Below are 65,924 nucleotides of genomic sequence, written 5' to 3'. Positions count from 1 at the left end.
GAAATAACAATATAAAATAAGTCGCCCTGGCCAGATAAAATAAGCAAATAATATTAACAATTAAAATGACGCTTAAATAAAAAGGTCTTCACCTGGCGCCGAAAAACAATAACGACGGCGCCAGGCGGACCTCTCTGGGGAGCGCATTCCATAGATTGGGCGCCACCGCAGAGAAAGCCCTCCTCCGAGTACCTACCCTCCTAATTTCTTTCACGGAGGGTTCCCGGAGAAGGGCCTCTCCCGCAGATCTCAAGGGGCGGGCAGGCGTATATGGATGTAAGTGCTCCTTCAGGTTAGACTGCCCAAAGTCTTGACAGACTCTTCTCCGCATGGTGGAACTGATGGAGAAGCAGTATTGGTTTGCTGCTGCTTTAAACGTATCCTTATGTTGGGGATGCCTGAGCCTACTTGATGCAGGTCCAAGGGTCCTAAGGTGGTCAGCAAAAACAGGGATCAGGCAGTTGCAGGCTCTAAGGCAAACACAACAAAGGGCAGGCAGGGAGAGGGTCAGAGTCCAGTCCAGATAACAAGCAGCAAAGTCCCGGAGTAACTCACCACATGAGAAGTAGGCAGGAGTCAGAGCCAGGTCCATAAGTACTTATGTCCGAATCATCCATAGAAGCAAGCAAGGAAAGGGGAGCTGAATTTGGAACGATCTGGTCAATGTTGGTTGTACTTTACTTAGCCTTAAGCTGCCATTTATTAATGCAGAAGCTTCCAGAACTGTTCCTAAATTTCAGCTGTGAGCTGTTAGTAACTTAGCCCAAAAATGTCAGCAAGAGTGAAGCTTCCCCCTTCCTACTTTATGACCTCCCTTGTTCAGGTGAATAGGGCTAAATGGCCTAATTTACAAATGCCCTTTTAGAGTTCCAGTAGCCTACAGATACTGAGCTGCCAGAGAAGTTAGCAGGGATAAGATGGCCAGCAATGCCTACAATAGTGCATCATTCTAAAAATGCAACCACCACTACAGTGGGCACCAACATTTTGCACAAAGATGTGTCATTGCAACGCATACACGTGCACTTAAAAGGATGGTCCAGCTTAATAGTTTTGCAGTGTAGCTTTTGACCAAGAGGATGAAACTCTGGTCAGGACAACGCATGCCTGGCTAGATGGTAATCCTGGTTTTTATCTTCCAGACAGGAGGATCAGGAAGAACAGGGAGTAGTGCACAGGTTCACACCCTTTGATTCTTCCTTTCAACCTCAGCTGGTAGGGAGAGGATCAGAAAGAATTTGACCTGCTCACCACCACATGCTGTTTGCCCAGGTCGTCAGGCGAGATCCTCTTCCAGCTCAATTACACTCGGGGGTGTTTCCAGAGGACCAGTGCAAGGTACACCCTTGGTGTTTTGCTTTGATAAGGCTATTCAAGGGCCAGTCTTATTCAGTGGTAACAAAATGTAGCAATGGACCACTTTCGTCGGAAAACGTTGCTATATTGGGCTAATGTTACTCAACCGCATCATCTGCTGCTACAGAAACTCTATCTGGCAACTTCCCTTTCTTGTGGACTGTGAACTCTCATAATTTCGGCCATTCATTCTAGAAAACCTACCCCATCCCCATCGAGGTCCTCCTAGCTGTGTGTGTTGATGGTAAAAGTTTGTCCCAGAAACTAAGCACAGAACTTTGATTTGATACTTACTCTTTCGTCTCATCAGAAGCCATGTGGCTCCACCAGTGCTGCAATGAAACTGCCATTACTGATTTTGCTTCAGTGAAAAATGAACAACTGCTCCTCCTGTCTCTCTCCCCCCGCCCCCAATCATCTTGGTGAGGAGGCAAAATGAAAGGGGGCACTGGCAAATCATTAATTCCACCAACTTGACAGGCTGCTGGTGGTGAAAGACTCTATTTCTGTCTTCCCAAAGTTGAGGTCCTCCAGGTATGTTGCCCTACAATTCCCAGCATCCCCAACCAGGAGATAGTCTGATATACCTGGAGTATACCAGGTTCAGGAAGTTTTGGTACAGGTTCAGCTCTCCAGGAACCTGTTATAGAAATTGGAGCAGTAGGCAGATAATGGAAAGACACAGTTTACTCCACCAGGTCAGCTGAGACAAGAGTATCAGTAGAAACCAGCATTTGGGGAGATGGGGGGCAGGCCGTCCAGGTCCATGAGGAAAGCTATTTTCCAAATCCTTGGATCTACTCCACGTAGCCATGAATATTGCCAGAAACAATGCAGTTCTTCTGCTCTGGTTAATTGCCATAGGGAGAAACATTTTCAAGGATATTGTAGCTCAGGAAGGAAGAGTTAGTTCTCCCCTTTTCACATGTGGAAACATTCCTCAAAATCTTCTTCCTATGTGGCCATTAATCTTAGTTGTGAAAATGTTTTTTTTTTCTTTTTGCTTGGGATTATATGGAGTAGGGGGCAAATTAATTGAAGCATTTATTTCATATTATTTGAACTGGCTGCCTTTGCTTCCTATAAAGTTTCAAAACATCCCAGCAATCATGACTAAATTTGATTATATAGATATGCATTAGTATATGCAGATTTTATTAAGATTTCTGCCCTGTGGGCCTGGGCCTTGAATCTTTTGACACATGATGGGGAGATAGCAACCCCCAGGGCAGGGGGTAGGAGAGACAGATGGACAATTTTGGGGCAAAAAGGGGTTTGGGTAAACTGAAATTTCAGAAATAAATTTCAGTAAAGAGAAAAGGCATGGCATTTTGCAGACCAGATTCAGCAGAAAAGCTTTGAAAATGAGGCTTCTGGAAACTTTCTTTTTCTCTTACTTGATATCAAACTTACTTAAGTAAACAAATAACACATGAATGCAGATAGTGCAGCTGCGGAGAGTGCAGACTCAGTCAAGACAAATGACAGTTTTTTTTTTTTTTACATTTTTTCATCCAAATCCTGTCGTGGAATTTCCATGTGGTATGTTTGGTTTGGAGAAACCACAAGCAGAAGCAACAGTCTGTTTTATGGTTTCTTGGCACAACGATTTCTTCTTCTGTTGTCTGAACCAGAAAACACAGCTTGTCGCAATGCTGAGGCCAGTACCATGGAGTTTCTTGGCAAGAGTGGCCTGTTGCCACTCTTGCCAAGACACTAACCAGAGAGTCCCGCTGGGAGCTGCCATTTGTGGAAGGGGGCTCCTCTGCTCCTGCCTCCTGCCCTAAAGATCTTTGGGGCAGGAGGAGGCAATGGGTTGGTCAGTGCTGGGAGAAGAGCTGTGCTGCTCAGTTGATTCCCCGGCCATCACTCCTGCATGACTGTGAGCAGGAGTGATGAGAATCTGCTGAGTAGTGGTGTCCATTTGGGGTCTGTGTGCCACAGCACATCTACCCATGCCACCCTGCAAGGTTAGATGCAGCTGGCACTGGGATGGGGACCCTTCTTTCCCCAGCTGCTTCTTGCCTTGCTGCTCACGCACAAGTGGGGTTTTACTCAGGTGCTCATGGGATGTGTGAAGCTTCCTTCTGCAGTGTTGCCCCCTTTTGCCTGAGTGTGTATCGTGCGCTTCCCTCCTGCTTGAGCACTTCCCCTGGAGGAGAGGAGGGTGTCTAACCAGCTCTGTACTTTTTGGGCTGCATTTCAGGGCGCAGGCAGCAGAGACTGACAGCTGCGGCGAGCCAAACTCAGCATGTCATCACATCTGACAAAGCAAGGAGTTTCATTCCTCCCAGTGGTGCCTCCTGGAATACACCCTGAAGGGCTGAAAGGGAGGGAAATGGTGGATGGGAGGAGAGTTACCATATGGGCTTGGTCGTCTTTCAGATACATCCATGCATGAAACCACTCAAGGTCAAAGCTGTGCAGTATTGCTTGTCATGATGTGTGAACCTGGCCTGGGAGAAGGCCCACCTACAGCAAAAGGCATCACATGACCTTTTGTTTCAGTTTCACAATCCTACCTCCCCAATCCCTTTAGAATTTGAACATGGAGCCAATGTTGAAGCAATATAAAATCCAACACCCCTTCTAGTTTTTCAGCCTTGGAACAGTTTTACCTCCCTCTTATATTGCTTGTATATAAAACTGGTGAGTGTAAATTTTTGTGTTTTGATCAAAAGGAAAGAAAGAGCTGACCTATTGTTAATGACTATATATATGTGGTGTTAACAAGCTGGATGGTGGACTCATCTGAGACATTAAAGGGGGTGACATTTGGTGAACCATCTTCAGAATGCATTTCTATTGTAATATCAGTTGCCTGGAGATTTTTGAATGGGGCTCACCATGGAAGAAATCAAGTTCACAACTGTCTTGATTTCAATAAGGGATGGAAAAAATACAACACAAATGCTATGAAAAGAAACAGAAAGGTTTTTGGCAGGTCATGTGAACTCTTGGGTCGCTGCTTTCAGAACCTTGCAAGCAAATTGCATCCTATGTACCATTCTCCACTTGGGAGTAATTTTAATATATCCAAAAGAACAGACAAAAAACAAATCAGAGTTCAAGATTTAAACCTCGCCATTGCTTTTAGGTTGAATGGGATGACTCATACTCAATTGCACATGGAAAAAAGAAACCCAGGCCAATGGTGCTTGAGCATTCCTTTATCCCATGACTTTAAGAACATAAGAACAGCCCAGCTGGATCAGACCAAAGGTTTATCTTGTTCAGACTCCTGTCCTCAAAGCAGCCAACTAGATCCCTGTGGGAAGCCCATCAAAGGAGAACACTCAGATTTCCCAGCAACTGGTAGTCACAGGCATGCTGCTTCTGATACTGGAGGCACTGGAGAAGCGTCATGGCTAACAGGCAATGATAGTCTTATGCCTCCTTAATTATTTCATTTGGAATAACTGGACATGCATCTACAGCTGGAAGCTTTCATTCTAACTTACAAACCATTTAGATATTAATATCTCAAGGTCAGGTATGGAAAGAAAGTAACTCTGTAGAGCCATGTGGTGTCTTCTTTGGGTCTAAATCAAGCTGGTTACCATGGTGCCACTGGCCAACTGTCATTCCTAGCAGTTACAAATCAGTCTGCAACATTCCAGCTGATTCTTGGGGAGGAGGGAGGTCAATGCCCTGCAGTGATAATGCCCGGCCTAGTTACTCAGGGTATCTGCCATAAGCGTGTGCACTGATGTGTGCGGACATACTTGCACACGTATGATTAATTGTGCCTCTGTAGGTAAAAACATCTAGAACTTGCCCAATTGCTTAACATCTACACTTAAGGACCTTAGAACAAGAACGGAGGAAACTCCTACAACTGGAAAGTATGAATAGTTTTGTCTTCTTCATGATTCTGAGAAAGGCGACTTCGGGGGCACAGCCAGCTCTGAAACTCTAAGCAACTTACACGTAGCACGGCCACTGCTGACACCTGCTGGCTCTCCTTCCTTTCATTCCTCCTCCTCCTCCTCCGCCGGGTCTTCCTCGCTCGGGCGGCGGCGGCGGCGGCGGGTGCTGACCCCGGCGGGGGCCCGCCGTCCCGCCCCTGGTTTCGGCAGGGGCCGCCTCCTCGCCTCCCGCTGCTCCCGCCTCGATCTGCGGAACGTTGACCGTCCTCCTTGCCATGTGAGCGAACTGGTCATTCCAGTCAACGGAACTCCGCGGCAGTCACGCTTGACATCTCCGCGAAGGTCCCTCCCCGCCGCCGGAGCCTCATCCCCGCTCGGGACTCCGCGGCGCGCGCGCGCGTGTGCCGCACGCCGCTCCTCGAAGCGGGCCGCCTGCTCCGCGCGAGCGCCCCGTCCACGCGCGCTCGCCGCTCTCGGTTTGCTGCAGCCGCGCCGCGTTTGGCCAGCCGGCGCTTCGGGCGCTCGGACGAGTCCGCAAGGTGCTGCTGCGGACGCTTCCGCGCGATTGGCGGCTGCTTGGCCTGTGCCATGAAGAAAGATGGCGTGGACAACCCGGCTTTCGAGCTGCACAGTCCGGACAGCTTGGGCCCGCGCGGGGTGCCTCCTGCCAGCCCGCCGGCTTCGTCTGTCGACGCCTCACCCAGCGTTGAGGTTGGCGAAGAGCTCTGTGGGATCTGCGGATTCGCGCCGCCTCCGCTGCAGATCTGCAACAGCGCCAAAGGGTACCTGGCTTTCTACAGCCTGCTTTCCATTTTACAAGGTAAGCAGAGAGAGAACAACTTCGTAAAGGCCGTCAGAGTAACTTCACTTATAGTCCTTCTCACATTGCATCTCTAGGTGGATATCGCTGGACTTCAGAGAGTTTAAAACGCTCCTCTTTGGCAGCCAAAGCCTGGCGGTGGTGTAGGAAAGTGAGAGATTCTTATGGGTTACTATTAGGTTAGGGGTATTATTATTATTTCTATCGAAAATAGAGATCTACCCCCTTTTATAGCAGTTAGGGTTATATGCAAACTCTGACCGAATGCATGTGTTGTTTGTATACAAACTCTAACCAAAGTCCCATTCCTTTCAATTAATTTTCTCTACAAAAGTCAAACATTGGCTATAATCAAGTGTGAGTGGCCAAGCCTATCTTAAATAGTGCATGCTGTTCATTTATTTAGTTCCAGGCTTTCGTAGCTTTTTGCCACATGCCCTTAGCAATACGCACAGGTGCCTTATTCCTAGTTGGAATACTGGTCCAACTGCATGGATGGACAGTGGCTCTCTAGCATTTCTGAGAAGAAACTTTCCAACCAGGTAATGCCAGGAATTGAACCTGGAACTTTTAATACACAAAAGATACTTTCTGTCTCAGGGAAAATATATTTTGGATGGAGTGTTAATATGAAATGGATGGCCATTTCTCTTTCAGAGATTTAACACCTGGACTGGGACAAAGCTACCCCACCCATGCAATGTGCTTTGCCTCCTCTGCTGTCACACTGTGATGCAGGGTCCAATCTGCTGTGGTGGGAGGTGGACCAGCCCAGTGGAGTCTATGGCTATTCTTCCCACCATCAACAGCTTGCTCACCCTCCCTAGAAGCAGCCATCATCCAGTTCCCATTGCAATCCAAAGTCAAGAGAGTGGGCCGAGTGCCACATGCCTGCATGCTTTAAGTGGAAGGGGGAGGAGCCAGGGTTTCTGCCTCTATCAATGCTGGCAGTGCATCAAGAGGAGGGGCTCAGCCACTTAAAGAGGCTCCAAGCATCCATTGGTCTCCAGTGATAGGTAGCCAAAGCTTGATGCCAGAATGCCCAAGCAGCGGAGGCCTTGGCAACTGTCTGATGGTGCTGATCTGGTCACCATACTGTGTTAATTAGACTGACATATCAGGAGGGCAATCCCATACCCTTCACAGTTGTGTAGAAGAAAATAATTATGGGAAGTGCAATTTCCCTCCAATTCATTCTTACATGACCAGCTGCAACTGCCAAGGTAACCTCTTCTGTACAGCCTTTCAAGGTACAAGAAGCTTGATCCTTTGTGCACGTGAGCACACAAGTTCACTAATTCAGAAGAATCACTTTCCCAGTTTTATAATCACATCTGAAAACATCTATGCTTCTGCCATCCTTTGGGCCACCTTTCTGGGTAGTAATTCTTATTCAAGATTGCTTCTCAGTCTGGAGTATCTTCCTGGAATTTCTTGCTTCTTATTCTGAGCTTGAATTTCTGGGTTGATGTTATTATAGCAACTTGGTTGCTCTTTCTAGTGGCTGTATCATGTCATGTTGGTAACATCTGTATAGAGAACATCATATGGGTGAGACAGGTTGATGGCGTAGTTGCTTTGAATGACAGTGCCAACTGGTTGTCCTTTGTGATTTCCTCTGTGAGGGTGAACTAATGTGGGGTGGAGTCATGGGAAGTCTCAACCACATCATAGAATCATATTGTATTCCTTGAGAACCTCCTTCCTATTCATTTTATCAGAGGAAAAGCAGGTTTGGGGAGCCCTTGTTCCTTGGAATCTGGGAGGTAACTACCAGGTGCCTCCCTTCTACCTTCTCCAGTTTTCTAGGTGTTGAGGGTTGAACTCTTCACCGTACCTTTCTCACCTTCTACCCTGCTCTGAAGGTGTTGAACCCAGATCTTAATTCTCCTTCTTGTGGGGATGCGGGGCCAGCTCAGAGATAGAAGTTCAGTCCTGACATTTCCAGGTAGGGTTTGGAAAGACTCTTGCATGAAACCCTGAGAGCCACTGCTAGTCTGTGTTCACACTACTGAGGTATAAAGGACCAATGGTCTCATTCGATATAAAGCATATATTCCAATGCTCCTAAGCAATGCTGGGACTAGAAAAAGACTTTAGATCATACAGTCTCATTCATATTTTTGAGGTGCCTGTGGTCAAGGATATATAGCCTAGACCACACTTCTCCAGCCTAGTACAATCCTGATGTTTTGGGTTTTGGCCATGGCAGCTGGGGCTGATGTGAGTTTTTCCTAAAATATCTGGAGGGCACTAGGTTGGGGAAGGCTGGTTTAGACTGTGACCCTTGTCCATTGCCCTAAACTGCTATACAAAGCTGGAAGCCATGTCCTCTTCTTCTGATGCATAGATCCTTGTGTCATAACATTTTGCCTCAATGATCCCCATATTTTACACAATAGAGTGAAGGAGGTAGGTGCTAACTGATGCTTGCATGTAGGTAGCTGTTTATTTGTCTGAGAGTATTCAAGGCTCCATTTTGTTTTGATCTCTGTCTGTAGATTGGCTGACTTCATTGCCTGATCACACTAAAATATGTATTATACTGGATCCAGATTTACCCAGCATAGAATAAACCTGCTGAAATCAATGGCACTTAAACTAGTTTCAAGTAATACTTTAATTCTCAAAATGTGGTTTGTATTTCAGTTGCTTCCTGTATTCTATTAATCACAATAGAACATGTTTCTTGATTTTTCTCAGCAACTCCCAAACCAGGGTAGGCAACCTATTGTTCTCCAGATGGTTTGGATTGCAGCTCCCACAGTCCTGATCAAAAACCCCGATCTTTGCTCATGCTCATGCAGAAAATGGGAGCTGAAATCCAATATGTCTGGAAGACGCAAGGTTGCCTACCCATAGCAACTTTCTGATGTAAAACATTGTTTTCCCCACTCTAAAACTATAAATATGAGCAAGGAACTATTTTTGTGCTTTATTGCATGTAGTGCATCATTTACAATTTTATTTTTAAAGACTAGTGCATATAATGGTATCTTAAGTCACTTGCAGTCAATATGACTTAATTTTTACAAATTGCTCTTTGAACATTTCATGGTTATAGTAGCAATACTTTAAAGGATTGGGAAAGGCAGCTGAAATAACCTTGCCTGCATAACGGTAGTCATATGGGCTGTCAGCCATAACTCCAGGTTCACAAGGCCTTATATTGACCTCTGATATTTTCATGTGTTGTTTAGCCTTGTGAGGGGGTCATAACTGCAGCATTACTTCCTCTTTTCCAAAATGTCTCTTTGCTGTGCTTTGGTCAAATGTGTATGCAGTTGCCTGTGAATGTAGATTCTAGTGGGCTCAGTCATGCATTCCAAGCACGAATCTTTCTGGTGTATGGTTAGAAGGCTCATAGATGTCTTTTGTCAAAAGGATGTATTAATCTGTGAAGTGTTAGTGAAGTGAAAAACACATGGAATTGAACCCACACTTAGGAAGAGCAGAGCCATCGAAATAAGTGGGACAAATTGGTCCTGATAAACTTAAGCCCCTTGCTTGCGAAGGTCCTACTTGGAATCTGGGTTCAGCATTCATGTAGGAATCACTCTCTACATGCAGCATGTGAGTTACCAGTGGGTGGAGGACCTGGAAGACAAATTCCAGATATTGGTTCAAGAAGCAATTTGCAGAAATGGCAATTGACCAGGCACAAGCAATTGCCATTCTAATCCATCTACAATTTCAAAAGTGATAATTTAGAATTGGACAAGCATATGAAATACTGATTCTTATGATGGCTGCCAATGCCTAAGAGTTTGCATGAAATTGGTTTTCCAGGGATTACTGTTTGAATGATACTGACTTGCAAAGTTATTATATTACTGTTGCTTGTGGAAACATAATTGAGTTGCATAACAGATTTTGCTTTTTAAGAAGGAGTGAGCTACCTTGGTCCCTTGATAGCTCAAAGTTAGTTATGCGAATAGTGGAAGACAAAGGAGACATTTACATGAACAGTGTAATATAATAAAACCTGCAGATCTATGCAAAATTATAACCTAATCGGACTTGCATCTGTGTAAACAGTCATAGGATTGGGTTGAGAATATAGTCTTTTCAGTCCAAGAGCTATGGTTTACAAGGGGCTGTGGAAAGGGGGAAAAGAAAGTCCACCCATTTATTGCCTCAGTGGAAAACAGCTGCTGAAAATAGAGCAAATGAAGAAAGAATGGAGCCTCAGGCATTGAGGGGTTATGTTGTTGTCTCTTGCTTTGGCCATTCAGAAAGGAGTCTATTATCTTCCAATGAAGGGTAGCTTTGGAATGCTGAGATACATGTGCTTTCATTATTAATGGAACAATACGCACATGAATCCTTGATCAGAACCAGCCCAAGATGTTTTGAAACCTGAATCAGAACATTTAAATGGTGTATACTCCCTCACAGTATGTGTGCTTTAGGGAGAGAGATTCAATTAGATATCTACTTGCTATCAATGGTGCCCAACAAGAATGGAAGATTTCCTTGCTTCCATTAACAACAAGAACAAAATATCCACACATAAGTTGAAGGTCTAATTGTATGCTTCTTTTCTTTCAGGCATTATTGTAAATGGATTAATAAATGTAAGCATTTCCACTATTGAGAAGCGTTATGATTTGAACAGCTCTTTCACTGGCGTAATCTCTGCTGGCTATGACATTTCATTCTGTGTATTATGCCTTTTTATATCATTCTATGGTGAGAAAGGGCACAAACCACGATGGCTGGCCTTTGCATCTTTGATGATCGCATTAGGAGCACTTGTGTTTTCTTTGCCACATTTTACTGTTGGAGCATATACATATGGAGAAAAATTGGAAGGTAAGTTCATCTTACATTTTCATTGACTGATTATGTTTCTTTATATGTTATTTTAAAGCTGGAACAGGCAAGATTCAGTGGATGGGAGGCTGTCCCCCCTCCCCCCATTCCATTTGAGGGCCAGTGCTGAATTTGAGCAGCATAGTGGTAGCAATCTCCCCCGGCAGTCTTCCTTTGAAACATGGTTTGTGAAAAGCATATGCCTTTTTTCCAGCTGAATTGCATTCTGAAATAGCTTCCAGGAGTACTTATTTGCTTGGAAATCCCTGTGTCCTTGTTCCTGTGTGCTTTCTTTTAGAAAAGAATTGTTCCTTTTTTCTACCACCAACATAAACCAACCAGCAGGTTATTTTCTGCAACTGCCATGGCAGTTTTGTTGGGAGGGGACAGTGAATAGAGGTAGGGGGAAACTGCACATGGCCTGTTCCTTTTTGAGGGTGCGGTTGCAGAAAATATATGAAACACAGGTTTAAACAGTCGAGATGTGTTTTGTTTTTTGTCCTTAAGTGAGGAACAACAGTACTTATCTGTGGATTCCATTTTCTGATGTGTATCCTCTGAGAGAAAGAACATACGTGCATTTATGTGCTTCTGATCTCAAGACATAAGTGTGTCTGTCTCAATACAACAGACTGCCATGTAGCACCTGGGAACAAAACATTTTTTCAGCAAGTAGTAATGTCTACTGATAGGACATCATCCTACAGATCAAAGCACTCACCTTCCTGTGACAAAAGTCATGTGACAAATAATGACACCAAAGAAGTCAGTCTCTAATGCTACCTTCCCAAACCATGACTGGATTCACATGACATAGTAAGCCATGGTGTGTTGTGAGCCATGCTTTCTTCAGAGTGGCTTGTTACAGTATTTGAACCTGACTATGGCTTATGCATGGTTAACAAGTGATGCTGCTGGGTTTGAATAACACCACAAGCCACTAAGAAACAAACATGTCTTGCAGCCTACCATGAGTTATTGTGTTGTGTGAACCTAGTCAGTTGTTCTTTCCAAAGTATCTAGGGGAAACTTACCCCATTTAGTGCTGGTCAAATTATACTGTTCTGGAGGCTGAATCTGCTGTTTGTTTCTTAGTGGCTTGTTACAGTATTTGAACCTGACTATGGCTTATGCATGGTTAACAAGTGATGCTGCTGGGTTTGAATAACACCACAAGCCACTAAGAAACAAACATGTCTTGCAGCCTACCATGAGTTATTGTGTTGTGTGAACCTAGTCAGTTGTTCTTTCCAAAGTATCTAGGGGAAACTTACCCCATTTAGTGCTGGTCAAATTATACTGTTCTGGAGGCTGAATCTGCTGTTTGTTTCTTAAGCCTAGTCTAATTTATAAACACAGTGGCTTCAGAAAAAACAAACAAGCAAGCCTCCATAGTTTAACCATGTGCTGTGTGAAGTAGCTGAGCTAAACCATCTTAGCTGTTGTAACTGTGTATCATAGTTACTCAAACCCCTTGATCATGTTAGTTGCTCTTCTCTGCACTTTTTTCAACTATGTAATGTCCTTTTTCAAATGTGTCAACCAGAACTTTACACAATCTTGATGGTACCATTGTACCAAACATTTTTAAAAGGGCAATGTGAAACTGGTAGTTTTATTTTTGATTTTTTTCCTAATTACGCCTAACATGGTATTCGTCTTTTTCATAGTAACCATGCACTAGGTTGATATTTGCATTGAACATTGTCCACCACAACCCCAAGATCTTTTTTTTTTGATCAGTCACTGCTAGCTCTGATCCTGTTAAAACTGGATTTTTTTTTTGCCCCAACACACATACATTCAACATGCACATTTGCTTATGCTGAACTGCATTTGCCATTTTGATGCTGATTTTCCCAGCTTGGAGAGATCCCTTTGGAGTTCTTCTCATTGCCCTTTTGTATAATCACCCTAAATAGTTTGGTGTCTTAAGGAAACTAGGCCACTTCATTGATTACTCCTAACTGCAGATCATTTATGCAATTACTGATCTATGAGAAGATCTCCCCTCTTATTCCATGACTGTGTCATTTGCTCAGGAGCCTTTGGGGAGAGACTTTGTCAAAAGCCTTTTGGAAATCCAAGCAAATAGTGTCTACCAGATCAGCCCTGCCCATGAGCTTACTTGATACGCTCAAAGAATACTAATAGGTTAGCAAGAAAGGACTTACCTTTGCAGAAACCATGTTGATTCCTTTTCAAGCAGGGCTTGTCCCTCTGCTGATTTTATCTTTAATAATGCTTTCAACCAATTTCTTCAGTACAGACGTTATGCTAACCAGTTTGTAATCCAGGCATCCTCCTGGATTCCATTTTTAAAAATTGGTATTACATTGGCCATTCTCCAGTCATCTGGTACAAAGGCTGATCTTAGGGACACATAACATATTTTTAAGAGTGTCAATACAGTCAGCAACATCATATTTGTGCTCTTTAGGAACTCTAAGATGGATACTATCTGGGCCTGGTGATTTATTAACTTTCAGTTTGTCCATAAGATGTGCAAGTGTAAAGTAATGCATATTGGGGCAAAAAATCCCAACTTCAAGTATATGCTGATGGGATCTGAACTAGCAGTGACTGAACAAGGAAGGGATCTTGTGGTAGTAGTGGACAGCTTGATGAAAATGATAGTCCAGGGCACAGCTGCTGTGAAAAAGACAAATCCCATGCTAGGCATAATTAGGAATGGAATAGAAAATAGAACTGCCATAATCTTATTCCCCTTATACAAATTCTTGGTGTGACCACACTTGGAATATTATGTTCCGTTCTGGTCACCTTACCTGAAAAGGACATTACTGAGCTAGAAAGAGTTCATAGTAAGGCAACAAAAGCGATTAGGGGGCTGGAGCAGCTCCTCCATGAAAAGTAGCTACAACAGGGACTTTTTAGCTTAGAAAAATGATGAGTAAGGGGAGACACAATAGAGGTGTTTAAAGTAATGCATGGTGTGGAGACAGTTGAGCAGCAGACATAACGCTAACCCTTTCCCATAACAGTTAAACCCAGGGCCATCCCACGAAGCTGATTGGTGAGAGGTTTATGACAGATAAAAGGGAGTGCTTCTTCACACTATAAACTAAGGAATTAGCTGCCATGGGAAGTGGTGACGGCTACCAATCTGGATGGCTTTAAAAGGAGATTGAAAAAATTCATGAGGGAGCAGGCTATCAGGAGGAGGCTACTAGCTTTGCTGGCTATGTGCTGCCTCCTTTAGCAGAGGTGGCCTGTCTGCATACGCCATTGCTGAAAAGCTTGGGCAGGTCTTGTACCCATTCTGCTTGAGGGATCCTGTGGGCACCTGGTTTGCCACCACGTGTATGGGGTGATGAACTGGTTGGACCTTTGGTGCATTTCAGCATGGATTTTCTTATGGTCTTGTGTATGACCTTACTGAGAACTTAATTGTTTCTCACCACTATCTGCCTTAATTTTTCAGTCTCCCTTCCTAAATACATTAGTTCAGGAACAGTTATCTGTTTTGTATCCTCTGTTGGGAAGGCAGATGAAAAGAATTCACTCAGCTTCTCTTATCCTCCTTTAGAACTCCTTTAATTCCATTATCTCCAATGCTCCTCTCTGGCTGGTTTCTTTCTTCTGTTATATTTAAAGGGTTCTTTATTATGGGCCTTGATGTTTTTAGTGATATGGTCCTTCCATGTGCTTTTTTTGTCTCTCTGACTGTCTGCTTGTACCTCCCTTGTGCAAACTTGTGTTGCCTTTTGTTTTCCTCGTTTCAGCAAGAATTCCAGTTCTGAAGGAAGCCTTCTTCTTTCCAACAACTTCTGTGACACTGCTCATTAACCATGCCAGATTTTGTACTACATTTCCTACCTTGCTGCCTACATACTATCTGAGCTTCTATTATCATGGTTTTGAGTAATCTCCAAGCATTGAACCGCTTTAGCAAACTTCCTCCTAAATATATACTAAATCTGCCAGCACAGTGATCACTGTTTCCAACCAGTGCAACAACTTTTCCCTCTTGTACTAGGTCCCAGGTAGCCCTACATAGGATTCCGTTTAGGTTTGCCTCCTCCCAGGTGGGTTCTCTAACTATTTTTCCTAGAGCACAGTCCTTTAGGGCATTGAGCAATTTCTGTCAGAACTGGAGCATACATTTCTCCAATCTGTGTGTGTGTGTGGGGGGGTGGTAGTTGAAATCAGTCATTGTTACAGCACTACCCATTTCTGAAGCCCCCTTGATGTCATTCTCCATCTCAAGATCACCCTGAGCATTCTGCTCTGGGAGATGGTATTATATTCCTAGGATACCTGGAGCCAGGTAATGTCACTCATGGTGCTTCTGTTGAGGAGTCCCAGCCTTTTAGATTACAAAGTCTTCCTTAACTTACATAGCAATCCCTTTTCCAGTATTCCCATCCCTGTTCTTCCCATACAGTTTATATTCAGAGATGACTGGTGCTTTCCATTCTACCAGGTTTCTCTAATGCCCACTATCTCTAGCTTGCCTTCAAAATAATGCATTCTGGCTCTTCTGTCTTCCCAGAGTACTGCTACTTAAGTCTTCCTTTCTTGGGCTAATAGGCTGGAATGGCTGACTAATGGGAACTAATGCTTAAGAGATTTCCTTGTTAGCTAGGGATTTGGTGTTGAATCCCTTTCAGCCTGGAGGTGGATCAGGCCACAAGCACAGGGCAGGACCAAAGGGGCAGAGACAAAAGCTCCCCTTGTTAGCAACTGGACCTTAGAAGAGGCCCTTCAAGAGAATGGGGAGGAACTGCTCAAGCCAGGAAGCCACCAAGTGATACATGGTTGAACGAAAAGGGTGGGGGCAGGCAAAGGGGCCATGGCTTTCTTGGGAGCACTGGAGGGTCAGATTGGGATCTTGTGTGGATATGGGCCCTGGCCTGAGGTTCTGCACCCCTGCTGCATTTGGTAGAGACGAGCCATCAGAGGTCACAGAAGGTGGAAGCGATGGGGACAGCGTGTATGTAAAAAACAGGCATCAGTGGTTTGGAAGACATATAAATCCTGTCTCAGAGTTCCTCCTATTCGCAGGGATCTGTCTTGCAGGCATGCCTGATTGGCTTCATCATGTTGTGCTTGATTGTTTGTAAATAAAGCAAATACTACACAAAAGCCCAAAGTCTCCTGTACTCTCTGTTGTGCAAAGGCAACTTAACTCAAGTACAGCTGCCAGTAGCCATTCTCATGGACTGACGAAACAGAGAACAGTATTAAACCAGTGCTCTTTGGAAGGGAAAGGGCAAAATAACTTTTGACAAGGAACCCCGTTGTCTAAGTAATGAACACAATACCATTTGGCTATACCAATACGTGTCTTTCCTTTAGAACAAGGCTGCACTGTAACAAATAGCATACAACTCTTTGATTAGAGAACAGTCTAACTGTATACAAAAAGATTTCCAGGAAAGCCTTCATTTGTATTTGGATATCTGCCTGGAATACTAGTAGCATGTCTTAGCAAACATCTCCTGGCAAAAGTGGCTCATGGCAACAAGATAACCTGCCTCAACTAGAAATGCAAGTTTAAAACTATTTTGCATTATGCTCAATGAAGTGTGGCCACCTGATGCAACAACAGGTTTTCAAAAGAGCGCATGGGCACATATGGCATGCTAGCCCTGAATTACAGAGCAAACCGCTGTTAGGGATAGTGTTATTATTGCCTAATTCCTGCTGTGTTCCTGGTTGAGTAGAGCAACAAAGCAAATAGTAGTTATGCAACAAAGCAAACAGCTCTCCAGGGAACATGTAGGCTAAGACAATACCACAACGGATCTGCTCTACAAATAGGGTATCATTATTTCAGAAATAAAAATAGCTTAGCAGTAATGTTTTGCATGCATTGTTTCATGAGAGGCAAATAGGAAATGAGAAGGAAGTAGGAGAAGCTCTTGGGTAAGCGATGGAATGCTGGGAAGGACAACTGAGAAATGGGTTCTGCTGGAAACTTTGACATGTAGGTTATGCTGAGGCATGCTGGGATTTGTAGGCAATCTTTTTTTAGTCTAAACGTGCATAAGATTACAATATGAACCTGCATTATCTAGATGTAGGGAGAGGTAGGTATGATGAGGCAGATATGGATCCATAGATAGATCCATATTCATTCATATCTAGTTCATGGCATTTCTAAGATATTTCTGGCATCTGCCCCAAAGTTCATGCATGCTTTCATTTCTTTTAGTTGTGTGTGACAATTTGGCTTCTGTAGTTCCCTTCTACCACACCCTCAAAATGTATTTAAAACTATTTAAAGGGAAACAGGCGATAAAATATGGTGTACCTTTTCATGGAGTCATGTTGTATGCTTTGGTTAGCGATAATGTGGTGTAGTAGTTAAGAGTATGGGACTGGTACTCAGGAGATTTGGGTTCTAGTCCCTACACAACCATGAAGCCAACTGGATGATTTTGGACCAGTCACAGACCTTCAGCCCAAACTACCTCATAGAATACTTGTGCGGGTAAGATTAAGAGCAGCAGGAGGAGAATGATGTAAACCGCTTTGGGGTGGTTATAAGAGAAAAGTAGGATATAAAGCTAATGAATGAATGAATGAATGAATAAATAAATAAATAAATAAACCATTGCAAGTCTGATCGAATTCAACCATTGTTGTTCTTAAATAGACGTTTACTGTCATAAACGTCTTGAGCATGTACCACTAGTCCTTCTGAGTGCCTTGCCCAATGTTTAATAAGTTCTTAAAGTCTTGAAGTACAAATGGCGTAGGTGTAACAATTGTGCAATAATCAGCACTGTTACTTGAATTAAATCCACAAGGTTTCCTTATGTTGTACAAAGAAAAGCGAATGTGTGCAGTGAGAGCAGTTTTCTGCAGTGTGCCTAAGGAGAGCCCTGCTGGCTCTTTAGATACATCAAAATTCTACAACTGCAGTGGCCAATCTGACACCTGTATGGAACCCCCAAGTAGGACATAAGTGAAGTAGCAACTCCTGGCAATGTTCTTTAGCCAGTGCCATGCTGAGATAATCTGAGCAATTAGCATGATCACAGCAAATGAAACAAGACACACTAGTTTATTTTCCCTTCTATGCATGCCAGTTGTGTGCCAGCTGGATTTCCTAATTACCCTTGCTGGAATGCTTTGCCATATTATTTGAACAATGACACCATGTGGGGAACAGCAGCCCTCCATTAGCAGAACAGTTCCCCATAGCAATCACCATGTTCTGATTGCATGAACCAGGCCACTGGAGGTAGTCCATAGCCATCATGACTAGTAGCCACTGATAGCATTGATCTCCATGGATCTGTCTCATCCCATTTTAAAACTGTTCAGGTTGGTGGCCATTAGCATATCTTGTGTTAGCAGGTCCCATAAAGTATCTACAGAGTATGTTAACTTCCCTGTATCTGTCCTGAATCTCTTACCACTCTGCTTAATTGGATGATTCCAGGTTATACTAGTGCAAGGGTTCTATCTGTTTTCTCTACACCATGCACATTTTCTCCATCTCCATCATGTCTCCCCCCCCCCACCCCTCATGATCACCTTTAGGTAAAGTTTCCCAAATGTTGCAACTTTTCCTCACAGGGGAGTTGTCACACTCTCATTCTGGTTGCCTGCTTTGGTTCCTTTTCCACCTCTACAATAACACTTTAAAATGCAGTGCTCAGACTTGTACACAGTATTCTGAATGCAATCACACCATGCAATTGTATACAGACAATATAATATCGGCAGCCTTATTTTCAATTCCTTGTAAGAATCCTGATTCCTGTAATTTAGAGCCCATTAACATGTAATTTGTTTTTGGCTGATTTCCAGAAAAACAAAGACCAGTGTAAATGAAAGTTAATCTGCTTTCATTTACAATAACATACTGTTTGTGGAAGTGGAGGTCCACATAAGGTTTTAGCTCTCATTTATTTTATTGTTGGTTCTTATTTCAAGTGGAATTGTCATGCAATTGTGTAATCTTCTTATTCTCTGTGATTCTGGCAAAAGCAAACATAATCCTGTTACTCTTCATCACCAGAGGAGTTAATGAGTATTGGAAAAGATTACATAGTTGGGATGGATCCAATTGTTTGAACAGATACTGACAGAGTTTTCCCAATAATCTCTGCAATCAACCTGCACTTTGGAAGGGTGTTGCTTCCATTTTTATATAAGCCACCATTGTGAGAACCTTGTCAGCCAAAGTGGAGGATGAAAATACTGCAAGAAAATATTTGGCACAACTAATGGTGGATATGCAAGGTTTAGGAATTCTGGTTTATTCTAAGCCCTTGCCTGATAGGCTACTCAGTCAGCACCAAATAATTACGTGCATTTTGGCAGCTAAGGTGCCTCTGTAACTCTATTTGGAGCAAATGAACTGTGTTAAAATGAGCTATTAGGTTAGGTGACCTTCAGTGGGGGAGAGGGGAAGAGTAGGTTTGCATGCCTCTGTGAGATTGTAGTTTTCCTATTTTTGGACTACAGCTCAGGAAAAGCAAATGGGTGAGACAAAACTCCCTGACACCAGCAGGTGGGACCAGATCCTGTGACCTCATTTTGTCCCCAGCAGGTGCGTTGGGAGGATATGCCTCGCAGGAAGAAGCTCCAATGCATACAGATCTTTCCCCCTGAACTTGCTCCATGCTTCCTCCCATTGGGAAGAGGACAGAGGACAAGTTAACCTATTTAGACCAATTCCTTCATGTTTGCTGCATTGTGAAGGTCAAGGACCAGCATGACCCACTTGTGTGGTGTTTTCAGAAATGACTTGAAGCATTAAATGAGTGTGTAGCTGCCACTCCTCCAGTACCTTCCTTGATCTGTGATAAATAACCATTTTTGGTCTATGGGCAAGAGGTTGTCCACCTCTGGTCTAATTATATTCCCTCTCATTTTGGTTTGGAAGGATAAGATTTGCTTTTTCTTGGTATAGGAGATGTTGGGTGCTTCCAGATAGACAGCCCCTAGCACTTACCTATCAAAAGAAAAACTATGCAGCAATTTCAGTTTATCTTCCTTCATGGATTTTCTGTGGTAAAAAAGTTGGAAGAAGCACAGGGAAGAGCTGGAAAGGTTACAAGTAAAATGGTTATTGTCTAGAATACCTGGACATTTGCCCCAGTAAATTTTCATGAATGAGGCGGGGCGCACAATAAAATAAAACCCTTGCCTGGAAGCACCCAAGTAAATATATTCAGTTGGCAAAACAGTTGGAACGATAACACTGAATGACCCCGTTTTGACTCCTACCCTGAGAGCAAAAGATTAGACCCCATCCCAATTCTGTCCCCAGTTGCATACCTTAATTTTCTTCCAAAATGAAGGGTTTCCGTCATGGGAAATTATGCTTTATTGTGACTACTGAGCGCTGCAAATCTGGTTCTTTATCCTTGACACTGGATGGTCAGCTCTGCGCTGACAGAAACTTCTGAACAGGGTCAATGAAAGCTGCTTTTCAGCTCTCCTTCACGAATTCTTTCAGTATTTAGACCCTCCATCTGCTTTTTAGGCACAATAAAGATAGGCATATCACCAGTAAATACCAAGATTTACTTTGTTAAGCAAACATCTTTGGGAACAAGTGTGTGTAAAATCTCGAGCAGGCACTTTATTGTCTCTTTGTAACAAATAAAACAAACCCTATATCTTGTCAGGCCAACATTGTTTCTCAGTTGTGGTAAATGATTCACATCCTTCAGATGAATAAAATGGGAGCTCCCTCTAGTGGACTGTATTACTATGAATTATAAAACTAAGCTTCCCCTGCAAACAAAGCAAAGCAAACAAACACAACCAAAAACACCAGCTCAGTGGGGCCTGAGCTGCTCCTTAGCGGTGGGATATAGAATCCCTGCCGAGAGAGGAGTGAATGCCCGGTCTGGCAGGAATGGCTGCCTGAAACCCAGAACTGGAGTTCTTTAAGATGGGAGGATACACTGCAACTCTGTTTTGCAAGTCCCACTTGTTATGTCACTAACGTAGACCATACCTTTCATTTTTGAAACACGTTGGGCCAATATGTATGTAGTTTCATGTGTTCCATTTTTTCTTATGCATTATCTACCCATTATCAAAACCCTTCTATTGTTGTGATTTAGCATTTGTTTAAATATCTAAACATGAAAGCCCATGCAGAAGTGGGTATGTTATCCTTTTGTAGCTCATTGTCACAGGTATTTATTTATTTATCATGACCTGTAGCCCATTTAGGGCTCTCTTTGTGCATTTTATTTCATACATTCATGATGCTCAGTTCCTTGCATAGAATCATAATGACATCTTATAATTGTCATTATGTCAATATTGTAATAATAAAATATTATTAAATAATTGTATTTAATAATAACAGTAGCTTACTATTTGTGCAGCACTTTTTGATATTCAAAGAATTTGAAATACATTATTACCTCAGTAATTATTAGAACTCTGTAAAATGGAGGTCAGTGTTATTTTTATTTTGTAGATGATGGCTGGAATTGGGAGCAAGAAGGTGGAAGATAGTTTTATAACACTGGCTGGCTGTCATCTTTTGTTAGCTTCTCACCTTTTGTATGCTCAGAAGGACCATTGTAAGGGATGAGTTATCCGGAACAAGATACTTCTCAACCTTTGTCAGTTTCTGCCATACTGGTTGAAAATTCACTCTGTAACTTCTTGGAGGTTGTGTGCCTGTTTGGGGCTTCTGTGATAGTTTGAAGAGCTGGGGGTGCGGTTATGATTTCTCCTCAAGGAATGAGCTTTCATTCTTGATTTAATAATCCTGTATTTCTAGACACCTGTCCTGCATCTAATCCCGAAGCTTACAATGTCACATGCACTTCTGACTCCAAGTCTAGCATCTCCAACTACTTCTATGTCTTCATACTGGCACAGCTGCTGTTGGGAGCAGGTGGGACTCCACTGTACACACTGGGAACAGCTTTCATTGATGACAGTGTGCCCAAACACAAAGCGTCCGCCTACATAGGTAAGCTTCCCTAAGTATTATTCCTATGATCTTGATTATCCTCCAGTGTTTAGAAGCTTATCCATAGCATCCCATCTCTCTTTGCTGGCTGAATGGGCCTAGACATGCTAGGGTAATTTGGAGCTGTGGGCTTTTAACCGCAGGGGAAGCTCGGAACTGTTTTAGTTTGAGCTTCATAGGCACTCTCCATCTCCAAAATAGGTTTACCACCATGGATAGTTCTTATGCAGCTCAGAATAGATGCTGCAATGGATGAGGTGCCCCACTGATCATGGCTGGGTCACCAGCCCCTTGTTTAACTGTAACTGCTTGTTGAGCACTCTGTTTAGCCCATGCAGACATGCAGAATGGAGGCACAGCTCAAATTCCTCAGGTATTGAATGCAAGCATCTGAAAGGGGCTGAACAGAATGTGCTTAGTGTCCCTTTCAGAACTTCACAATGAATACCTTAAGGTCATGCGTGGAGTCAGCACAGGTAGAAACATCAGTGAGAGAACTTGAACCTGCCCCCTCTCTCCACACTTGGCCCACACACATTTAGCTGACAGCCTTGATGGTTCTTGCTGAATAAGGCAGGCAGTAATGATGGCTGCATCCTTCCAGAACAATTGATTGTCCAATTCCAGGTGTTCCTCAGCCTGAATCTGGAGAAAAGTTACCCAGTGTTATGCTTATTGCCTCCCTACTGCTTGCACAGCCACAAGTACAAGCTGTTTCATGCTTCTTTGGTGGCAGTGTGTAAATACCACAAATGAATAACAAGCAAGGATAATGGAGGTCACCAGGCCTGTAGAGGTCCTAGCATCTGGGCTAGTGCTCCCACTTGCAGGGAATGTCCTCTGCTGTAGAAGGCAGGTTTTCAGTGGCATCCTAAAGCAGGAAATATATGCGGCAAAACAACCATTGCAAAAGTGGAGTGTCTGCCACGTCTGAGCTCCTCAAGTGACAGTTTTAACCTCCACTTTAGGTCAGCCTTCGCCAACCTGGCGCTCTTCCGATGGGCTGGACTGTTGCTGAATGTTGGCCATGCTGACTGAAAAAAGATGGGTGTTTTAGCCCCAAAACGTGTGAAGAGCACCCCTTTGGTTTAGGACTTCTTCTCAGGATTCACTGAGAACTTCCTACCTCTGCAGGTTCCCTCTCAGCTAATAAGAATCTGCAGAAAAGCTTGTTGCCTCTTTCTCTCTTCAGAACCAGAAAGAGGTTTGTAGTGTCCCAAACAATTTTTCTGATGTGAACAGAATGCTTTTTTCAAGCCATTTTTGGAATAACTTCTCAGCAGATGAGCAGATGTTAGGGTGGATTAATTTTTACAATATCTGAGAATAAGACACAGAAAAGAATGTGTCAGGGGGTGGGAGGAAAGCACATCCAGGCTGGTAGATTGGGATGCATGAATCAAACATGCCTTTTGCAGGCATTGAACCTCTGCAGAGGGCCCAGAAAGCATTTTGAGTGAATTGGGGAGCAGAGGAAACATGATGGTAGACCCTGTTCCTGACCTACACACATGGGATGCATGCCAATACATTCCTGTGGCACGGGTGGGACCCTACAAAAGGCCAATTGTGTCCGTTAAGAGTTACACCAGGGGCATTTAAATGCCTTCATCCAGAATTCCATTTGAAAAAACTTCACAACTCCCACATTCCAATTGGGGTGGGGCTGAAGGCAAAAGGGGTGGAATCAAAAACACTGGTCTGGTTTAGGTTAATGTTCTTGCTGCTTACATCCTGTTAGGGGATGCATTTCAGCCTTTTAGAATGGAAAAGAAACTGCACAAAACATGGGAAATAGAATGATTGGTGATTGGCAAAAAGAGGTGGGCCAGAGGAAAAGGCCAGGTCCATCTGGGACATCATATTGGCTGGATTGGGGCCTCAAGTGGGCTAGATCTGACCTTCTGGTTGCCAGTTCTGCATCCTCAGTTTTTACACACAACCAAGTGGATATACATGGGGTTTGTCACTGTGGGCCCAAACTTCGCCAATACACATTCACTCTACATGCTTTCAATGCTTCTCTCTGGAATCCGGACAAGTTTAACATACATTTTGGTATCTGAGCTACATGCATATTTGAGATCTGAAATACAAACTCTTATTCTTATCTACAGGAATTGGTTATGCCATGTCACTGTTGGGCCCAGCAATTGGCTATGTATTAGGAGGACAGCTGCTTAATGTCTATGTTGATTTCGATCGTCAAGTAAGGCAAGGAAGTTTCTTTTTCCCCTCTTTACCTCCATTCTTCTAACTTTAGAATTCCTTTGTTTCAGCAGTAATTATATTAACCCTTGTATTTCATGGCAGTATCCAGTGGGTTGCTATACCCCTGACAGTATTGTTGCATCCTGCGTGACCATGAGATGGAGATCTAGTGCTTCCAAGAGAAATTGGAAATGATTAGAGATACTCATTGCTGGAAAGGGCAGATCAGCAGAGCTTATATAAAGGAGCTCCACCAACCTGCTTTGATACAGAAATGAGTATTTCTGCTAATCTTGAGCTTCCTATAGGAAACACTGAATCTCCGCTGTGCAAGCGATGGGTTTCACTTGCACAATGGAATAATCAATTGTTGTTTCTTGTACAACAGTCCCACTGGATCCTGCTTGCAATAGTGGATATGTTGAGCAATGAAGTGGATGGTTGCTAAGTGATGAAACTTTTGCTTTGGTATGGTCAAACTTTAGCTGTTTGACTGGACGGAGCTCTGAGCTGGACTCCTAGAGTGGTCATAGGCTGAGCAGTCTTAGGTGATATAACTGTTTTCCAGACTTCTTTAAAATCACTAAAATAGGAAAATAATACTTAGATGAATCTTATTAACTGCGTTTGGAATGTTAAATTTTTCTAGCTGGTGAGACAGGAGTATGTCTTTTAAATGATTGAATTGTGATCAGTAAGCCTCTAAAATCTGTTAAATAAGCCAAAGGTATACAATGTATAAGGGACTGCAGGTGGCGCAGTGGTTTAAACTGCTGTGCTGCTGGGTTGGTTGATCGAAAGGTTGCCAGTTTGGATCTGCACAACAGGGTGAGTTCCCATTACTTCTTCCCAGCTCCTGCCAACCTTGCAGTTCGAAAGCATGCAAATGCAAGTAGATAAAAAGGTACCACTTCAGTGGGCAGGTAACAGCATTCCGTGCACTTCGATGTTTAGTTATGCTGGCCACATGACCATGGAGACTGTCTGCAGACAAACGCTGGCTCCCTTGGGTAGGAAATGGACTTAATGTCAAGGAAACTTAATGGACTTAATGTCAAGCACCGCCCCCTAGAGTCAGACATGACTGGACTTAATGTCAAGGGGAAACCTTTATGTTTTATACAGTATATATTATTAAGTGACTCAGTAACTAATGTCTATATTAAATCTTTGTTTTCTAAACTAATAATCTTTCTAGTGTAGACCTCACTCCAGAAGATGCACGTTGGGTTGGCGCTTGGTGGATAGCCTTTGTTGTATGTGGTTTCGCTACAAGCCTTTTGGTGGCACCATTTTCATTTTTCCCAAGGCAATTGCCAGGTAAACATGATTTTTGAAATGGGAGATCAGTGTGATCCTGAGTGGTTAGACCTTTGGAAATACTGTTGGGCATTCCTATCATTCTAGCGTGGAGCAGGATTACAAACATATGTACATGGGCTGCAAATGCCTTCAGCGTCCCTATCTGATGGCCGTCTTGATTAAGTAATAGGCCTCAGAATCAATGCTCTAATTCTTTTGTTCAGCCCTCATGGTTATCAAGTTTATCTGGAAAACAAAGATAAATACAGAACAGCAACTGGGACCTCAGTTTTCTGGGTGGCAATAAATCTTAGGGATACCTATTACCTCATTCAAAGAGCACACCCAAAATGCACACTTTCTGCCTATAGGATAAGCCATAAAATGGACAGTTTGGGAATTTGCAAACATTATCAGGGAACATTGTTCCCAGCAGTGTTCATATCTGGGGTTACGATCATGACATATTCAAATGATTTTTGAAATTCTCATAGTTCTCATTTCAGTGTAGTTGATCATGACTTGGGATCATTACAGCATGGCTGTACTACAATCCTCTGTGGAGGATTTGGGTTCAAAGTGAGCTTTTAGAGAGGCTTCATCACAACTTTCCATAAAACAAATTTAAGGATTGTGATGTATTATTTCTCAGGAACCAAGAATGCACTTATAAAATAAGCCCAAGATTTAGGAGTCAGTCAGACTTCTTATAAAAGACTGTAAGCATTATGAGAATTGCAAGACCCTTGATAGTCTGTAGATGTAGGAAAGAATAAGTGCAAATGAACCACAGAAACACACACACAATAAGGAAACAAAGCAGGTTTATTTAAGGAATCAGTTTACACAGTGATAAAAAGTAAACAGATATAAATATTGATAAAATTCAAAAGGAGAATAAAGCAAGCTTCTTCCACACCTAACCTGTGCTAGTTTTGGCCAGGTGGGTCCTCATTTTTTGGCTGTAAAATTTTTGCAATATATATACATATATATATATAGTTATAGATAATGCTACTCAGGCAAAGTAACATGCTGCTCATGAATTCCTGGCTGAGGAGTCAATTTCCTCTGGCACACAGATACTTCCTGGAAGGTAAAGTGTCAAAGAAAGAAAGTGGCACCAAGAAAGACAGAGCCCTTGAAAACAAGAACAAAAGACAAACAAGTCCCAGCTCTATTTTTTTATTAGACAAGAGTAGCTGAACTGGAAGGTTCAGCACACTTGTGAATGTTGGCAAAATCATGCAGGAAGAAAAGCAAGCATAAGTGAGTCAGAGATAATAATGTCATTTAAAACTCTGCTTTAAAGGAAATTGTAATTATATACCAACCCCACTCCTCACACCATAGGCTGAGTGACACTTCCTTCAATCACTTGCACTTGTTAGCAGTTTCATAACCAAGCAAAAGATACTATGTTTGATAGGACAAGTAGTTCAGAGGTATTTGGCAGGAAGATGAACTCCAGGTCACGTAAATGGATTTACATGTACCTGTACACAGCTAAGTAAGCAGGTGGAATACAAATGAGATTTTAAGATATGGAACTTGATATTTTTAGTTGGGCAAACTTTGCAACTCACTTCCTTCAGAATTTCTGCCCTTCAGCACACAGTATAATGGACAAGCATGCCTTTTTGTGCTAAACAGAAATGTTGCGCAGCTTTGACAAGGGTTTTTCCCCCACACCTTTTAGGTACACACAAAATACAAGCTGAAAAGGTTTCTGAAACACATCATAATGGAACAGTAGTGAATGCTGAATATGCTGGAAGAAGTATGAAAGACTTTCTCCTGGCTCTTTGGGTAATATGAGCATAAATTCAAGGCATTGTTTTAGCCATTTTAAATTGCGTTCAATGTTTTTATACCAGTGTCTGGCCATGTATGTTAGTTGAATGTGCAAGCAATGCTTGTGTACATAATGTGTTCAAATTTCACAAGAAACTGAGTTTTAGGGAGCTCTGCAGTGTGGCCCCTGAGAGATTTTCTGAGCTGGAATTCAGCCCCCAGGTAAAAGCAAGTTGCCCACTCTTGAGCTAGAGGAGGTGTTGACAGAGCTGGATTACAGGCATCCTGGAGACGAGAAGATTAAGGAGAAACATGATAGTGCCCTTCACCCATCTGAAGAGAACAGAACTTGTTCTCTGTTATTCCAGAGACCAGGTCTTCAACCAGTGGGTGGATCTTTCAGGGCAGCAGTTTTGGCATACCACTGGGAGAAGCTTCCTAACTGAAAGCTGTTCAACATGAGGATGGACAGCCTTGGGATGTTGTGAGATTCCTTTGGGATATGCATGCAGGAACCGGAGGGCCAGCTGACAAAGATATTGTAGTTGCAGGATTCTTGAATGATGGATCCTACACTGAACAGAGGATTCCAGATGACTTCCAAGGTTCCTTCCATTTCTGAAATTCTGTGATTTTGATCTGATGGCTTTTTGTTAATTAGGACAAGGTAATTGACAGTACAATTGCCAGCAGGGATTAATGCATTGACCATGAATAATGCATTTTATTACTGAATACATTTTTCAAATTAAAACAGTCGTTATCTACACTTAGCCTGCTTTCCAGTTTATAGCCACCTATTATGAGCTCATAATACTGTTTCATGTTCACTGCTTACCTGTTGGGAATGAAAGGGGCGGTTCTTCTTGTCATGGGTTCCAAGGACAGGCAGATGTGGATTCACTGGATAAGGAGGAGGATGGACCCTGGGAACCATCATCCCCAGACTTGAAAATGCAAGAAGTTGAGGGGCTTATTTCAGGGCTCACCTTTCCAGGTGTTCAGATGAATTCTGAGAATAGTCAGGATCTGCAACTGTCAGGATGGGGTGCAGCATTCCAGGAGTCACCTGAGCCTGGTATGACTCTTGATCCCATGATGCAGCATCAGGAAAGAAATGCTGGCCAACTAGAGGGGCAGTGTACAGAGAAGAGGCTTGCCTGCTTCCTTAAGAGCCATCCTAGAGGCAGGGGGCCCAGGGGTGCTCCAAAGGAGAGTTCTCAGGAAAGCCTCATTCTCTGGTTATTGAGCTTACTGGATATACTCTGGAGAATAACTAACTTTTGCAAAGGAATGGTCTGTTGCCTTGAATTAGAATTAGTGCATCTGTATCTTGGATCTCTTTCTCAAAGCCATTAGGAAAGAGAGATCAATGGCTCAGATAAGTTGGAAATCAGCAAAGATGCCAGTTAATTAAGTATAGCATCTAATTTTTTTTTGCCATCTGTCACATTTCCCTCTGTTTCCCCCTGATAAAGGAGCTGGTAAAATACATTCTTTTACATTTTCTAAAATGGGTGACCAAACCTTCCTGTCTTTTTTGCCCCCAACAAGAACCCTAGGTTAGTCCTGAAACAATCATAATATATGCTAGAGCCTTATTTGAATGTCCGTAACTGCTTCCCAACTGTTATATCTGAACACTGTGAATAGTCAAGGATCTCCCAGGGTTGAGCAAATGTCTTCCATGGTGTCTGAAGCCAAATTTTGCTGTTCACAAAGCCTCAGGGTCACCTTGGAGTTTCAGAAAATTTTGACAAACTCAGACTCAATTAATTGGCTTTCTAATCAGCACTGACTCAGGTACTTTTAAGAAGTTGAGTCTTGAGTTTCTAGCAACAACAGTTAGCCAATAGCCAGTAACTTTCTCTGTTCATTGTCCTGGTCATGTTTTTCAACAATTGTATACCCAGTTCTAAGATATAGGGCTGTGGCAAGTGATATGAACTATATTCACATTTTGGAAACAGTATTCATATTATCTGAGGGGAAGGCAAAAATACTTATAACCAGAAATATCACAGATTGTGTAGGAAAAATTCAACTGAGAAATAACAGATTGAGTGGAGTAGGAAAATTAGACTAAATTAGCAGTGACACAGCCAGTATTGTCTCTGTTGTATTGAACCTGTTTGCAACCATCGTCTTCCCAAAATAATTCTGTCCCCCACCCTACTGTCTTTTCCAGGTGCTGCTGAGGAATCCTGTGTTGATGTGTCTTGTCATAGCTGCTGCATTAGAAGCATTAGTTGCCACTGGTTTTGCAACTTTCTTACCCAAATTTATAGAAAATCAGTTCGGATATACATCTAGTTATTCAGCAACATTGGGGGGTAATGTATTTATTTCTTTTACAGGAAATGCCTTCATTTGTTTATTTAGGATGGCCACAGATGCATCACTGAGTCAGGATTAGTTAGGTCAAGCTCTGTGAGTATTGGCTTCTTTGGCCAGTCCAGTTTTTCTAGGCCTGAGGAATAAACACCTTTTCCAAGGTTACATCCCATTTATAGGCAATTATTTAAGGAGAGGGGATTTTGATATTTTTGGAATGGAATTTAAATTTTTAGGATATGGGGAAGCTATTATTATTATTATTATTATTATTATTATTATTATTATAACATTTCTATGCCGCCCCTTGCCGAAGCCTCGGGGCAGCTTACAACACAATAAGATACATTCAAATACAATAGAACATAATAAATTACCACTTAAATACAAAAAATACAAAAATATATCTAGTCGGTGGCAGCGCCAAGTCTAGCTGTTAAAAGGCCCCACTTCTTTGGCAACTTCCCTCCCCACTCCAGGGACACTCTGCGAGTAGGCAGGCTACTGTCTGCAAGGAAGAGACCCTACTGCAGGAAACTCCAGTTTACCTGCTGTCCAACCACCCCCCCCCCCAAAAAAAAAGAAAGAAAGAGGGAAGGGTTTCCACTGCTTTCCAAATGCTCCCCACCCCCAAAATCATCCACCCAACTTTTTGGATTGGGAAATTTCAGTTCCGTGCCAGACATTTCTGGCGCTTAGTCAGCCTTAGCCAGGCAACTAGCCAAGTGGCAACCTACTGTCCTCCAGGTCTGCCGGTTTCCTTTCAGCTTCACTCAAACCCCAGCTCCTTCCAGTCAAAGCTGAGCACAGACTTTGGTCTACAAACAATTTTATCTCTGAATGGATTTGTCCTCTGAACTCCTCCCACATCCTGCTGGAGCTCACACTTTCAGCTCTCCTGGAGCTCACAAGCTTTCCAGCCTATTCTGGACTTTCTTTTCAATGAGTACAGAGTTGTTGTTCCATATTATCTGGTCATTCATTCATTCATACTTATACCCCACTTTTTTTCTTTCCAAGGAACTCAAGGCAGTTTACATAGTTCTCTTCCTCTTCCTCCTCTTCTCACTTTTATTCTCATAACAACAACCCTGTGTGATAGGCCGGGCTGAGAGTCTGTGACCGACCCAAAGTCACCCAGTGAGCTCCATGGCTGAGTGGGAACTAGAAGCCAGATCACCTGAGTTCTAGTCTTGCACTCATAACCCCTGCACCACACTGGTTCTGAAATACAATCTTGATAAGAATGAAACCCTGATACATTTGCACGAACCTACCCTAGCTTTTGCCAGTTGCAAAGCACATTGCCTTTTTTTCTGATCAGAATTTAAATAAATGAAAAGGAGAGATCCTCTTGTGCAATGGCCTGCCATGCACCTGGCTGATAGAAACCTTCAGCTAATCACTTCTGAGCAACTGATTGTTAATGAATCAGTTCTGACTTGCCCAGAGCTCCTGCTTCATAACTATTTTGATTGGGTGAAGGGTTTATAAAAGAGCAAGCTCAGCCTACCCTGCCACTGCCTTGATCATGCTCTAAATAAGGATGGTGGTGGTAGGTGAGAGAGCATGCCAGTCGGGGGATAAACTACAGAAGTATCGCCTTTGGTTCTTGTGTGCTATAGGGCTATCAATCATTGATGATAGGGCTATCAGTGGTTACTAGTAATGATGGCTATATATTATCTGCAGTATCAGATGCAGCATGCCTCTGAATACCAGTTGCTAGGTAACACAAGTAGGAGGGTGCTCGTATATTCGAGTTGCACTTCTGTTTTTCCCATGGGTACCTGGGTCGCCACAGTGCAAACAGAATGCTAGACCAGATTGGCCTTCAATCTGATTGAGCGTGCTCTGGCGGGTTTTTATCTGATCTCGGCATACACATCATGAAACAATCCAGTTGGGTGAACTGGCAGAATTCCATGAAGTAAGAGCTATCTTGCAAAGCATATGGTGAAAAAAACCAAATTATGTGAGGCAAATATTTAAACTGTGAATGATGGATTTACTAATTATTGAGAGTGGATTTAACGTTCAAGAAACTCTTGCCCACTTTTTGAGCATGATATGCATGTATGGCTTTCACCAGCTGAAGTGGAGTGAAGAAGGAGCAAAGGAAGAGGCTTGGCTCATCTAGCTCAGTATTCCTGACACTGACTGGCAATCTCTCTGTGGTTTCAGCCAGTAGTTTTTTCGGTCCTTGAACCTGAGATGTTTTGCAAAGCACATCCTCTAGCACCAAACTAAGGCCCTTTGAAAATGGGGCCTGCCCCTTCCCTGCCTTCCTGTCTTTTTTTGGCCTGGCTTTCTTAATGTCTCTGTGTTCAGCAGATATGTCCAGAAGTGGTAGCTGTGTATGGACAGCTGCTCATAGATTGGTGGTGATGGTGGTGGGGAAGTCCCATTGAGATCCTTGTCCAACAGAGGATCCTGATTATGTGAAAGTTGCTCCTTTCCAGTTGTCCATGCATGGAACAGAGATGTTAACACTAACATCCTCATTCCACTTCCTTCCTTTTATGGACATGCAAGTATCAAAGCCTTACATGTCCATAACATGCAAAAATGGACTCCTAAAGGCATGTTATACTAAAATGTGTATTCCTCCCCCTTGTTTTCATTTGGAAAGTCTTCCCTGTTTAAATTTCCATTTGAATTGATTGTTTGAATTACCAATGGAATAATGCCTGTCTCTCCGTTTCACCCCACTCCTAGGACTTGTATTAGTTCCCGGGGCAGCAATAGGCCAAATCATCAGTGGCACCTTGGTTTCCAAGCTCCAGCTGAATTGCAAAAATATAATCAGATTCATTATCATTACCTGCTCAATTGCACTTGTTTTAAATATGGTGTTTGCCATTGCCAAATGTGGGAATGAACCATTTGCTGGTGTCTCAGAAACATATAATGGGTAAGTTTATTTGCTTGCCTTATGAAGAACTGTTTAAAATGACATTAAAAGTAGCAGCTTACTATCAACATACAGAACAGGAGTAAACACAGGCAGTCCTGAAGCTTACAGTATGACTCTTGGCAGTGAGTGAGAAAATGGGAAGAAATAGAAGGGAAGGTTATGAGGGCAGAAAGGGGAGAGATGTGGGGGATGGAACACTAAGAAAGATTCAGTGGGTCAATTCTTCTTGCATGTACTTCAGTTGGGAATGAAAATGAAGGTCAAAAGCCTCCGCATGTTAATGCATGCCCTGCGAAGGAGTTTCAGGCAAGGAAGAATGACTGGACTCATCTTGACTGGTTGTGCATGACACAAAGTAGGGCCAGAAGCACCCCACTGCTGCCTTGTAATTGCATGCACCCAGATCTCTGGAGGCCCAATCCAACACTTTAAACAGTATGCCACATCTGAGCCCACTAAGCTGTTCAGATGTTTGGGGGAGGCACTTCTCTTGGTTCAGTTGTCCTCAGAGCAGAGTTATGTTTGGAGGAGTCATGAAAGAGTGCCTTTTTGCCGATTGCTTCCACTGCTGTGGAACCCCTTGCCAAGAGAAACTAGCTTGGCTCATTTACCTCCTGCCAGCGGGCAAAGACATTTTGTGCATGCAGACCAACTGCATTTTATATTGTGTTTTATTGGATCTTTTTTATATTACTGCCTGATTAAAGTAATTTTTGATCTGCATTATATTGTTGTTAGCTGCCAAGAATACCATTTTTGGTGCAAAGCTGTGCATTCAAAGGATGCTTGCTGAAATGTTTGTCTGTTTAAACTTGGAGACATAAACAGGTCAAAATAGTACAAAATCCTATTTTTAATCCCAAGAACACCTACTAACACTGCACACTTACAGAAAGTGACAGAAAATAGCACTTCAGCAATGTGACATTTCTGCACTGCAGGGAGGAAGATGTCAAGTTTTTAGATTTTTCTTCAGAGAAACAAATTCTCCATGTGTGCCCAGTGAAGGATTTTCACTGACAGAGCTAGGCATTTGCTCAAATAGGCTTTACTGGGAAGAATACAGTCCAATGAATCTAGCACTTAGGGTTATTTTGCTGCTAATTATCATGTGCCACTTGACAGCTTATGATTTTATCTATTCTGCATTACATTTCTATGCTACCCATTAGCTGAAGTTCTCTGGGTCCTTTACAGCACAAAGCTGAAAAAAGCATGACATTTAAAAACACAGTAAAACATAATATCATAACCATATAGTTAAAGCAGAATGAAACCTAAGTAGCCAACATGACCTGCCGTGTGTTGTAATAGTACTATGTCTCGCCCCTGCCCTTTTCCCATTTCTAAAATACTATTTCTGAAAAGTAGCGATTAGAACTGCATGCCATGTTGGGTGCAACACTGATTTGTATAAATGCATTGTGATATTGGCAGCTTTGCTTTTGATCCCCTTCATTTTGCTCCCTAATAAAGAATTTACTTTTCCACAACTTCTGCATGCTCGGTTGACTCTTTCACTGATATCCAGACTGTCACATAAGGTCCCTTTCCTGGCCAGCCACTCAGACCCATAAGAATTTTCAGTCCATGTTCCTCATGTGCATCACTTTGGACTTTGATCACATTTGTGGTTTTATGCCCATTCAACCAATTTGGCTAGGTTCTTTTGGAACTCCTTTTTGATCCTTTTTATTTTATCCAACTAGAATAATTACTGCCCCTCACTGCCCATCTTTGACTCTAGATCATCTAAGAACAAATCAGAGTGTCAATCCTGGTACAGATCTTAGGAGAAGTTCTCCAATGTGAGAACTACTAATTTATTCATATTGTCTCTTACTTGTTATTCAATAGTTTACCAACCCATTAGAGAACCTCCCCTCTTATTGAACTTTGCTCAAGGAAGAAAGTTTGTCAAAGCTCTGTGAAAGCCCAAGCACACAATGGATTGTCCCCTAACCACATGCTTGTTGAAGTTGACATTCTCCAAGAATTTGAAAAAATGCTGAAGCAGGACTTACCTGATAAGATGCCATGCTGATACATCTTCAGCAAAAATAATCCAATATGCTTTAATCATCAATGTTTTACATTAATTTACCCCAAACTGATGTTAAGCTAACTGATTGGTAATATCTGGGTATTCTCTTCATCCCCCACCCCCTTTTAAGCTGTTACATTGACCACTTTTCAGCCCTTAGGCATGGTGGACAGTCTTAGGAATAAGTCATCCATTTGATTAGAAGATGAGCAATTTTACCTTTGTACTCCTTAAGACCACTTGGCTGAGTACCAGTCTGCACCCAGCCCTATTAAACCTTTGCAGTAGAGGGCAGTGAGTAAGATGGACCAAGGTTCTTGTCCTGTGTAAGCAGTTGCATATTTCAGAACCATAGCATTTTTTATTTTTTACTTTGCCCCAGTGTGCATTGGGAAAACACTCTGAGGTGCTAACCTTGAAGGAGCAATGTTAACGACTTACATTTTCATTTTTACTTTATGAAGATAGCAGGATGACCATACAATACTTTTGTTTAAAAATGCATGCTTATTCTGCTGAATATATAAATATATGGTGCATGTATTTTATACCTATTAATAAATGAACATAGAGTCTTATGGAATGCTCAGGAGTGCCTATGATTAGCTAATTTAATTGTTACTTCTCTTCTTCAGGACAGGCACGTTATCAAACTTAACTGCACCCTGCAATGCCCACTGTAGATGCATGCGTTCAGAGTTTTTACCAGTCTGTGGTGCAGATGAAGTTCAGTATTTTTCTCCATGTTATGCAGGATGTACTTCTGTGTTTGTTCATAAGCATTCAAAGGTATTGTTACTTTATGTCATGAATGGAGGATATGTAATTTAGCCCAAATTCCTGGATTAAAAATGTTTAGATGATAACCATTTGCCTTCTAAAAATATTTGTTGACTGGAGGAGAAAGCTAATTAACTAGTTAGTAGCTGAAGGATACATATATGACCAAAGCACCTAGAGCTCTCTTTCTAAATATGGACAAAAAATATTCTTTGAAATTTTATGTTTCAGGTGATTTGATAATATAACTAAAATAAGGACTAACATATCAATAAGTTAAGCTTCTGCCACACAAAATGGTATAACATCATGTAAGGTTTTTCATAAGCTCTTTGGCACATGTACATGAATTAGATATCGGGATCTCAGTTTAAATGCGAATTTTACCTAGTTCCTTCTACCTGCAACTCTAATAAGGAAGCTAAATAGTTTTCAATAAAGTAGGAATCTATCACTCCATGCAGACTATAACCCCACATTTTAAAGAAATACAAAAACAAATCTTTAAACCCCAAAGGAGACCTAATGTTTTTAAAAAAGAAGCAAGCAAAAACATCTGCACACGTTAAAATGTCCCAGTAAGGGACATTGAGCAGTTTCATTAGCTATGGACATTTAGCTTTCCTTTACAGGACATTTTGACTATCATCCAGAAAAGAGAACTGGCAGGAGGATGGAGTAGATTGTCTTGGAAGAAGACAGTTGATTGGCTTTGACCTTGAACGGAAACAGTCCTGTTGCAACAGAGATGGAAACATTTGGTCCATGCACCATATGCATTCCCCCTGGCCTTTGCTACGCACCATGCTGACTTGCTGATGATATTTGGTGGTGTGTTAGCAGTGGATGAAACATTTAATTTGGTACAACATTCAGTAGAAAACCGTTATGGAGGCTGAAAATAGGCTAAAATCTAAAGCAAATTTGGTTAAAACAAATCTTGAGACCCCTACAGAGTTGTGTTAGAAGATGAGGATACCCTATAACCTTTTGTTGCATATTTCTCTATGAGAATTTGTCCTTGCCTGGGGATGTTTTGAGATGATATTTTTGTATTCAACTAGATCATGGATCAGCAGATAACAAGTGTGTCCCATTTCATTTCCCAAGAGTAAAGTGCATCCATGGATATTATGTATTCATACAATTTCTGGGTTTTGACACCAAGAAATCAATTTATACAGGACTTTGAGATCAGGCATCTCTTCTTATCTTTCACTTCAAAATCTACAGTGATCTTTGACAAAATATAAGAGCAGAAAACCCTTATAAAATGCAAAAGTGTTGCAATAAATAGTTGTTTTAGGAGCCATTCTTAAAAAAGGATTAAAACCTTACCTAATGACATTTCAGAGCTGTAGCAATAGGAGTGGGATAGGCATGTACTTCTCAGCTTTGCTTCCTGTACTTTTATGATTTTTTCATGAGCTACTTTGTGATGATTTACAAAGAACAGAACTCAAGCTCAGACTATTTAACTGCAATGCAAAACCAGCTGTGAGAAGTTTTGTTTCATGTTCTTGTCAGCATGACTGCTCAATGCATTTCCTCACATCTCCAAGCAGAATACTTGTTTCTAAGTCCCATCTGTACTCTCTTCCACAACTTCTATTGTTTTGGACTTGCTTTTTTTAAGACTCTGAGCTTTTTTCCATTTTCATTCATTTCCCCAAATCTTTCATGTCAGCTTTAATTTATGTCTTAAACAGAGTATATGAACAAAATAATTCATAAGAATTCATCTTTCTTTCAAACTTCTTATCTGCAGCATCTGTTGCCTTTTCTGACTTTTAGGTGGGAAAATCTTTCACCCTTGCTTTTCCCATCAAAGGCAAGCTCTGAGGTCAGTGAAAAGTTGCAGCATGTCAGCATGAATACCTTCTGTTAGAGTCAAGCTTGTTTTTTCTTCATATATTAATTTATTATAATTTATATGCTTCTGAAATGAAAACAATAACTTACAAGAGAGGTAGAAACCAACATTTATTTAGGATGACTATATGCCAGAAAGACTATTATGTAGGCTGGTGCAAATGTTTTGTTGGGTGCCTAAAATAAATTTCAAAGTCTTAGCGGACAAATATTTGTCATCACATTCCTAACTGTCTCTGTTGAAGTAAGTGTAAGGTTTGATAATGACAGAACAGTTTTTATGATTGTAAATACATTTCATAAACAGTTGCTTCACTAAGGAAAATCCTGAGAAAGAAACAGGCTCCATTGTTTATGACTGATACTGGTGTGATGTACTTGGTCATTAGATGTCACTGCCTTCACTGAATATATTTTCAGTGTGAATGTGAATCCATGGTCACTGTTTGTTGCACATGCATGCACAAGTTAGAATCTGAATGGGGCCAGAATGGATTGTGATCTGCAAGTAGTTTTTACTGTGCTTTAATAGGTTAAGAATTTGTTACTCTGTATTGTCAATATTGAATGTATCTTTTACTTTTAGATTTTTTGAACAAATGAACAAATCTAGTGCTCATTTCTACTCCCTAGTAAAATTTTTATATGCATTGTTTATAGGTCTACAGCCAGTGTTCCTGTGTTGGGGATCCCAAAATAGTAATTGAAAATACCACCGCTGGAGCCATTCCTGGGAAGTGTAAATCCAAGTGTACAGTCCTGCCTTGGTTCCTTAGCTTCTTCTTCTTAACAGTTGTTTTTACATTTATGGCTGTTACACCAACAACTGTGGCCATTCTCAGGTAGACATTACGCTGTTTCTACCCTATTTATCATGTCCTCTCAAATGCTGAAACTGCTCTTGATAAGGTTGATTTTGTTTGTTGCTCTTGTTACATTGAACATGGCTTGCAATGTATTCTGCCAAAATTCTCCTTCTATCCTGATAATTTTATGGGAAGCTGAATTCAGTAAAAGCTGGTTCCTTCTTTAAGAGTAATCTTTGTTTTGTCCAGTCATTGGTTTTCTCCATTTTGGATGTCAGTGGTTTAGCCAGCAAGTCACTTTCCCAATAACCTGATTACTTGCTGGCTGACCTACTTTTCTAACAACCTTAAACTTGAAGCATAAGAGAGCCTAGCAGTTTTGTGTGGACAAACCATTGTGCAAATGAGCTGAATTCTTGGATATTGGGAGAGAAAGAGATGAAGCAACCCTATTCTGGGATCCTCATACAGTACCATCAATCAGACACTCTAGAGGGCACCATTGAGCTACATCAGAAAGAGGTTTGTTTAGCTGCTGAATTTACAAAACTACAGATTTTATTTTAAGGTCATATTTCCATACGTGAAATAACAATTAGAAACAGCAGTTCAAAATGTAAATGTACAGAGAAAAATTATAGTGACTTTTTAGAAACCTCAAATGGTTGCTGACTTTTTAAAAAACCCAAGCACTTACATCTTTTATTAGTATCTGTTACATTTTAGTTCCACTTTTGGAATTCAGTTTTTGTGCTGCTTTTTTCTATTGTTCTAATTATATATGTGTGTATGTGTGTGTGTCTGTGCATGCATATTTAGTTGTCAACAATCTTGATAATTTATTATTATTATTATTATTATTATTATTATTATTATTATTAACATTTCTATGCCGCCCCTTGCCGAAGCCTCGGGGCTGCTTACAACACAATAAAATACATTGAAATACAATAGAACATAATAAATTATCATTAAATACAAAAATACATTGAGTTACAAACATAATAATATAAAATTAAAATTATCGGTATAAAATAAGTAAATAAATTTCTGTTGTATATACTTTTGAAATAAACTTTGGTTTACAGGTGTGTTCCAAAAGGGCACCGATCGTTTGCGATGGGCGTTCATATGCTGTTTCTGCGACTTTTAGGTATGTTTTTCCTTAACTTAAGACAGGTACCCACAGGTGCCATAGTTATCAATAGAAAATGAAGGATTGATGTGTGCCCTATGTAAATTGAGGTATTTACCTTTCCATATGTGTATAGATTAGTGTAGCTATGATGTTTTGGGGCATGGTTGACCTGAAATATCATTCTTTTTTCTTTTTTGAAAATGAATAGATAGCAAGTATTTTGTTGAGAAAAGAACCCCCTTTTTCTGCAAATCCCCCAAAAATGATGCCACATAATTATGGTGAGCCTATGAATGAAAACCCTCCAAAATGTCTTGTCCATAACAGCTCCATTCAGCTTTTCCAAGTTTGAGGCTGCACTGTCCTTTATGGATTCAACCCATCTCATATTTGGTCTTTCCTTTAGTGTTCTGCCTTTGACTTTCCCTACTATGATTGACTTCTCCAGTGAGTCCTTCCTTCTGGTGATATGTCCAAAATATGACAGCCTCAGTTTTGTCATTTTTCCTTCAGTGGAAAGCTCTGGCTTGATTTGATCTAGGACCCACTTGTTTGTCTTTCTGTCAGTCTCTTTTCTAGCACCATGTTTCAAATGAATCCATTTTCTTTCTATCGGCTTTCTTAAATAAGGTTAATCCCTTCTGTAACTATTTTTTTTAAATCAAAAATGTGAAGCAAAGTGGTGGGGGGGAGAGACAGTTGCGAACATGGGTGCGCTGGGAGGGAGATGGTGCGATCATGCTGGAGGGGGGAGATGGCTGAGATCGCGGTTGCGCTCATGCAAGAAAGACTTTTATGAAGTTTTGTGCGCATTTCTCCTAATAAATAAATATTTGAATGCAATTTTGTCTACTATACAAAGTTTGCAAATAGTTTTGCTAATATAATGCATTTTGAGCTGCATTTTTGTGCACACTTGCATTGATACAGAATCAATGTTTCCACACATTTTTGATTACTGAGTTCAGAGAAGCACAAATTTCAAATGATATCTAAGTTTTAGTGTGCATAAAGCTTCAAAAGTGTATGTAGTCACAGTACATAGTATGCATTCAGGGAGGAAACCCATGTTCTTGTTTGGATAAAAGGCACTGTGCACAGGTAGCTGAGGAGTAGAAGAAGCAGGGTATAATCTAACTTTAAAATATGAAACTACATGTACCTTACCTCCATACACATATACTTTATCTAGCATTGTGATAAATCTTGCAATTATACATTGTTTAGGCAAAACTATATTAAAAGTCTTGCCTGAAGATTTTGCAAGTGTCCCACTTTTAACTGGGTATGTGAGTATATTATGAATTTGTATGACATCTCTGGTTGCCTTATTTTCAGTTTTACTGTCTAGCCCCAATCATCTGAATTTGCATTTTAAATTACTATTGCATCATCTTTAATATCTTTTTACCTTTTATAGGCAGCATACCTGGACCAATCCTATTTGGTGTTTCAATAGATCATACCTGTACTCTGTGGTCCATAGATAAATGTGGAATTCAAGGAGCATGTTGGACCTATGACAACAAAAAAATGGCCTTTACGCTAATGGGTATAAGTAAGTGTTCCTCAAATGCTCTATACTCAAAATAGTCCTGGTCAGAATAATCACACTTGAACTCTTCAGAGGAAAAAATGAATGGAAATCTGGGATGTGGAGGCAAAGTGTAGCAGTTGCTATAACCAACTTTCTTTGTACTCACATGTCTGTATTGCCAGCAAACATATTCAGAGGTGACCTCCTGATTTTCCTTGGTTGGAAGGAGGAACCCTTTCCCATAAATAAGCAAATGCAGACTTAATATGAATGTGCACAGTGCTAAGTCTGGAATCAGCAATAGATCTAATGGAAACTGGCAATCACTCCATGGGTCAATCAAAGTGCGACTATATTCATTTCTACTAAGAAATAAATCCTGTGCCATGCTATTTTTTTGGTGGCCAGGTATGATATTTTACTCCCCCCTTCTCATTGACCATGACAGGAGGGAAGTTACTGTATGCAAGCTGCAGGTTTATATTAGAAGAATGAGGCAACTTTGGATTAGCAGATCCCCATCCACCCAGATTTCCAGGAGGTGTTGGTGAAGCTCCAACAGCAGATACATGATGCTGGACTTTTCCATAGGTGTACCTGAGGAATGTCAGGAGACTGACACACATGCCACGTGCCTGGGCCATTTAGATAGTCTTTGACAGACACCCAAAACTGTTTAACCTATACATTAAATGCAATTATTTTGAAACTTGTTGAATTTGCTTGATTGGCTTATTAATCAACTGAAGTACTAGTGGATCAATCAGTGATTAGGCAAGTTGAATAACTGAGCTCAAATTTTAACTGGTGGGGATGAGAGATTAGGCATGATCATTTGAAATTATGTTTTGAAATTTGTGGCTCATATCGTATAGGCATGGCCTAGCTAGTTTATAAGCAATGCCTATAAACTAGGCATGATCTCTGAGTTGTAAATAAGATGGTAATGATTGGGAATGCCTTTTCTTGCAAAGCAAAAAGTGTTAAATAACTATTTTGTTTTTACTTTTACAGGCGCATGTTCCAAAGCAGTTTCCATAATATTTTTTATTGTAGCATTTATCTTATACAAGCCTCCTCCAGGCCTGACTCCATCACCAAGGCAGAAGGATGAAACAGAGATTTCTGTACACCTTTAACATGCTGAAGAACTAAACCTTTCTGAGAAACTCACAGAAAAATCTTAGGCTCAAGTGACAACTTTCTAAGCAGATGTCATGGCAGCTGGAACTACTGGAAATGATATCCGCATGGGAACACTACTTGAGCAGCCAGTCCACATTTTTTTAAATAAATAAAAATAGCTTCTCAGATTTATTTCAGTCATGTAAAATGGTTTTTCTTGCAGGCAACACAGTCTGGAATATTTCAACATCCCGACCAGCATGTTGTCTTCTTTTAACCTTTTGATCCAGATATTGAGTTTTAGAAGGATTAGTTCATGTTTCTGTGACCTGGTTCAGCTCAGCTACATCGCATGCAATTGGCAATAGGAGCATGTGGGTTGTCAGCAGGTTCATGGCATGGCAAAGATCCCATGGAAGCACTTTCGTATGGAGTGGCATCTTCACATTGTACCCACACACCCACCTGGTGCTGTTCTGCATATCGTGACAACTGTATGTATGGTGTGGGGGTATCGTTCATGCAGTTGGTGTTGCTGAATGACAAGCACATTAGCTCTCCATGTTTTCCCAAGTGTCAGTGGACTGCAATGAACTACAATTATAAGCCACTTCAGTGTTTTTTTCTTATTTAATGTTTTCATACTATTTTCTACAGACCAGCAGAAATTATGCATCAATAATGATAGATACTAAATCACCCACTCCAAAGTACTGTGCATTTAGTTGTCTTTTTTTCTGAAAGGTTTTCACAAATGTGGAACAATGTTTACATACCTTGTTATGTGACCAAATGGAATGTGTATTTTCACACTTCGTTAAAATTTCAGTAGAGTGATTTGATAAAGACTGGATGAAATGAATCCCATGGGTGAAAAACATTCTAAGGATCTGCTTGAATCCTGTGTTTGTAGTGGATTCACATGTACTTGGAAAATACTTTTTAGTGTCTTTAATATGAAAATTGGAATTGAATGAATAATCCTGTATTCATTTTTATGTGCCTTAACAGAGAATCTCTGAAATGTGGTGAACATCAGTGTCAGTACATGAATGGGGATGATCCTAGATAAATTTTGTGAAGGCCCAAACTCTCAAGAGCTACACCATGAGTGTGGATGGTACCTGAGTGTGGCTGCCAACAGGCACCAAGGTTTGACTGAGAAATGGATAAATAATAAGTCTGTGTTCTTAAATTCAGAAAATTCATTTAGGCTTTTGGGCATTCACCCATCAATATCACCAAATTTTAGGTATTCTTGTGATGACATGTGTGTGATCAATATTAGTGTCATAGAATAGAGGCTTCTGGGTGTGGACAATCTTGTCCATACATTTCTCTCTTACACATCTTCCCATTATTGCTAAATCAAAGCAAAAAAAAAAAAAATGTGGGGAAAAAAGCTTCCTAATCTATATTTTAGCCTTTCAGATGTATTGCAGTGCAACTCCATAATGCCAAAATTCCCAGAATGCCATTGGCTATGCTGCTTAGGACTTATGGGGGTTGCAGTCTGACGCATATGGAGGTTACCAAGTTGAGGAAAACTGCTCTGATGTGTGTGTGTGGAGAGAGAGAGAGAGAGAGAGAGAGAGAGAGAGATTGGGATTGCACCTCAGGCCCCAGATGTCATGAATGAACATTTCTATTTGCATATTTGCATTGGATCCACATATATAGTAGATTTCCTTCCTTTTTTTTCATAGCAAACACTCCAGCCCTGTGAACATGCTATACAGAGAATCAGAAGACCCTCTGAGTGGGGTGGGCTGTGCAAAGGGAGGGGGGACCTGGCAGAGGGACTTTAGGTGAGTTAAAAACCAGAAAGTGCCCTTTGAGATCAGCACTAGCAATGGTGCATTGCAAATGTACCCTAAAGTTACCAAACCTGAAGTCAGCATGATTTGGAATTGTGTCCACATTATATATTTTACTGCAGCTTCTCCACATCTTTTCAGGTGTATAATTTTTCTGTTTTGTCACATTTTGATAAGTTCAAAGCAAACAATTCATAAATGACTCATAATCTTTCCTTACAATACTTGGTGCAAATTAATCAATGTTTCTGTATGTGTCTTTTTAATTCAAAGACACCCACAAGGCAGGAGAACACTATCATTATTGGCCTTGGTTTTTACGGTTTTTAATTACCATTAAAGAATTTATGCTGTCAACCATTTTAGGACATGTATTTTTCTAAGAAAGATAGGAAGATAAAAGATGCTAGGAATAGTAGAAAAAACGAACTTTTGATCATTTAAAGCATGTTATTATATTTATGATTCTAAGAACTTCTGTTAAACCAAATGCCTTAGGAGACAATTCTATGCATGTTTAGTCAGGAAAAGCCCCACAGCTAGCAGCACAACTGAGCCAGCCATATTGGAAGGATGGCATCCTTAAACCATAATCCACCAAGTGCATGATTAAGGCAGCAAATGTTCATCATTGTTGTCATTATCATTGTGATCAGTTTAAAGATGGGTTGTTTTTCTCCATCCAGTCATGCATCTCAAATTGCATTGACATACTCCATGTGATTTTATGAAAGCTATGAAGAATTGGGACCCAGTTGCTTAGATGGATCTGGCCCACAATGTTTTGCCAGTTAACTATAGTCTAGGGTCCAGTTAAGCACTTTTCCTGAACACGATGGGTTCACTTTCTAATACCTTTATATACATACAGGTATTTTAGTGCAGGATTGTAGCAAACATTCTTCTGATTATATCCCCCAAAATGCACGTGTGTGTGTGTGTGTGTGTGTGTGTGTGTGAGAGAGAGAGAGAGAGAGAGAGAATTGTAGGTATTATCCAAGACAACACTACTATTAATGTAGATCATGTTGTGCTCACTACTGATCTTGCTTTAGAGTCACTTATGCTAGCACAGTGGATACTTCCTGATGTCCTCCAGTGCAAACCAGCTAACACTGAATTAAGCCTGCTCTGTGTAGCTATGGTGGTGTTTCTCGGCATGGTGCCAGCATGCTGTACTAGACTGCACTATTTGATGTATCAGTGGATTCTTTAAAAAGCTGAAATCCTATACAAAACTATGTTTATCTCCTGAACATACCTGAGCAAATTGAATTCCTGCGACATCTGGACAGCTCTGTATAATATTTTAAATGAAAATCTATTTATTTGGGGGAGTTAGCACAATATGTTAATAGCAGCATCTATTTTGTTCAAATAGATTCTATTTCGATATGTGAATTCAAATAAAGATGTTTTTTCAAATTTAGCATATTCATATTGTGGACTCTGTTATCATTTTGAATGACTGACTAATTTTGTACATTGATTTTTGGAGTTTTGAATCAATGTCTATTGCATTGTTGATTCCAAATTTCTGATGTAAGGTGAAGTTGTATCAGTTGGTAGCAATTTTTCTAGTTACCCAACAGTCATAATTGGGAAGAATTTAAAGCTGCTTTCAGTGAAGCCCAGGTCCCGTATTATTTATGAATTACTCTAAATGCAGCTGAAATTAAATAAGTCTTATTCAGCTCAGTAAGTCCCGCTGAGGCTTTCTTCTGAGTTTATATTTATAGCAAGGGAAGGAACTTTTTGCAGCCCAAAGTGGCCCTGCAAAAGTACACCAGGGGGCATGTACCATTACGTGTCCCCTGGTGATCCATCCAGAACCACAGTCATGCTCTCTTACACATACAGCATAGCATACAATCATAGAAACATCAGAGAGCCTGTTCAGAAGTCACTAATCCTGAAATAGGCACTTATCATAAAATATTGTTGAAATAAAATAGTTCAGGCTGTACTTTTACAGCTACATGTAACCTGACAGCTGGCTAAGGGCTGTAGGAAGCAGTGAAAATGCCATTTAGTGGTGGAGATAAATGCCCATCCATACAACATTCCATTAGAGGACAACAGTGCAGGTCTATGGGTCTTGATGATGCATTGTGGTGGGGGGTGGGGGGTCTGAGGCGGTGTTGCAGCAGCAGGAAATCCTCATCTCTTTTGATTCCATGGCACATGTCTGAAGACAGTGCCAATCGATAACAGCCTTGCTGTGGCACAAGATTTTAGGATCAGTGGGTCAGAGAGCTTAAAATCTTCTGCCCTTCCACAGCAGGCTGGCAGTGCTTAGGATGCTGCAGTTTAGGATGCTGTAGCATGGAACATCTCCCCTGATCGCTGTTCCACTTCCAAAGGGTTGCTCTAAAGGTTGAGCCATACAGAGAGTCCCGACATGGGCTAGTGTTGTGGCATACACATTGAAACAAGGGCAAGGACATGAGCAACCGACAGCAGCAGCAGCAGCAGCAGCAGCTACATAAAATGTGACTAGCACTCTTGTTAAATCCCTGGCTTATCTCTGGAAGACAGGGGTGACCTGGGCAGTTGATGCAATTGCCCCTTCTCTGTGGTAGAGCTCCTATGGCACTGTGGTCTGCCCAGGAGCTGAGAGCAATGAAACGAAACAGGAGATGACTTGAGAGCAGATGGAGGAAAACTAGTGGATGCAACTGAACCTGGCATGTGCCTATAGTTGAGCATATTTGGAGGCAGTGAGAGCCACAAAGAAAGAATATCTCACTGCCTTTATTCAGGCATCTTTCTGCTGCCCAGCAGAGCTGTTTAGGGTTGCTACATGCTCTTCTCAAGGACATCTTGGAGCTATCTGAGGCCCACTGCAATATATTTGCCAGGCCCTTCCAGGATATTTATTTATTTTATATTTAAAGTTTTTACATGCCATCCCATTACTAAAAAGTCTCTGGACGGCTTCTATAATGGCTTCTATGATAATAACAGATAAAATCTCTTGCTTCTGCTGTGACTTAAACTTCAGTGATATCACAATGGAATCAGGCAAGACATCCCAAGTGCAACCTGCTGAAGTTGTTTTGGATGAGCAACAGTAAAATTGCTCTGAGAATGTTGACAAGGTGCTCAGACAGGTTTTCACAACCCTCCTGTACAGGATCCTTGCTCCTCTTGGCTAAGAAAAGCTATCAGGCAGAGAAAGGCAGGCTGGGCCAGGGGCGTGATTAATGCTTCTCTGTGAGAGTGAAACTCAAATACTTTGGCCACCCAATGAGAAGGAAGGACTCCCTGGAGAAGAGCCTGATGCTGAGAACAATTGAAGGCAAAAGAAGAAGGGGATGGCAGAGGGTGAGGTGGCTGGATGGAGTCACTGAAGCAGTCGGTGTGAGCTTTAGTGGACTCTTGGGGATGGTGGAGGACAGGAAGGCCTGGAGGAGTGTTGTCCATGGGGCTGCGATGGGTCGGACACGACTTCGTGACTAACAACAACAATGCGAGTGAGTGAGTGATCCCCTGCTGCCTGAAACAGCTGGTAGTAGGCCTACTCCCAAAGAAGCCCTCTCTGGGCCTGGAAGATATTAATTTTAGGCTGGTGGCCAACATCCCCTTCCTGGATAACTAGCTTTAGGCACTCTTGGATAAACTGATTATCTGGATCTATTTCAGTTGAGGTGAGGCTGGGTTTTGGCATAAAAGCAGTTTTGGTCACCCTGTGTCCAGTTTTGGTCACCCTGTGTCCAAATGGCGGGAGGTGGATGGAGTATGATCCTCTGGTACTCATCTCTCAACAGCTTTCAGAACCGTCAACCTTGGCAACACGGCTTGCTGAATTTGAAGTGGGAATGCTGTATTGCAATGGTTCTGTTTCTACTTGGACAGCTAATTGTGGCAGGTAATGCTGGGTGGGTATTGCTTGGACTCTTGGATTCTTGTAATCTCCAGTATGGGGTTCCTTGGAGGTCATTCTTGTCCCCCATGCTAATTAAAATCTTTAATAATTATGTCCGACCCATTGCGACCCCATGGACAACGTTCCTCCAGGCCTTCCTGTCCTCCACCATCCCCCGGAGTCCACTTAAGCTCACACCAACTGCTTTAGTGACTCCATCTAGCCACCTCACTCTCTGCCGTCCCCTTCTTTTTTTGCCATCTATTGTTCCCAGCATTAGGTTCTTCTCCAGGGAGTCCTTCCTTCTCATTAGGTGGCCAAAGTATTTGAGTTTCATCAGGATCTGGCCTTCTAAAGAGCAGTCAGGGTTGATCTCCTCTAGGACTGACCAGTTTGATCGCTTTGCTGTCCAAGGGACTTGCAGGAGTCTCCTCCAGCACCACAATTCAAAGGCTTCAATCCTTTGGCGCTCAGCCTTTCTTATAGTCTAGCTTTCACAGTCATACATTGCAACTGGAAAACCATAGCCTTGACTATATGCACTTTTGTTGGCAAGGTGATGTCTCTGCTTTTTAGAACGCTGTCTAGATTTGCCTCCCCAGGAGCAAGTGACTTTTAATTTCTTGGCTGCAGTCCCTGTCTGTGGTGATCTTGGAGCCCAGGAAAATAAATCTGTCACTACCTCCATTTCTTCCCCATCTATTTGCCAGGAAGTGATAGGACTGGATGATCTTAGTTTTCTTAATGTTGAGTGTCAAGCCAACTTTTGCACTCTCCTCCTTCACCCGCATCAAGAGGCTCTTTAATTCCTCTTCACTTTCTGCCATTATTTGGACATATAACATTCCCTTGTTTCTCAGCCATTGCTCCATGCTAGGTGAAGCAGGCTATGTATATTAACTAAGCTGGGGATAACTTTAGATGCTCTTCCAGGTTAATAATAACACCTGAAGCCAGCTGGAGATGATGAGTAAATCAGTGTTTGGAGCCGGCATCAACTAGTCCCAACTTCCTGGTATACCGATCCACTTGATGACTGGAACTACCAGGGTGCCACCTGCAAAGTTTTATGAATGCACATAATCTCTTTTGCATAAAACCACAAAAAAGTGTACTGTCATATATCAGGGCAAAATAAAACTACAATAGAGCAAACTAGTTTTTACCAGAATTTGGCCAACAGATGGTGCTGTTGTAACATAATCCCACTTGATAATTTAATATAGCTAGATCTTCCTTAAGTTTCGAAAGACCAGGACAAAGAAGTGGCAGGGCATTCAGTACTTTGTCAGGTGAGAGTCAACCATTCATCACCACCACCACCACCAGCAGCTTAATAAATATTGGAGATTTTTCTTCTATTGGGGCAAATCACGCTTTATTCCTGGATAGGCAATGGAGACAGTGGCTCTCTGCATTGCTTCAGTTTTGAACTCAATCCTTTCTCTAGAAAGAGTTCTATGCACCAGACACATGGATAATCCCAGCAGGTATTAACAGCAGAGTAATCCCATGGCCTACTTTTAGATTCCCACCTGCACATGATAGCTTCAGTGACCATGACTAAGGGTTGCCGGCTGTTGTCGACGTCTGTTGAGATGTCAGCATACAACCACATTTTCCTAGCAGTAAGATGAAAAACAGAGTATCTAAATGCCACTTATGTATGAATTTAATTTATACGTTGTCCTTTCTTCTTGAAGAGTTCCATTTTTTACAAAAGGCCAACTTACCTTTAACCAACTCTGGGGGGGGCTGTCTTGATGCAGCAGCATGCAGATGGAAGACACATTCTCTTCTCGTCATCACCACCCTATGATTGCCCCCCCACCCCACTGCTCAGAAACTGCAGAAGCTGAAGAAACAGGAAGGGGGCTGAAAAGGAGGCAAGAAAGAGTCAGTCATTTAACAGGGCAAAGGGAAATACAAACATAGGTCCCAGGGAGTCCGAGTTAGATTTATTTATTTATTTATTTATTTAGGAAGCTTCTATGCCGCCCCATTCACCGAAGCCTCGGGGCAGCTCACAACCATAAATAAATAATCATAATATAAAAACAATATAATTTGAGATGACCTGGCCAAGGATATAAAATAAATAAATAATATTAACAATTAAAATGACGTTTAAATAAAAAGGTCTTTGCCTGGCGCCAAAAAACAAACAACGACGGTGCCAGGAGGACTTCTCTGGGGAGCACATTCCATAGATTGGGCGCCACCGCAGAGAAAGCCCTCCTCCGAGTACTCATCCTCCTAATTTCCTTCACAGAGGGTTCCCGGAGAAGGGACTCTCCTGCTGATCTCAAGGGGCGGGCTGGCATATATGGACGTAAGCGCTCCTTCAGGTAACCAGGATCCAAGCCATTAAGGGCTTTATAGGTCACAACCAACACCTTGAATTGGGCCCGGACTTCAGTGGGGAGCCAGTGAAGCTGACGGAGAACTGGAGTCATGTGAACATAACGCCCAGTCCCTGTCAGCAGCCTGGCAGCTCTGTTTTGAACCAACTGAAGTATCTGGACTGTCTTCAAGGGCAGTCCCACATAGAGCATGTTACAGAAGTCAAGTCAGGAAGTCACCAACACGTGTGTCACTGTCGCCAGGCAGTCGTACTCCAGGTAGGGATGCAGCTGATGGATCAGCTGAAGCTGAAAGAAAGCGCTCCTCGCCACCGCTGTCACCTGAGCTTCCAGTGAAAGCTCTGGGTCAAGGAGCACTCCCAAGCTGCGGACCTTGCCCCTAAGAGGGAGTGCAACCCCATTCAGGACTAAGTTCAGGTTCCCTTCCCCGAAGCCCGATCCACCAACCAACAGGACCTCCGTCTTGTCTGGACTGAGCTTCAGTTTATTGGCTTTCATCCAGCCCATTACCTTGGCCAGGCACCGGTTCAGCACAGTCACTGCCTCACCTGGATTGGTAGAAAACGAGAGGTAGAGCTCGGTATCATCAGCGTACTGATGGTTCCGCAGCCCAAACCTCCTGATGACCTCTCCCAGCAGTTTCATGTAGACGTTAAATAGCAAAGGGGACAAAATGGATCCCTGCGGTACTCCATGGCATAGCTGCCATGGCACAGAGCCATAGTCCCCCAGCATCACCTTCTGGAATCGGCCATTGAGATAGGAGCGGAACCACTGCAAAACAGTGCCTCCGACCCCCAATCCTGCTAGCCTATCCAGAAGGATACCATGGTTGATGGTATCAAAAGCCACTGAGAGGTTCAGGAGAACCAACAGGGACGCACTCCCCCCGTCTTTCTCCCTGCACAGGTCATCGTACAGGGCGACCAAGGCAGATTCAGTACCGTACCCAGGTCTGAAGCTGGACTGAAATGGGTCCAGATAATCAGTTTCATCCAAGAGTGCTTGGAGTTGTCCCGCCACCAACCGCTCCAACACCTTGCCCAGAAACGGGATGTTGATAAGTAGATCTGATGGTTGATAAGTAAGAAATACCAGCCTGTTGTAGAAGAGGTCTATAAACCTCACTATTGGACAGACCCAGGAGGGGAGGGGAATGATCCAGCAAGGCTTGAAAGAAAGGGAAGTGTTGTAGCTCTGGGGCAGAGCTAGCAGGCATAGGTTCCCAGCAGGCATAGGTTCCCAGGCTGAATTTCTGTCATCTCCCTTTAAGTCTGGCAAACACTTCTGCCTGAAATCTCAGAGAACTGCTGCCAGTCAGTGTAACAATGCTGGATTAGATTTATCCAAGTTCTAATTCTTATATAAGACAGCTTTTGATATTTCTGTGATGCGGCCAAGGCCAATAACTGAGGAGGTTTGTACTCAAACGCACAATTAACTTATTCTGTTCTGAGCAAATGCATCCATGCCACTACTTGTTTTAATGCTCACACTAACCAGATTAGAATCTTGTACTTCATCTACACACACAGACTGGAAGCAGGGAAGGAAAGCAGCCTTCAGTCCGAAGAGGACCTGACAAGCAGGTCATGTCATTGAGTCCCTTGACTCGCTCATGAGTCTCTTTTCATTTCGAACTAAGGAGGATTAAAAAAAAAGTTCTTTAAAAAAATCTCTAGCAAGCTGAATAGTCCGCACTGCAGATGACAGGAGCTCAGACACAGAGAGCTAATTACCTACAGTAAGTGAATTGGAGCCGTTCAAGTCAAATACTGGCGAATAAGCATATTAAAGCGACCATAAGAGGAGACGTGAAATGAAACAAAAGAAATGAGGGATGAAACGGTAATGCTTGGAATGAAAGGCTTCTAGAAGATTAAGGAAATGACATGACTATTGTGTTTCAGTCTAGTCTAAGTGGGTGACCTTCATCTGAAATGTTTTGTAAGTCAGTTCTTTGTACTGAAAGAGCATGGGGCATATCCAAGTTGGTTGCACACAGATTTAACTCCATAAATAGAGAAGTGTCTGGAAGATGGAAGAGATCACAGACTAATTTAATAATTTATGGGGACTGCAGGACTCCCAGAAAGTATTAATATTCAAATCATAGGACTCTGGGAAAATCTCTGCTAATACCATTTGCTTTATTTTATTTCTGCTCGTATCACATTGATCTGCCTATTTATCAATGATATTTACTCAGTCAGATTTGTTTGATGTCATTCTGTGAAGACTGAAAACAACAACATCACAAGAAATTGTTCAGGTTTTTCCTGCCTTTCCTATGTCCTTAATGAATCCCAAAGGAACCTGTGCTTCTTTAATTTCTCCTCTTGTCTACTTATTAGCTATTTACATTCTGAGAGTCATTTGTATTTTCTTAGCATAACTCACCAACATTGTGATAGATGTAACATCACAGCCTTGGTGATTTACTGGCATTGGGTGCTAACTCAAGAAAGTACAATGTGGCAATGAAGTTCTGGGTGGGGCCGCTGTGATTCATATCGGTATGGATGTGGTCACGGACAAGTCAAGAAACAAGAACCAGGACAACTGGAGGTGCAGGTACCTTCAGGCAGGATTGTATACAAGGCAAGATACACAGCAAGGGTCAGGCAAGCTGCAGAGGCTGAACCACAGCTAGTAAGAACATCTGCACTGCTGAAGTGAGACAGCAAGGAAGGATACACACAGCAAGGCAGGATCTGAGTCAGCAAGATGCAGGCACTAAAGCGAACGGGAAGTCCTGTATTGCTGTGGCAAGTTCTGGAGGAAAGACCTTGCTCTTATATAGGTCTTTTCCCAGGGTTCCCTGCTGGCACTCATCAAGAGGCTGAGAGCTCCAGTAGGACCTAGGACTCATCTGCTGAATACTGAGGTAGGAATTCTGGTAATGACCCACAAATGAAGCTCCAGAGTATCCTGGAACCTGACAGAGGGCAGGTATGCAAGTGGCAGCAATTTGTGCTTGCTGTTGCCAAAGATGTGCTCACCACCTGATGATGGGGTGGACTTGATAGCCTTATTGGTTCCTTCCAACATTACTGTTATATGATTCTGTAGGTTTAGTTCTAGGTATGGGGCACAGGGCTTTGGAGAGCATAGTTTCAAGGTAGCATCACTGGGCATGAGCAAGGTTAACCATCCTTTTGCTTTGGCTGTTACTTTCTCCCCTGCAAGCAGTACCTCCTACTTCACATTCCCATAACCTTTTGCAAAGAGTGTTTGGGAACTGGCATTTGCTAGCTAAATAGACAGCTCTGCCTTAGAGAAGAGAAACTGAGGGCACAGCCATTTGTCTGCTATAATGCACTATTTGTTTAGGAGGGATTCTCCCCCGCCCCCCATCTTTACCTAGAGTGCTTTAGCCAATGGTAAAACTTTTCCCTAAACATTCTTTTCCATTTCATGGCTAGCAGTGTTTCAAGACTGTGGGATATCTTAATGCTTTCTAAATCCACTTTAAGTTTTCTTCAACAGAGCTTTCTCAGTCTGGGGCCTCTCTTCTCACTCAGGCCAGAGGAAGTAGGTAAAGCTCTTAATTAGTTCCTGGTTCCACCCAGGAAGTCCAACACAGTCTGCATCTAGTGGTTCTTTCATACTGTTGTAGTAAACAGCTGCTTTGATCACAGCTTGATATATTTCTGGCAATGCCACTGCTGGGCTGCAAATGGGGCATTAGATACAAGGATGATTTGATATGCCCACTAAAGTCCTTGAAGCTATTGTACAACACTTTATTGATATTACAGTATGACGGAAATTACAATGGGCTGGAAGATCCATCCTGAATTCTGAACAAACTGCCGCTCCAACATATGTATAATATCTCAGGGATGTATAATATCTCAAGTCTGCAAAATTCAATGCTTTACCCAATACAAGCCTGCAGAGTCTTCTCTTTACTGCAAATGTAATTTGTCCTTCCTTTGTATTCTTTGATGTTCTGGATTCCTGGGTAGGCTGACTGAGACTGATGGGAGTTGTAGTCCAAACATCTTTATGGCACCATATTGGCAAAAGCTGCTGGAATAATTTCTGCATGCTGACCATTGCCTTTAGCAGAACAATTGTTTGCCATGTATTTTAACTTACATTTTAATTAATTTTGTACATTGTGATGTAATTATGAAAGGCAGCATATTATTATCTTAAAGAAATAAACAAACTAGAACAGTTTATTTCAAGGATAAAATTAAGCCATATTAAAACACTAAAACCATAGCTACAGCACAACAACAAACAGCAATAATGAAAACAAAAGACTTCTAGGAGAAAGATAAAAAAGGACTGATCAAGGGGAAAAAAGTGTGTGTGTGTGTGTGTGTGGGAACAACCTGCAAAACCACAACAGGAAACAACACCAAACAAGTCTCAGACTACAGAACAGGCCTCTCCAAAAAGTAGATCTTCATTTGATGTCCAATGGCCTCTGGCTTAGCAAGCTTCCCTAGGTAGACTGCCCACCAAGGGAATGCCTGCCCTTCAAGACCTGCCCCTCCAGAACTGTGAACCACGTAACTGCCGCCTCTTAGTGAAAACACTGGCTCTGGTTTGGCCCTTTCCATCCATGCCAGCAAGTACCTTCTCCCAGGCAGGAAGGAACAGAAGAACTTTCCGTCTCTGTAACAGGGCCAGTGCCAGGCTCTTTTGTGCCCTAGCCAAGGCCAACGACCTGCTCCACCCCAACACCGCTAACCAATTTTCAAAACCAGATGAAAGGTAGGAAAAATGAAAGGCACAAAACTTGAAATTGCTTTCCCCACCCAAAAAAATCCAAGAATAAGTAATACAACAGTTATTGATTTTCTTTCTCAAATACAGAACAGTTTTAGCACACAAACCACAAATCATTTTACATTATCCTGTGAATTGTGAAGTTAAAATTTCAGTCTCTTGAATCTTTCATTTCAGGCACATCAAAATCTCATTTTGCGTGCCTTTTTCTTTACAAATTTTGTCATCAATTCCTTCAGGTCAAGCACTGATTGATGCTTGGGCATGTTCAGTTGATATAGTTGCCAAACCGACTAAGCTTTGCAGCATTATGAGCATATGTACTTTTCTATAAGTTTGAGCCTTGAGAAACTGCATTCACCATTTGCCACTGACACTGAAAGTGTGAGAAGGACCCTTAGAGCAACAGAACTATTAGGCACACTATCTAGGAGTTTTTGTTGCAGTATGAACAGGAGTACTGCTTGTGCTGACATAGACTTTGGAAGTCTTTGAGCTATTGCTGTAAGTTCACAGTGCATCTCTTCAGCATCAATATCTTTGTTTCCATTGTGCATCTATGATTTTTCCAAATTCTTGCAGACATAAGTACATCTTCAGTAAATTTGTTGCTGATACCATATATATCATGCAGGAAGTAAAATAGGGAATTATAATGTTGCAGCTGTTGGAATCTCTCTTCAACAGATTATTTAAGATTTAAGACAGCATAACAGGAACCTACTTTGAATTTCTGGTTTGGATTTGTGGTGCCTCTTCTTGGGCCGCATACTGCTGTTTCTTTCTCTTTTTTCCAACTTGTTCTGTCTCAAAATTTGGTAGTATTTCTAGCTCCTTTGCAATCTCAGCAGCATCTATCAAAACTTGATGGAAATCTCATCACACCTATAGCCCACAAGGTAACCCTTGGTCACTTGCAATTGGCTTGTAGCTGAATTTGAATCAGCTTCCTCCATATTTTGTAGTAGCTTGCTTGCAAGATTAATATTTTAAAGGATGTAGTGCCATGTAACAAGGCAGGGCTCCTCAAACTTTTTCAGAAAGGCAGTGGTGGTGGGCCGGTGAGGTGGCGGCTGGCGCGCGGGCTGGTGCAGGGAGACCAAAACCTCTGAGGCGGGCCAGATAAATGGGTACGGCGGGCTGGATCCAGCCCACGGGCAATAGTTTGGGGACCTATGTAACAAGGGATACCACAAACTGAGACTTAGGCATTGAATCAATAAAGGCCTTAGCTTCAATTCAAGAAGTATTTCCAGATGATTTTTTAAGGCAAGTGTCATCAAAGATCTCCATTAAAGCATCATATATACTATCAAGATGATATTTCAGCAGTTTCAAAGCATCTATCTGACTTCCATCTTGTTTGACTCAATGGCTTAACAGTTATGCCTGATACCTGGCTGGTAAGAATTTGTCACTGCTGACTCAATGCAGAGAAATATTTACGGATCTGTTGAACCAAACTGAAGAAACTTGTTGCTTCAAGATAACACTCACCAGCATCGACTACCAAGTTTAAAGAGTGTACAATGCAGGGCATAAAATGTACATTTATATGTAGGACTCTCTTTTGTACACCATTTTCTTTGCATGTCATGTTACTCCTATTATCATAACCTTGACTGCACAGATTCTCAGGTGGTAATCCCATTTATTCAAGATGTCCTAGAAGAATTTCTGTCAGAAAGGCAGCTGTAGTCTCATTTAGTGGAACAAACTCCTAATAAATGTTCTTTTATCATTACCTCAGGCTCAGACATCTCAGTATCTGATGGTCTGATTACAACAACATAACATACAATCATTGTCATCTGTTCAATATCAGCAACATCAGGTCCAGAAAAACTGATTAGTATTTGGCTGAGTGCTAAATGTGCTAAAATTTTCTGTTTTATGGAACCTGCTAGAAGTTGCATAAGCTCATTTTGAATATCTTTTCCTAAGTAGTGAGTCATTGTTTCTTCATCGTTAACTTTGCGCAAATGTTCATTCATGATAGGAACAAAAAGGGCTAAATATTCTAGCAACTTCAGAAAATGCCCATTGTTAGCATTGTACAATTTTTCACTTGTGCCACAGAAGGTCATGTTTTGCATGGCAAGAACTCGACAAAAGCAGTCAGGCATTCCAAGATTTGTTGCCAATATTATTCTTATTGCCTGATTTTCTGCTGGTCAATATCACCAGTTGTTTTTCCATTCAAGTTCTGTCCAGGTCTGGTAGTTTTCTAAATGGTGAGCATTCCTCTCATGGAAAGACAGAATTGCTCCAATGTTCCTCCAGTCTTTTGAACCTGGTCCTTATAGAGTTGATGTACCATTTCTTTTGCTGAACAACCACAGCAAAAACAAAACAAACAAACAAAAAACACGCACATACCTTTTGAGGCGGAATATATCAGCCATTGGCAGCATACTTCTTTACCATTTTGTGGTTGCCTTTTGTCATAAGAAAATCTTCTGTTTTTTGAGGCTTTGGGAAAATCATAGGATACAACCTGCTGAGGTCCATGTTGTACTATAAACTGTTGCCAATTTCACTGCAATAGTTAGACCAGTTAGCAAGGCCACTGCAGTTCAAGCTGGGAACAATACCGTCTTCTTTTTGCAGCAGTACTCTCACTTTCCTTGAAATTCACTTTTTTCTCTGTGTGCTTTACTGAAATATCTTCTGATTGTGAAACTTCTTTCTTAGAGTTTATATTATGTGTAGTAGGAGCACCACAGACAGCTTCCTTAATGGTAGTTTCAACAAAAGTACAGTCCTATTCATTTATTGCTTTCTGTGGACAAAGGTATTTCTGGAGGAACCCACTTGCTTTGCTTGCTCCTTAGTTCTTTCTTCCTTTGGCGTGTGGAACTGAGCTCCAGATGGTCATGTTTATCAGCCATAGCTCCCTAGAAAAATGATTATATTTTCTAAAGAAATTCAAGGTCAGTCCAGGGATAAGCCAGGACTGTAGTTAGCACAAACCCACTTGGTCTGAGCCAAGCAAGACTAGGATACAGTTGGGTTTAGAGAGGAGCATGTTGCATGGGAATGAAGATAGCCAATTGTGGCGTGAGCAATAGTGAAGTTACACCAATGTCATGCAACCCTTCACTCCAGGTTCTGCTGCTGGTGGAGCAGATCAACTAGGGGCTGGTGGATCCTTGAAAATTTTACAATTGTATCCGGAGTATTAGTCCTGCTTTTGCTGCCCCCTCCGTTATGTATTAATTTTGCTTGCATCTCTCAGCCACCTGCAGCTGAGATTATCTACTGCCAGCCATACTTGTTGAGTCCCAGGGGCTGCTACTGCTGACTTGTAACTAGGACATTTGTATAGCTTTAGGGAAAGGTGTAAGAGCAGTTGCAAAATTCTCAGTGAAGTATTTTTTCCCTGCACCTCTGCAAGTATGCTCTTCAAATTGCTACAGCAGAATTTCCTTCTTGAAGCCATGAAACTGTCCTTCTGCCCATTTCTTTCCAGCTAGAGCAGCATAGCTGTGGAAATTTTAGTGCTTTCTCCTTTTTAGTGCTTTTTCTCTCTCTTTTGCTCTGGAGGCAGTTTCCTACTCCCCTCTCCCCTTTGTTTTCCTTCTCCCTTCTTGCTTAGCTTCCTCATGTTGCTGAAAAGTTTCTTTTTGAAGTATTGGAAGGTATTTTCAGGCCTTTTTTCCTGGTTGGCACAACAGAGCGGCTTCTACTCGCCCCCCCCCCGCCCTTTCCCATGCTTGTTTTGGGACAATGAAAGGCAGAATTATCTTGTACTTGATAAGGAGTTATTTCTCTGCAGTTACTTATTTTGTCTGCTTTCTTCTTTTAGCTGGCTCTTTGGAGAGCTAAAAGGAATAGTTTCACTGGGACTTGTTCCTCTCATGAGTCTTCTGGGATAACTTTGAGTCTCCTAGACTATTTGGAGATGCAGCAATGACTGGCAACATTATCTCAAAGCACGATGACATAATTCATAAGGTTTGCCTTTTTTGAGAGTTAATGATTTCGTATTGCCAATCCAAAGCCATACCATACTGTGGTTATTTAAAGAACAATTATATAAGAATTACTGGCATCTTTTCCATCTGAATAAGTACACCGCCAACACATTTATGGTAGTTTTCTGGTATTTGTTTTACCTATTGAGAAAAGTCTTGTTGAAAATGTTGGAGTGAGCTTGTTAGCTGCTTGATTGTCTGTTGAGAGGACCATTCCCCCTTCCCTGTTAGGGGTGCTCCATAGGTTTTCTCTCCCACTGCTGCCTGCCCATTAGCCCTGTCTGCCGACTTACAACCCGAGGCTTCGGCGAATGGGGCGGCATAAAAATGTTTTAATAAATAAATAAATAAAACCCCAGGAGGCAGACACAGTGGCTGGTGCCAATGGGACTTTTGCAAGTGATGGGGATGCAGTATACAGAAAGTCTTTTAGAAGACTTCATACTTGATTATATTCCAAAGTACTGTTGTGGTATTTATCTCATAATAAAAATATACATTTTCAGTTGCATTTTTTCAAGAAACTAATCTGCATAAAACTGTGCCTCGCAGGTCAGTCCTGTGCCCCTCTGAGGTCTGTGTCCTAGATGGCCACCTAGTTGGCTAATGGTAGCATTGGCCCTGCTCTGTAGTACTGTGCTCAAGCACCAAGTTCTCCTGGAGTTTCTGGTCCTACTCTTTGGTTTTAGCTCATATTTGCTGGTCCTGCCTCCTGGCTTGTTCTCTGGTCCTTGTCTCTGGATTTGCACTTCAGTCCTGTCTCCTGGTTCCTTGCTCCTGACTGATTGCAGTCAGCACAGCCTCATAGTCAAAGAGGGACCTTTCAGTGGCGGTATCCAAGTTGGAGAATGCCCTCTTTGGAAAGCCTGGAGTCTTCTTATCACTAAGTGAAATACTTTTTCTTTTCCCAGGATTTTTAATTTTTCAGTTTTTTAAAAGTCAGTGTATTTTAAGATCCTTGCACTGCTGCTAGCTTTTACTTTGCTTTTTACATTTGCTTTATTATGTTTTAAATTTTCACTATTTTATGTTTTATTATGCTGTTGCATTTTATTGCTTCAGGGTTTGTTTGTTTGGCTTTTTGGTGGATCATTTAAAGAGCTTTGATCATTAGGTAGTACAGAGATGCATTACATACATATATACAACATTCAGGAGAACCAGATAGTTAGATCTAGCACCTTAAAGTGAATCTGGAAATGAACAGATAACCAGTGAGACTGAAATAACACTGAGGTGATATGTTCTGACTGTTTCATTCCAAAAGAAAGGCTGGTGGCAGCATTTACTTTTGGACTCTTTTAAAGTTCAGCCCTATGTAGAGTGTCTTGCAGTAATCTAGAGGCTGCCGAATCCCTGTGGCCATACCTGTTCTCTGCAGGAAAGGACACAGCTGGGGCACCAGTGGCAAAAAGCCCACGTCATCATGTCTCCATCCGGGCATCCAAAGGACATGCTGAATCAAGCAGCATCCCCCAGCTGGTAACTGCGTCTTCAGTGGGCAAACAACCCTAAAATAAACTGTATCTTCAACTCTGGATTAGCTAGCTAATGATGGTCCCATTTTATCTGCATAGAGTTTCAGTTTGTTCCCAAGACTCACCAATCTCTTTCTGCCACCAAGCATTACTCATGGCTTTTCTCTATCTCCCTAGAATCTGTTTAAAATATTGATGCCACCATAGCCTAACTGTGCAGACAGTTTCACCCAGCTGTTTCATATAAATGGAATCTAGTAACACCCTGTAAATCTGAAGTAAACCATTGTTTACTTCACAGTGGGTGATTTCTGGAATTTAGAAACAGGTAGAATAGAGATTAGATCTGAAAAGGAAGCTTCAGGGCCATTTCATTGCCAGAGCTAGAAGAACACTGTAGGAGTGGGATTTGTAATTTCTGTTATAGAAGTTTCTAGAGTGTATCCAAAGGAGGAAGCAGGAGCCATAGAGCCCTTACTAGAGAGTTTCTTCTATATTCAGTGGCAGTATTTGGTCTAGGGTGCCACCTGCAAGGTGTGGGACAAACTGTCTTGCTGTTGTGCCATAAATCAATGACTAATAATCTCTTAGCATCTCTACCCAGGACCTATTCTCCAGGATTAGCAGAGCCACAGAAATTTTTCCAAGTCACATATTGTAAATCATCTCAGATGCATAAGAGGCACACCCAGGACACATCAGCCACTAGAATGATCTGGGGATTTTCAGCCCCCAAATTCAGTTAAAATCTGGACAGAAAGGAATCTTATGATGAGAACTGGCCTGGCAGGGAATATACACTAGAACCCCTTTCATTTATGAGACAGCATGATAGCAGTGCTTACACAAAGTGCATTTGCCATTAAGAGGCACATGCTAAAGAATACAGTGCAGTTTCCACGGTTTCCAAAATGTGACCTCGTGTCACCCACAAACACAATTGCAGGACAAATAGGAAGCATTGGAAAGAGATTTGTGTCTGGAAAGAGCCCTTTTAAAGACATTTCCCCAAACCGTTAGAGGGAACTGGTCACAGTTTTAAAAACCTATCAGCTCCTTCTGCCTCTCACAAAAAACACAGAGAAGGAAAAAGGGATGAGGAGAGAAGAGGGGAAGGCTGTAGTGTTGCTCACTGCTGCTCTGCTACCTCTCACAGGGTCAAGGGATCAGGGCAAGCACCCCATTCTCCCTCCACTCAAAAGCATTTCCCAAACCACATGCAGCCCCTTTCCCTTGCTGACTTCCCCAACAGTAAGCACCACTGAAATCAGTGTGAATTACTTCTGGATAAATAGTGTTGAAGATAATGGGATTTACTTCTGCTTAGATGTTTAGTTGTTCCTTATGGAGGAGGTGCAGAGAGGGAGGCAGGGCAGGGGAGAAAGCAGCATTGCATCTACTCTCCAGGTTGCTGGAAAAATTAGAGAAGTGGGGTATGGAAAGTGATGGAGGATTGAAAGCAACTGATGGCTTATATCCAACAAATTGTGGCTGTTTTGTCAAAGCCCAACAGGATATTTTCGTATTGTAGCTCCATTCTTCCTATAGTCCACCACCCTGCTGAATCCAGTTCACCTTTCTCCAAAACAAAATGTCAAGTTTAGCACACATTGGATTGTGTACCTCGGAAGAAAAGCAAAATACAAAAAGCTGTAGTATAACTGGCCTGATGAAATCTGGGCTATAACAGCAGAAATAACAAGAGAGAGATGGTTTGGGGGTGAGCGCAATACTGGTAAAAATCCTAGCATAGATCACTAGTGTAGGGGCTAAGGGTGCTTCTTGGACTTAGGAGCTCTAAATTCAAGATATGGCTAAGCAATTACTCTTGGTCCAGTCTTGTGATTATAAAATACAACATCCCCTAAACTTCTTAAGGGGAAGAATGGGTTAAAGGTACAAAATAATTCACTACATATCTCACCTGAAATCTGCTGCATTTCCAAATGTATCACCTGCATGTCTCTTTGGCTGGATATTGTCTTTTAGACATTCCCATAACATGGATATGGATGCTGCTATTAAGTTCAACCAGGCTGTTGGTGTGGCATGTTGCCCTCAGCAGCAGAAGATATACGTAGTCAAAAGTGTGTTTGTGGAAGCTTCTTGGGACAGAGAGATGGCACTTTATATATCCCAGGACATTCTTGGCCACACCTAGAATTCCTTGTTTCCTCTTCATGAGAGATCTTGCCCCATTATGGAAGAAGCTATTGCCTGTGATGCCCATTCTGGACCAGAGGAGGTAGCTGTAGAGTCTGGCCCCATCATAGAAAGAGTTCCATCATGACAGAGAATTCAAGTCTACCAGGGTTCCACAGGCTTACAAGACAGGAGGGAACGGACTAAAGTTACACACATGTCCTATTTTCCATAGCTGGGAGACCTGACCTTGATGAGGGCCTGGCATCTTATCTAGGGACCTTCCTTGGGCACAGGAAAGCAGGGGGAGGACTCTACAGGATAGGAGACATCTGCTGTATGTTCTGAGGGACATCATTGACTAAATCAGGCAGAGCAGAGGTTTCCAGAAAGGTATGCAGAGGTATCCATAAAGAGGGCAGAGTGGAGGCACAGCATACAGGCTAAGTTTCCCTGCCAGGATCCGATGTCCAATAATGATCTTTAGTGGGTTGAATTTAAATATAGCAAAAGGCAGTAGAGACAATTGGAAAGAATCTGTTTCAGAAACCTGGAAAGCTTCTTGGTTTGACTGGAACTATAAACTTCCTTAGATTAGTGATGCAATCTTCTATCTCAATGGATTTCTTTTCAAAGTAGCGGTAGGTAGTGTATATGTGAATTGGATCAGGTGGACCATAGGACTGGGTAGGAAGGTTAAATCTTTTCCCCACTCTAAGTTGCCCCTCCCCACAAAGTTCCTATTTATTTGACCCATTAGCTAAAACATGGGTCAAATACATAGGTTTGACCCATGTACCCAAAGTGTTTCCAAGCAGTTTCTGGAGTCTTATTCAGATTGGGAAATGATATGTGATGGGATGGAAAGCTAATTCCCTTTCCTACAGTGTTGTGTTTCCAAGCCAGCTTCTTCCTCTTTCATTACATAGCTGCTGGAAGAGCTGATCAACATGGAGGAGCTGATCAACATTTAATCTAGTTTGACTGTTAGGGCGCAAACCTATGCATATTTAGATAGCAAAAAGTGCTCAGCATTCCCTAACCAGCATCTATGTTCAAACAGGCATAGGACTGTGCCCTTAAAGAAGTAGTTATAGAAAGCAACTGTGCATTCTGTCTGAAAGAAATACAGAGATTTACCGGAGAGAGTTGTTAATGGGTAACAGCTATGAAATGCTACAGCTTTCTGTTGCCTGCAGGTAATCGAGCCATTGCAATCAGATAGTTATGATCATTTATTTTTGTTGTTCAAGTAATTCAGAAGTAATGGTCTGACCTTAACTTCCTTCCTTTTTCACTCTGGTCTGTCTGTGCTAGTTCATCCTTTTAAATGGAGTTTATTTGGATTTAATGTGTCTTCAGTTTGGAATGGGCTCCCTCTCCAGGGCTAGAATTTACTCTAGGTAGAAAAAGATAATGGATTAGAGAAGTCTAAATGTGGCACCACATGAGTAGCCAGTACAAAATAAGTTGCATGTAAACTTCACGGGGAGGCGAAGGAGAGCACTGCCGTGGATGCAAAAAGAGGTGGTAAGAGGGATTCGATATAAGAGGAAGCTCCATAGGAAATGGGCTCCGGGGCAAGTAGACAAAAGGGTATACCAGGATGCAGAGGCCTGTTGCAGAAGGATTATGAGCTGAGACTTGCAAAGAATATCAGGAGCAACAAAAAGGGCTTCTATCAACATGTAAATAACAAGAGGAAGAGGAGACATGTGGAGGGGGATATGGTGATTGATGTGAGGGAACAAGCACAGATGCTAAATAATTATTTTGCCTCTGAGTTCTCTCTAAAGCAAGATGGGGGAGATCTACACAGGGGAATGGATGAGCCCAGGGATTTAGGGCACAGATTAGAGTCACCCACCCTAGAAGCCGAGGAGCTCCTCAGGGCACTGGATGTTACATAGGTGCCTGGACCTGATGGGTTACACCCAAGGGTACTTCAGGAGTTGGCGGAGGTACTCTTGCACATGTTGACCTACATTTTTGAGGCCTTGTGGAGAACAGGTGAGGTTCCAGAGGACTGGAAGGTGGTGTTTGTGGTCTCAGTTTTCATAAAGGGTAGTAGAGGGCACATGGGGAATTACAAACCAGTTAACTTTATGTCCATTCTAGGAAAGACAATGGAAAGGCTCATAATAACGAGAGATCTAATAACCCTCGATAGGGAAGGGAGGTTGGTGACCATGCGACACAGCTTCCGCAAAAACAGGTCCTGCCAGATGAACCTTGTGGAATTCTATGACAAGGTTTTGAGGTGGCTAGATGGAGGGGAAATGGTGAATGTGCTTTACCTGGATTTCAGCAAGGCCTTTGCCAAAGTGTCATATGATATCCTGGTTGAGAAACTGGGGAGCCTTGGCATAGACCAATGCACTGTCTGATGGATTAGGGCATGCTTGGTGGACCAAAAGCAGAGGGTAACTATTAGTGGAAAATCATCAGGATGGTGCCCAGTGACTAGTGGGGTCCCCCAGGGCTCTGTCTTGGGATTGATCTTGTTCATTCTTTTCATCAATGACCTGGAAGAAGGGGTAACCAGTCTGCTGATCAAATTTGCAGATGATGCTAAAATGGAGGTGATGGCCATAATTGGAGAACAGGTACTCCAGATGCAGGAGGATCTGGACGGGCTATGGAAGTGGGTGGGGGATAACAGGATGGTGGATAAGTGCAAGGTCATGCACTTGGGCATAGGAATGGGTATCATAAATACAGATTAGGGGACAAGTGGCTGGAGAGCAGCACTTGTGAAAGGGATCTCAGGGTACTGGTCAACTGCAGGCTAAACATGAGTCAGCAGTGTGACATGGCAGTTAAGAGGGCAAATGCGGTTGCATAGCCGGAAGCATGGCTTCTAAAGTGAGAGAGGAATTACTGCCACTCTGTACAACTCTGGTGCACCCACAATTGGAATATTGTGTTCTGTTCTGGGCTCCACATTACAGGAAGGATATAGCCAAGCTGGAATTGGTGCAGTGTAGGGCCACAAGGATGGTGGCCGGATTGCAGGGAAAGCCATATGAGGCGGGACTGAGGTTGCTGGTCTTTTCAGCCTGGAGAAGAGGAGACTCCAAGGGGATCTGTTGGTGCCATATAGGTATGTGAGGTGGTGCCACATGGAGGTGGGCAGAGACCTGTTTTCCCTTGCAGAGGAGGGCAGTGTGTGTTCCAACGGAGCAAAGCTCAGGGAACCAAGGTTCAATTTGGATGCCAGGAAGTTCTTCCTGACAGTTAGGACCCCAAGAGTATGGAATGGGCTTCCATGGGAGGTGGTTGAAGTGAGGGTGTTCAAGGATAGACTGGATATGCACATGGTAGGCATGTCATGAGAGGAGATGGCTGGAGCCGGGGGTCAGACTAGAAGTCCTGGAGGCCCCTTCTGACTCGCTCTGTTTCTATGTTTCTAAACTAAAACATGTATAGAATAGCAACACACAAAAGCTAATGGTCCCAAACAGATGATATAATGGCTGCACTAAAATTTATATACAAATTAAATTAAGATACTGAAACATTTGCTGATTCAAAAACAAAAGTTACAGAGTATAAAAGTGATTCAAAATTCTACAGAGTAAACAAAGGTGTAATTTAATAATTAAGTCTAGGAAGTTCAGATAGAAATGTTTTAGGAACCAGTCTAGTATCTGGGAATATAGGGGTTTGAATTGTTGATACACTGTGCAATACCTTGCTGATTATATGCAGAACTGTTACAATTAATGAAATTTATACTTTATCTTCTGACTTCAGTATTTGAGGAAATATTGAGTTTTATTCATTGCCTTATGGCATGGTTGCACTCAGTAATGAAATTCCTATTAGTTACTATGCAATTTCCTTTTTATAAAAGCATTGCAACATTACACTGCTTATAAGC

At 42.0% G+C, this 65,924-nt stretch overlaps 1 protein-coding gene across 1 annotated transcript; it reads left to right on the top strand.

The window, feature by feature from the left end:
- The first annotated feature begins 5,813 nt into the window (after positions 1-5,813).
- Positions 5,814-41,664, top strand: SLCO4C1 (solute carrier organic anion transporter family member 4C1). The gene is made up of 13 exons (XM_044446149.1): positions 5,814-6,045; positions 10,597-10,860; positions 21,596-21,790; positions 23,908-24,004; positions 25,200-25,321; positions 27,003-27,112; positions 29,286-29,430; positions 32,150-32,345; positions 35,028-35,181; positions 37,705-37,886; positions 38,939-39,003; positions 40,409-40,546; positions 41,540-41,664. The coding sequence occupies exons 1-13, from the start codon at positions 5,814-5,816 to the stop codon at positions 41,662-41,664; spliced, it is 2,025 nt and encodes a 674-aa protein (XP_044302084.1).
- The last annotated feature ends 24,260 nt before the right edge of the window (positions 41,665-65,924 follow it).

Source organism: Varanus komodoensis, unplaced genomic scaffold (genome assembly GCF_004798865.1).
Source record: "Varanus komodoensis strain SLA01 unplaced genomic scaffold, ASM479886v1 scaffold5, whole genome shotgun sequence".
NCBI lineage: Eukaryota > Metazoa > Chordata > Lepidosauria > Squamata > Varanidae > Varanus > Varanus komodoensis.
The sequence above is the reverse complement of the archived record's forward strand: the minus strand, read 5'-3'. Positions and strand labels throughout refer to the sequence as shown.

Excerpts from the sequence above, each read along its gene's own strand:
- SLCO4C1 (XM_044446149.1), top strand. The coding sequence starts at position 5,814 with ATGAAGAAAGATGGCGTGGACAACCCGGCTTTCGAGCTGCACAGTCCG. Across the intron at positions 35,182-37,704 it reads TTGTTCATAAGCATTCAAAG|GTCTACAGCCAGTGTTCCTG; the intron begins GTATTGTTACTT and ends CATTGTTTATAG. Across the intron at positions 40,547-41,539 it reads CTTTACGCTAATGGGTATAA|GCGCATGTTCCAAAGCAGTT; the intron begins GTAAGTGTTCCT and ends TTACTTTTACAG.